The 72,089-nt window shown below is 38.1% G+C and overlaps 3 protein-coding genes across 3 annotated transcripts; all 3 read left to right on the top strand.

Moving 5' to 3' along the window:
- Nucleotides 1–6,853: 6,853 nt before the first annotated feature.
- On the top strand, nucleotides 6,854–15,485 carry LOC139713610 (uncharacterized). Its single transcript, XM_071625318.1, has 4 exons — nucleotides 6,854–7,324; nucleotides 9,003–9,315; nucleotides 11,960–12,633; nucleotides 15,072–15,485. The coding sequence occupies exons 1-4, from the start codon at nucleotides 6,854–6,856 to the stop codon at nucleotides 15,483–15,485; spliced, it is 1,872 nt and encodes a 623-aa protein (XP_071481419.1).
- Nucleotides 15,486–38,991: 23,506 nt separating this feature from the next.
- LOC139713608 (uncharacterized) lies at nucleotides 38,992–44,236 on the top strand (the record flags this gene model as incomplete). Its single annotated transcript, XM_071625316.1, has 4 exons — nucleotides 38,992–39,141; nucleotides 40,611–40,932; nucleotides 41,370–42,043; nucleotides 43,646–44,236. Coding segments are annotated over 4 exons (1,563 nt in total), but the record flags the coding sequence as incomplete, so codon positions are not given.
- A 7,131-nt stretch (nucleotides 44,237–51,367) lies between these two features.
- Nucleotides 51,368–63,130, top strand: LOC139713615 (SUMO-conjugating enzyme UBC9-B-like). Its single transcript, XM_071625321.1, has 8 exons — nucleotides 51,368–51,618; nucleotides 53,849–53,953; nucleotides 54,554–54,617; nucleotides 55,960–55,979; nucleotides 56,455–56,527; nucleotides 57,366–57,475; nucleotides 58,263–58,342; nucleotides 60,137–63,130. Exons 1-8 carry the CDS (start codon nucleotides 51,433–51,435, stop codon nucleotides 60,231–60,233), a joined length of 735 nt encoding a protein of 244 aa, XP_071481422.1. The 5' UTR covers nucleotides 51,368–51,432; the 3' UTR covers nucleotides 60,234–63,130.
- The last annotated feature ends 8,959 nt before the right edge of the window (nucleotides 63,131–72,089 follow it).

Raw genomic sequence — 72,089 nt, 5'->3', positions numbered from 1 at the left:
ATGTAAATTCTATATACGTGTGTATATATATCCTTATATGAACACACACATTATATGCTTACACGCGTTTTTCCAGATGTCAATGTAAAAACGTTAAAAACATTATTTACCATTTGCAGATGAAACAAACACCCAGCTTTAGTGCTTCAAAATAGTTCTAGGTAAGTTAGGGATAGAAACAACCAATGTAGAAATTTGAATTAGTATATACAAAATTTGAACAATAGTTATAATAATGATATTTCTAGACTAAACCATCTACATTTATGGTTTGGTGGGGAAAATAGTGATATCTCCTTATATTGTAGGCTTTATGCGAATTGTTTATATGGTAGGATGTTTTGTGATACAACTGACCTACACATATGCATTAAATATATACCTCGAACAGTTTTCTTAATCGCTGCTCTCATTGGTAAACAGTACCTTTAACTGAGTGAACGAAACGTGCTATTTAAGAAAGTATCGAAAGACCACCGCGACGGTCAGACCTGTAGATAGTCACTACACACGATGAGATTTGAAATGTTGTTATTGGTTGTTTTATTTATTTAAACACGGGTAAAAATACTTGCGCTCAGTCGTTAGGCTGTTTTTCAGAAAGTCCGTATAATATACACTGTACAAAAAACATAATGTGGTACAATCAACGTATAGCATAATACATAGACAATAATCGGTATAACGAAACAAAAAGATGAGAGAAAAAATACGTATATACTCAACACTCTTTACAAAACAGTCAGAGAGTAGAATGCAGTAAGAAGAAAAAAAATCTCGGAAAGGAAGTGATTTTAAAAAATATTACTCAGAAATAGAAAAACTCATAAATCAAGTAAGAAAGCAGAATCGATATCCTTCAGAAATTGTGCTAACCTTGTACATGTTCTCGTTACTTCCGGTAATTGATTGAATAATTGAGCTGCTATGTAAACAGTACTACTTTTGTAGAAATTGGTCTCTGGTTTTGGTAACAATACTTTAAATGCCGAGTTCCTCAGATTGTAATTAGATACTTTTACGTTCACTTGATAAGTCAGAAAATCAGGCAAGAGGTTATTTAAAACTTTGTAAATAAAAACAACAAGATCTTTTTTTTCACTTTGCCATGAGGCAGTCAATAGGCAGCCCCCCATACAATTCTCGTCTATTGTGACGATAATCCACTTTCAGAACAGTTCGCAAGGTTCTGTTCTGAAGTATTTGTAGTCTTTTTATGTTACCAGAATTTGGTTTCATCCAGATGGTGTTACAGTACTCAAAGTGAGGACGAATCATTGTACTATACAGGGTTAATGCGGTATCTTGGTCAATATATGGTCTTGCCCTTCTTAAAGCGTACAAATTACGTAACACTTTACTTTTTACGCTGTCAACCTGTGGTTACCAAGAGAATTCTGTGTCAATGACAACACCTAGATATTTACAACTTTCTACCTTTTCTAACTGAGTACCATCAATTCTTATACTAACATTTTCAATTTTTTTTACGATTACGCTTAGTACCTATAAACATACATTTACATATTTTAACATTCAACATAAGCTTATCATGAAGTAACCATTCATGCACGGCAAGTAAGTCATCATTAACAATTCTTTCAAGTTCAAGAGGATCAGTGGATGCATAATGAATACAGGTATCATCCGCATAAAACGACACTTTACAATTTCTAACTACCCGAGGCAAATCATTCATATACATGATGAACAGCAAAGGTCCCAAAATACTTCCCTGAGGGACCCCACAGAGCACCTCACCCTCCTTTGAAACATTACCATTAATTACAGTTTGTTTTCTTTGGCTGAAATAATTTACAAACCAGCGTATAGTATCCTCACAAAATCCGAAAAATCGTAATTTTTCAATCAAAATATCTTTATCTATTACATGAAATGCATGAAAATATCCGGCCCATTCGAAAAATCATGCATGTAATAAGATGCTATTTCTCTGTCACCAGTTCTAGAGCTTTTCTAGATCTTTGATTGATCTGATTTTTACCTTCTTGTCATTCTTGGTCAGTACTGAGATTCGTCCATCGGTAGTCCACACTCTCTTCACCTTCTCATGCTTCCTCGCCGTGTAGACCAGGTTGCTCCTCTCTTGTGTGAGATCCTCGTGGATGTACATATTGGAGCCTTTCAGTTTCTGTCTTGCCGTGTGTACACTGTTACTTGACGATGATGGGCTTCGAAGCAGGAATTTCGTCGCTTGTGATGCCGCGTCTAGGATGCCGTTGCCTCTCTGCTCGGTCGTACGCACGAAGCGGGATACGATGAGATCGATCCAAGTCCGCCGGCTGGATGTCGACGTCCAGTTTCTCGCGAATGATCTTGATGATGACATCGTCAGTTTGTTCCTCGCCGTTCTCTGCAACACCGTGGAATCGTAGGCAGTTTCTCCTGCTGTACTGCTCGTGTTCTTCCAAGGCACTCTGGTATGAAGAGAGCTTCTTTTCCAGATCCTCTATTTTGGCTTCGAGGGCGACAAGTTTGTCGGAGTCCAAATGGAAGTCCATGTTTAGACACGGTGTCTAAATTCGCGCAGCACGCTGCCGTTACGCATGTTCAGCTCTTGTATGATTATTCTGACACTAATGTATGCTGTCATTTTTAATCCTGCTGAGCTGTATGAACTCATCTATATATCTATAATAGGCCCTACTGCGGAGGCAAACTCTTTAAGGAGGTTTTCTCGTATGAAGACAATTCAATGATCGAAAATAGTGACGAGAAACGAGATACGAGTACTATACTTTGAATAGAAGGCTTCTAGAGCATAACTGTTCTAACAATGAAAATGTTGTTTTTTTAGAAGAGCAGGGAATCAATAGAAATTATTAAATCGGTAACAAGATATGATATTGATGGAAAACATGAACGAATTCAAGGTGTTTTCTTGAATTCATTAGTCAGCGAAAGTTCTTACAATGAAAAGTTTGGTATTTGTTGCACCAATCTTTAACACAGGTCCATGTTTGTCTTAAACACTCTACAAAAAAAAAATAGCAGATTTCCGTTTTGAAACTATAGATAATTGTTCTGCAGTTGAGAAGTTAAAATTCACACTCTGCAGTTTGAAACGTAATACTAATACAGTAGTATGACATTCTCTGCAGAGATACGAAGAGTTTCCTTACACATTACGTAGTGCCATTATGCCATGATGCAGAGTTATTCTGAAAACATCTTTTGATTAATGTTTTTTTTAGATTTGCTGTACTATATCGCTGGTAAAGTCCAGTAAGTTAAAATAAGAAGGTAACAAGAGGAAAGGTGATCGTAAGTCTTGCATAGAGAAATGTTAGTGATAATAATGGACACTCTTTTTTTCAGGAACTTCATGCTCGAACCTGTAATATATAATGTTGCATTTGCTTCTCAGTTAAATGATTTCATTTCTGCTGTCCCCTCCGTCATTTTCACCTTTCACGTTGCTTTGTTGTGGTCTTTTGAAGAACTAAACGGAAGTGTTATTTTTTTTTCTCCAGCACTAAACACCAAGAGATAATTGTACCTTCCTATGAATGGAATAATCATTAATCCATTATAATGTGGCATCATAAGTATATAAACTATATTATGTGTGAGTGTGCCCGTGTTTACTTGTTCTATTCATGAATTATAGCTCTTTTGTTGCTAAAAGTCGGAGAGACATTTTGTAGAAGTACCTAAATTCATTTTGAACATTTTAGAACTGAATAATGTCATCCGAAAACATGGAGTGACTGTTCGCAAATTATGACATTATTATGATCTCAGTTTCCTTGTGCATAGCCTCCTCAGTGTTAGTACCGCTCTTCAAGAGGTTTCCTTTATACGGAGAACGACCTTTTCATGGTATAAATCTTTCTGTTTCATTCTACTTTTGACATTAACTTACGCAAAGAAATCTGTCTTGGTGAAGGTATAGTAAAGATCTGCGTTATGTTTCGGCAAATGCAAAACGGAATGACATATAACATATGGGCCAAAAAAAGGGTGAATATTGAGATATTTCCCGCTCATATAGGATAAAAGGGAATTGAGAAAATAACAGCGATATGATGCGCAAGAGGAATTAGTTTACGAAAATTCCCATGAATTAAGGAAGTGAGGAAAAAGGAAGTGAGGACCACGAATCATTATACTGAAGGATCCGACAGATAAGGGCTTGCACGTCAAGTATTGCAAAACAATTGTGAGGATGATGATGCCTTCCAAATTTAGCGCGGTCTGCACTTAACACTATATTATGATACAAATGTACTGTGACTTACATGTAGGACGAATAACGCAGCGAAGAATCTACTTGAGATCTATATAGGGCCTGTACTGGTGCAAGTCATAACTCTTAGTCAAGACAAACTTTGCTGTCGAAACTGATGTACTAAACTTGAGAAAACGATAAAATGTTCGATGTGTGTGAATGCATGTATTACTCATGTAAATTTTATAGTATTAGCTGGTTCGTAATATCCAAAATGAGTGCAAGTTTCGGTACCTTGTGTGGGCTAAACGAATTGAGCTTTGTACAGCATTAATTAGCATGATCTGATTTTATCTGCGGCTCCATACAAGCTTGCTTTTACGCAGGCCCCATCATATTTTTCGCATTATGATCTCAGTTTAAGTCGCATGTATACAGACCTTGTGTTTATACCAAGACAAACTTTTGAACATTCCGGTGAAGTTCTATTTTGAATTATGTTCTGTATAATTTTCGTATCAATTTACTTTATATTGTGATATATGTGAGAAATATGAAAATAGATTAAAATAGAAAAAAAATGAAATGAAAAATGATTGTAAAGATGACTTCGTATACGACCTTGTATATGTAAATTATCGGGACGGTCACTCAGTCAAGTGTGTGTGTGTGTGTGTATGATGTTTGTCGTCTGCGTGTCGGTACCAATACAGACTTATAGAAATGAAAAAGTAGAGTATGGCTCTATAACGCATTTGAAGTCCAACAAGAATGTTTATTAAAACAAATTTCGACATGATCATATGCGTCGATTACCTTGGTAACACATTGATGATATATCATGTTGTTATTGTTCTCTCAATAGGATTTCTTTTCTGTTCTCCTGCTATTGATATTGCACACATAGGCACACATATGTATAATATGTATATATATCCACTTGTATCATATATCATATATCTCCTAGAGAGTTATGTGCATTGAGTGAATCGTAATTCTTTTGTGGATGAGGGTTATAACACCTTCTTTTGAGATCTCTCACTTGTCACTCAACCCATTCTTGCATTGAACTGTGCATGCGCAGGTAAACCAGGAAGGTGAAATAGTTGATTCTCGACGATTTTAGTTTCGACGTGCATGGCGATAAGCGTCTACTTTTGTTTACGAGGAAGCATCAGATCGGAGCATTCAACAACCTTGACAGCGTGCTAAGTGATCACAAGACGGCAGCTCCAGCAGATGTGCCTTGCATTTTACCTATTTGTCGTCGGTACTGCTACGGACAAAGAGACTACAGTCGTTCTTCACCAAGTAAGTGCACTTACTTTTTCTTCATTTGAATCATTGTTTATGTGGTCAGTAGGCACCTACAAATTATAGTGAGGTATCAGAGCGAATATCTGAATCTGTCTATGATAGCATCGTACCAGCTGCTTCAATTGAAATATAGCGCGATGTGTTATTTCTGGTCGTAAAATGCCTTCTGGTCTCCCCTAATAGCAACAGTAAGTAAATATGTTTTCTGTCACTATCAAGTCAAAGATTTGCATTTGTTTCAGCTGGGATTGTTTATTTTTAATTACCTTAATGGTAATTCATACACTCCCACTTATTTTCGACTCTATATGGCCCGAATTCACGAAGGTGGTACAATCTTGTCCATGGTTTAAACCATGGACAAAGACCATGGGGCGCCAAGTGTCGCATGGAATATTTCGTAACGAAATGGTCATTTCGTCGACGAAATGACCATTTCGTTACGAAATATTCCATGCGACACTTGGCGCCCCATGGTCTTTGTCCATGGTTTAAACCATGGACAAGATTGTACCACCTTCGTGAATTCGGGCCATGTTTTCGAGAAACGAATAATTGATTTTCGTATACAAGTAGGCAGTCTAATTTTTTTTTATCAACAACCTCTCCTAATAAAGACTTCATTATTTTAGAATGCAATTACACTCTGGCGCTATTTTTTTTTTTAGTTCTCTGGATTGCCAAGGGAAAAAGAGAGAAGAAAAAACATTCGCTTACTGTATTCTTTTAAGGCAAGTTAAGCCGTTTTCTTTTTAAGTTCAATCAACATCCATGATCCCATACCGAGGTAGTGCTACTAACTGATCAACAAAAAATTGATATATCACCGTCCCCAGATGATGAATTGTAATGCACACTCTATTCTACCATCAGCTATTCGGCACCACTCTCCTGATCTTCTCCGATTTCTCATTAGCAGCTCGTATACATTTACTCTTACATCTACAGTTACATTTACAGTCATGCATTGATGTGTTTTCTTTTTTGTCTCTGCCTTTCTTTTTTTTCTTTTTTCTTTTTGGTCCTGTCTGTCCTGATTTGAATTACTCTTTTATTTTTGTAATTAAGAGACTTGCGTCAACTCCTTGAAGTATTCAATGTGATTATACATGCACTACTTTTTAGTGGACCCCTCGATTTTGTTTTAATTATTTCCTCAGAACATAGGTAATGCAGTATAATTTTGCTTGAAACTATGTAAAACATGCTTTTCGCTGTTCGCGAATAATTTTACTCTACTCATGATTACTTGGACTTGGAATAAAGTATTTGAAATTATCAGTCTACATACGACAAATTGTATTGATTCTTTACAAATTTCTGCTTATCATGATAATAGACATAATGGACATGCCTGAGCGAGAATCCCTAATACAGACAGAGAGCTCGGTGAGGTCTTACCAAACGGTTGTCGATCACGAGGGCACGACGTCGTTCGATCACCGTTACGGCGGCAATGACGTGCGACGCAACCCGAACTTTGACCGCTTCAGAGCAGGCAGATCAAACGGAAGAGCCTCTGCTGAGAGCAACCGCGTCCAAGTTGACGGCGTTGGCCCTCGTCAAGTGAGTGACGATTGCATGCGGGTAACCGTGGCAGGAGACGAACCATCGGATGGCGGTTTGCGCAGTAGTGGCAGACGTCTACGCGAGACCAAAAGTGGCGGGAAGTGGCCGTGGTTTCTGTGGCTGAGCTTGAAGTACCTGGGTCTCTTCTGGAGTCGGCCTGTGGTGGGAAAGCGATGCTGTCAGCACTGCTACCAGAAGAAACTCGAAGAAGGTGATCGAATGGCTCGACATGGATCTGGTACACAGGTGACCACCTCCCACAAACTAAACATGAGAAGTTTGAAAGTCTGTAATTACAATGGTTGTTACGTTATTTGGAGCACATACTTCTGCTCAAAAGATGGACAGAAGGAGGAGTCAGAGTATTCTTGCCCCACCCTTTCCTGCCCCTCCCCTCTCCAGCCATTATTTCGTCGACGGGCATGCCAACAGATAGGAACTATATATGCTGTTTGTCTTTTGTGTAAGACAAAACCGAGAAATTTCTGGGCTAACTCTATTTGCTCGCAGTGATAAACCAATTGTACGAATATATTTTTGTTCAGTCCTGACAACATTCATATACACAGAGAACTTTGTATGAACAATCTGTCTAGGGGCTATAGCATTATACATTCATATTCAAGGGCACAGTTCTACCTTGCAGCTGCCTGTGCTATTGTTTGGTTCCCAGTTGCCGAATATAAAATAGATTTAGAGTATACATTTAACATGTTTGATAATGTTTGTATAATAATGCTCAACGGTTTTACGTGCTTCATATGTTAGTCTTCTTATTGTCAAGTTGGTGAATTGATTCATTTTCACGCAAAAAAATGTGCATCTGTCGCCACACCCGTATTCATCGTTAACGAATCAACACACCCATCCCATACCTCCGGTATAAAACAATAAACTCCTGTATACGCCACCGATACAAATTTGGCTATTGATTTTGCGAGACCTTGGTTTTTATGAGATAATGGCTACATATTCCACTAACATCGCCAAACAGTCATTTCAAGATCGTTAATCATTAACGAAATATGATATCATGTGGCCGGCTAAACATATTGAGGAAAAGGAAATATGGACTATTACTACCTATATGAGGTAGTTTTGCGAGGCAATTGCAGTTGGTATTGTGCAGGGTCGTGGAGGTCAGCAGTCAATATTCGTTGGTATTTTGCTTCTTCCGGGTTTCGCCATTCACTTTACATGTAAACATTCCGATCGACCACGAAGAGAAAACATTCAAGGACGTCGCTGTGTGTCGGTTACACGCACCGCAGAAGAACGCCGATAAATCAACTCATACAAGGTCGACCACTTCCAGTAGCACTACGCGTCAAACAATGACTAGTCCATTTGTGCTCAATAACTGCACAGTGACCATCAGTTTTTACAACTCTCCAAATTGAAACAGAAGCAAAAAATAAAGTGTAAAAGCGTTCAGATGTTTGAAGTTCGCCTGTTACAACTACATATGTATCTTTGAAGTTGGAGTTGAATGATATTATACATGTTGAACAATTTTTCAATTATTCGACATGTTGGTGATGATCTACAGGTAGTCAAATGTGGCTTGATCTATATCATAGTGTATAACCGTATTCACATATTTTCCTAATTTACCTAGGGGATAGGTAATGATTATGACATTGACTGGCCTTGAGGGAGATACCAGATAATTATTGCCCGCACTGAAAAAATATTGCCCGAGTCGAAGACGAGGGCAATATTCTTTCAGTTTGGGCAATATTTTCTGGTATCTCCCTCGAGGCCAGTCAATATTATATAATTATTGTTCAGTGACCAAAGAAATGATATCAAAATGCCCTGAAATGCGACTGCGATACACAAATGTTTCGAAAACTCCTACTGTAAGAAGTGGAGGGAAGGGGGTTTAATAGAATCTACATCATATTTATAAATGTATTTGCAGTTTCTTGCGACTTTACGACGTCACGGTCAGTCCTATTTGCGACCGCCTGAGATCGGTATCGACACCGATATCGACACCATCTTGCAGGAAGAAATCTCGTCCGATGACACAAGGATTGAGCCGATGACGACGACGTCGAGGATCAGCATCAATAACAATGATTACGACGACGAGGGGTACTCTGTGACAGACAAAAGCGAGGCTGACACAGCGGGTGACGACGACGATGGGAGGAAAAGTCGATGTCGAGTTTGCGACGCACTGTGGTGGGACGGGAAAGGCCAGTATCGCACATACAGCGATAAGGATATCGGTGAGGAAAGCTCGTTTGTTGAATGAAGTTTTAGAAATACCTATATAGGTTGGACACTATACAGTAACAACTGCAAGTAAGTAACGAGGGGGGGGGGCGTAGAACATCAAGTATTCTTATTCAAGAATTTGACAGTTTTAACAAAAATATAGCAACAACAATCCTCATTTTATGGATATTAAAATGTGGAATGATATTTATTCCACCACTTAATTTCCCCAAATCAGCAAACTTACATGAAACTTTTTTTTTGAATGCGTATCTTTCGCAAACAGAGAAATATCCTCCGCATGTTAGATTTGTCGGAATAAATCTTTCCTAGAACAATTTCCTTGAAGAGTGTTAAATCGGTAATAATAAAAATGATGATCCAATTATGCACATGCAAATCGGTTGTCTTATTTCTTAAGACCATAAAAGGCTCTTAGAGCTAAAGAGGGCCACCTAATTCACGTGACAGACATATTGCGCCTTATTCAGTTCATTATTCAAGTTCAAGTTCAAGTTCAAGTTGTTTATTTCATCTCCAACAAAATACAAATACAATAAAATGTTTGAATACATATAATGACACGAAATCAGTTCAACAATGTTATATAAAGAAACAAGAAAATGTTTGCTGAGATACAAGTGAAAATTGGAACTTTACGGCAAATTCCGAAAAAAGGTGTTGGAAATTATCACAATGAAATTATCACGATGAAGTTATTATCTTTTCGCCATGCAGGCTTTCTGAAGTTAATCTGATTTGAATATGATTCGGAGGAAGACATATCAAAAGGAAACTAAACTCACATGAATATAGCATTTCCTGGTCAATTTGAAATCTAATAAAATTCGTAAAATTGTCATTCAAATTAACGATACTATTCGTTTCGTGACTATTGGCCATCTAATTCAACACAACCAGCAAGCAATTTCGTTTTCGAGCACGCAATTTCGTTTTTGAGCGATTAAAAGTGTAAATAGGAACACAATTTCGTTACTCTGCGGTGAAATTTGAAATGTCTGCAATCAAATTTAGAAGTCACGGTTGGTGAACTTGTTTCGAGCATTTAACATGTTTAGATTCTTTTTAGGAAGTCGATTTCTACTTTATTCATGCTATTCATTCCAATTGGAATCATTGCGAACAATAAATATACAGTATTCGCGTGGACACATCAAACATCTTGATCTAACATGATTTACCATCAATTTTAAAGTTTTCCTTTCCATTTAAAGTTCTTCTTTTCTTTTCATTTCATGTATTCCTTCTCCACTTTTCTTCTATTTCTGTTTCATTCATGACACACTCTTTCACTTTTTTCCTTTCTTTTCATTTCACTCCTTTTCTTGTTTTGTTTTCTTTATTCTCATTTTATTCTTTGCTGTACATGTTTTTACCTACCCATCATGTGGCACGTCATTTCTTGTGTGCATCTTTATCACCATCGTCTCATAATAATCATCCTTCATCTTTCAGCTTATCTTTTAGTAGTAGGTTCAGTCTCCACTGCTGACGGTTGATGCCATCCTCCTGTGTCGCCTCTCTGTCATCCGCACGGCTTTGCCACTCCGGATCGACGAGCTAACATTAGGGAGCTTTAGATTTTCGCGACGGGGACGTTTAGAGGGGAAAAAAACCCTGGTCTGGGCATGCGCAGAATCGCGTATCAAAGTCGATCTATTCATAGCTCGCGTCGCCTGAGTTTTCACTACGCGTTCTGTGCTATTTTTACGTCCGCTCAATTCACGACGTAGAGAGCTATTTCATGCACCGATCATCATAATGGGGGCGCCATTCTATTTTTTATAGGTTACTAGTACGTCTCAGCGTAATCTAAAGCTACACGTACTTTTCAACACGTCGCAGGAAAAAGGAGAACGTCCAGCTCAAGCGTCGTCTCAAACGTCCGCGCAGCAAATTTAAAGCTCCCTATTCTCTTGACCCGAGATTTCAAAGCAGAGTAAGCGGACTTTGAACAGGGGAATAATCACATGGTCTAATGGAGGAAACAGCTTCAGGATGATATTGTCCATTTCCTCTGGTCAATGCTGGTAGCATGGCGTTAATGTGTGGTCTGGCGTTGTCGAATATAAGAATCACCCGACCGTTCTCTTAAAGGTCTCTGCAGCATCGGGCTGTATCAGCCAGAAAATCTTTAAAACCCTCGCTGGTGGTTAGTCTATGGTGTGATGCACGAAACCGGACATCAGAGCTATATAATTATGAGGGTTATGTTCATATTTCAGATCTTAAAAACGAGAGTGCTTAGAATGTGAATATAACTGTATTGCAATCAAACTTCGTGGTTAATTTCTACCTTGTTTCCATTTTTTAGGACTTGCGCAGGTCCTGCATGCTCTTGGTCTTAATAGGTTCTCAAGGAAGACCACTGTTCGATGAGTGGGCAATATCCTGTCCAGAAGAGGAGCCGCGGAACGTTTCTTAGTATGGGATGCTGCGGGTTAGGGGCTCATTGATCGATGGTATGCACCCCAAGTTCGGCGCTTTGACGGAACCTTTGGAAAGTCATGGATTTTCTTGAGATTTTAGTACATTTTTTGTTTGACTTTTTAAAGAAGCGAAAGTGTGGGGCTCCTTCTGTTTCTACAATAAGACTTACATGAATGAAATACATATCATTGTTGTTTTTGGCAGGTCTAGGTGCATGGAATCACCGTGGCAGTGGAGTCGTGTCCGTGTTCCTGCTCTGCTTGTACACCTTCCTTGTCCTGTACGATATCATCTTCTTTGCCAGCTTGTTCTGGGGAAGACAAAAAGACCTGCTACGATACATCAGCTACATGACTTACCTCATCTTTGGCTCCAGCGTCCCGTTCCTCTGCATCTTCGCGCTCATCCAGAACATTGCAAACATAGCACCTTTCGCTTACTGGCCCCATGCCCTTGACAGTCGGTACATTGTGCGTCGGCTGCAGTATCTCGACCTCCCCGAGCGCGGGCTGCCGAACAAGCTCTTCCTCGTCGCCTGCGTGGGAGGCCCACTTTTCATCGTGATCTTCCGCCTTCTCTTCTACACTGTTATCATCAGCACGGTGAAGTTCAGTCTCCGTACCTACCTGGTCATGATCAACTATCTGTGTGTGCTGACACTGTACGGGGTGTTCTCCTACACCATATACCTGCTGAGGATCTCCTTCGAGCCCCAGCTGAGGCTCGATGTCAGCTTCGTTCGCCAACACGTCGACCACTTGGACTTGTGCAGAGCGAAGCTTGCCTCGACGGTCCAGGACTTTAAGACCCTGCGACAGCTGACCAATGGGTTTATGGTGATGGTGTTCGGACTGCTCACCATGTCTGTAGCCACTCAGGTAGAAATTGATTGATGTCATATGCCTTTACATTGGCTGTATACTGCATCGATCTCTTCACTTGCTGTATGAAATTGAGGCCGATGATTCCATATTAACTAACATGATAAGCTATACAGACGGAAAAACACACACACACAAGATCACTCTCTACATCTCAGTGTTCCATAGACATCCCTGCAGCTCTTTATTACATGGCAATTGGCCTGATAATCTTGAATCAATAAGTATTGGAACTATGCATACAAAGAAAGTTCACAAACAAACGATAAAGCCGCGCATCGAATTTATATTCCCGATAATTTCCGTAAACACTATCGATTTTTCTCTCTCTCTCCGCACAAAAATTGTAGTGACGCTTTATATACTTCATTTGCATGTGTCTTTAAAGCGACAACAGATTGGAAAGAAGTCGTTTTTAGTGTAGCCTGGAGGTTCCCTTTTTAGCACGAGGTACAATGACGCACGCGATTAAATGCACTGATTGCCACAACAATAGTGAATAGAAGATTTCCCCGCCCATTTAGTCATCACGTCATTTAATAAAAAATTAAGAAAATGTGTTTTGTATGCGAATTATAGTTTTAATTTCGTCTTTTGTTGATCAATTTTGAAACTTTGTCATTCGATTTCGCGCTTTGTCATCCGTTTTCGTAAATTGCAATTCAAACTCGTCCACCACAGCAGGTGATCACGAGACAGTAAGATAAAATTTTATTCATAAGATTCATTTTCGACGAAGTTTCACTCAAAATCGTCTCTCGTATAGGAAATAGGGTATTGGTGATGTATGTCAATGCCTTAATCGAATCGTTGGCTTATCTCTTTCACTACGTCACTTAGATCATATATTAAAACACAGTTATTATTCACAACACTCCCTCACATGTATCTACTCAACACACAAAAATGGTTACATGTCTGGCAATCCTCCATGAGATCATATTGATAACACTTGACGAACTTGAATGACAAAGCATTGAAATAGTTGGAAAATTATGAATTTTATTGCAGCATTCTTAATCTGCTTAGCAAGCAGAGACGAATTTCAATGACACTTGACAAATTTGAATGACTGACATTTAAATTTCATTAAACCCTCCCCCCCCCCCCCCCCAAAAAAAAAAAGAATTTTAATGACAACGGACGAAGTAAACTTCTAAGGACTGGAAGGCAGTAAACTTCTGAAGACGAAATTACTTCGAAAATCAATTAAATTAAATGAAGAGGTGACGAAAATGGGCATGCAGGAAAACCTATACATTTTCGTAATAGTTTACTCGGAACATTCACATCGCTTTAATCATACATAAATACTTTCCAAAAACTTCTTTCACACCATTTACTTACTCACACCAACCCACTCGACTAACACACAAAAATGGTCAGAGATCTGGTCTAACCTCATCAAGATCAAGGCCCATATAAGTTACATTGGCCTTGATCTTAAGAGATCTGGTCTAACCTCAAGATCAAGGCCTATATAAGTTATATGGTCTTTTATCTTGAGAGTTCTGGTCTAATTAACCTCCTTAAGATCAAGGCCTATATAAGTTATCTTGATCTTGAGGTTACACTAAATCTCTAACCAATTTTTTATATAACATTTGACTCGAACTTACATGACAACAGTACAATATCATTATATTTTATTTAAAGAGGAATTAAATCCGGCATTCCTAAAGTTGCTCAGCGACAGAGATGAATTTCAGTGACATTTTTTATTTGATCTTTAAAACACGATACATATTATATTGTATTTTCATGTTTATAATTATAGCCTGTGAATCTTTATTCTTTCCAATAAGCACTTTTGTGAAGCCGGTATGAGAACATAGGCTTGCAATTATTTAGTTTACATAAAGGGACTCGCGTCAAATTTAAAAAGGTGAGAAAGGTAATTCAACAAACAAGCCTAGGATAGTATCCTTGTTATTCATTTTCGAAACTTAATGGAATGTTTTGGCCGTCAGACCTCTCAGACCCAATACTGATAATGCATATTTATGACTCGGAACCCGCATATTCTTGTAGTACCGTCTCAATGTCATTTGAATTGACATAATTTACTACAAAACTAATATTACAATTCATTGTAACGATACCGCAATATTTTAATGATGTAGTTACGATGCAGTTATCTTTTCCCTGTAAACATGATGCAATGGTTTATCACTGCGGGAGATAATGTAATGTTTAGTCACTGTGGTCACTGCGTGATGTAACTGTAGTCACAATTTAGTAAATTGTTTTGTTGTAATGCAATACGTATACGTGTTTGATAACATGCGCAACTCGTTTCCATAAGGTCGTATATGTAACGTCACGTTGCAGTGATCATACTGTAGATTTTTTGTCAATATTTTCGTAATGTAATGAAATGTTATGTATTCATTATGTCACTGTTTAATGGTCTTGTTGCATTCCTCTTGTTACAGGTGACCTGGATCTACATATTGCTTAGCCACGATTGCAAGCTGAACTTGATGACCGACATGTACATCAACGCCCTGGTGGCCATAGAGAATCTCACGTTTTTCTGCCTGCCTTGCTTCGCCATAGGTGGCGCAAGCATCAACTTTATCTGGGTGCGATTTCGCTATCGTCTGCTGGAGCTGCGGCGCGCCCGCCACGAGCGATTTTGGTATCGCCTGCTCCAGTTCCTCAGGGAGCAAGATCCAGTCGAATGCTCAATGCGGATCACGATGCTTTTCACCCTGATCGGTCTTTTCGTCGCCCTGCAGTTTGGAGATCAGAATGTTTTTTATTACCCTAAGGACAATTCGACAGAGAACCTGGTCTTCGGCAAGGACTACGTGTGTTTCACACAATTGCAACCTAGTCACACATGAGTGCGTCAAACTCCTCCAACTCTGGTTTGTAACAAAGTCTGAATATTGAAAGACGCCTTTCAACCATTACCTGATGAGTAACCTTTTTATCAATAATTTGTTTCTTAATCTTGATTTATGGTGTGCTCAATGTCTCGATAAAGCGAGTAAACCTGGGCCTCGTTTCATAAAAGATGTTAGGATAGCAACTCTTGCTGGAATGGCAACTTCCAACTGCAACAGCCAATCAGATAGCTGGATTCTTTTCGTTACCATGACATAATGTCATTCCAGCAAGAGTTGTTGTCGTATCAACCTTTTATGAAATGGGGCCCTGGACTCCTTCTCCAGATGTGAATAGAAAAAATAGAAATTTCGTATAACACAATCAGGCAAACATACCAATAAGAACTCTTAATCCTTGGGTGTGTGTGTCTGTTTGTTTGTTCTTGTTCTTTTCTGCGGAATACTGAACAGTTTCTTATGAAGAGAGAGAGAGAGACGGAATTCTGTGTGTCACAGCAGGCTTTTTTTATACGAACCCCTTCCCTCCCCTCCCCCACACTTTAAACACGCACTGTATGAAAGAAAAACGCGCAAAAAAGTATGAGGATTATACATAGTCCTCAGTTGATGTCTGTGGCCTCACCTTGAATGCCACTTTAAAATTTGACATGTCATCTAACGGAATATAATGATGTCATGTGTGCAATTCTTGTTTTTATGCCTCCGCTGTATACGAAGTGTCGCCGTAGGCATTATGTATTCGGGTTGTCGGTCTATCCGTCTATCCTTCGATCCGTCCATACATAATCGATTTTTGTGGACAACGCAGGGGCGGATCCAGGAATTCCGTAAAGGAGAGGCGCCTTTATGAAAATTAAAGGAGCGCAAGCCCCCCCCCCCCCCCCACCTCCACCTTTTTGGTTTTTTTTTTTTTTTTAAATTTATCTCGTTTTAACAAAAAATAAAAAGTAAAGAGAGGGCGCGCGCCCGGTGCGCCCCCTCTGGATCCGCTACTGCAGCGTAACTTAACCGTCTGAGATATCCGAATGAAACTTGGCATATCTCTGCAATGCCTGAAGGTATGATCATGAAATTAACGTATTACCACGTTAACATTCTTTAGAGAACGTTTTTTGACCTTGGGGTCAAAGTTCAAAGGTCAAAGGGGATAAAAGAAAACGCTTAAAGGTATTTTTCGTATGTTTCTCAGAAATGGCTCATAAAACTTAATTTACATACAAACTGCCCGACAATAGTCTCTTGAAATTTTTTGAGCCATGGGGTCAAAGGTCAAAGGCCAGATGAAATCGCCCAATCTGGTATTTAAATCTGAAATCACACCATAGATATTATTTTTCATACCTTGAAAATTATCCAGTGTATGCATTCACTTTATTGAACTAGGTATATAGGCCTACATTTATTACTAGGCCTACATTTATTACTGCACAATGATTCTGTAAGGAAAGATTTGTGCCATGGGTCAAAGGTTATCATAGATGATAATGTCACTATATTCGCCATATTTTGGAAATATCTCAAGGTATTGTCATGAAAATTGGATATTGCAAGTTTAGTGGTTATTTGTAGAAAGTTGTGGGCCACGGCGTCAAATATCAACGAAATAGGGCCCAATGTTAAGTTTTTACGGCGCGTTCGATTATGGCTCACAACTTTTGATCCATAAGTTCGTTTGTGACCAAACTTGGCTGGTAAATGTCCCTTGGGGAGTTGAAGGACACCACAAGGTCAAAGTCATAGGTGGGGTCAATGAACTTTCGGGAGTTAGAAAAACATAAATTTCTTCTACGCGAATGGGTGAGACACATTTTGGCATTTGCCTTGTTAGTCAATTTCGGAGCCTTTTCGTGAAATATGACATTTCATTATTAAATTAGATTTGACGTAATTAATAGCAAATATATTGTATAAAACGTTTATATATTGTTGAACTCTGTTGTAATGAGACTTGGATTTGTTCTCATGCAAGAAGTTACGAAATGTAATGAAATTAGATATGGATTAATCTTTTATGTGCAATTCGTGCAAACTTCACTATAACTGTAAACTTCACTCAAAGTATAACTGCTCATAATTTACATAATTTACGAAAAAAAAACAACAGCATGGATTTGCAATAATTCTAAACAACCAATGTTCATGCGCAAAAAAAAAGACATTTCGTTATATAGTTAAATGTAGATGAAAACTAGGTGGTGACTATTCATTACAATTGAATTGATGTATATTAGATAATACACAAAGGTTAGTGGAAAATTTTGCCGTTTGTAATGTATTTAAAACACCAGCACATGACTACACAATTTTTCAAACATTATAGATTAAAAGTGCGATAAGAGCAGAAAATGTCATAGATTTGACCCTGCAACTCAACAAAGAAAAGATACATCTGCGATACGTACAATCCAGCTTGGAGCTGGACTTTCATAAGAAGAAAAGCGGCTCTAAAGTGAGTACGAATCAGGGTTTAAAGACCGTGCATAGATCTGTAGTGAATGTGAGATCTGCAGTTTTAGCTAGGCTGTACTTGTAGCGAACAGACAGGGAATGCGGGCGTGGGCGCGGGGAAGATCCGCTCCCACGGTCCTTGAAAATCTGTCACTCAAATTTTTATTGCGCTACGCCTTAAAAGTACGTTGAAAATCGGTTGCAAATGTGAGTTTATGAGTTATATTTTTCGTGCAGTCAACCTGCCGTAGCAGCCATCTTTAAATAGTGGCCACCGGCTGTATGCGGGCACTAAAAGCAATTCACCCCGAGAGAAGATAACCTGTATGATTTAGTTTCAAGTTTGTTCGTGGCAGATCCGTAAATGGACTGGAGCGGTCAAGTTGAGGCCTAATATTCTCATTTCCATCTACTTTTTAAGATTGCATGGTCAGATTCTGACCAAACTTGACATGTTTTATCGCTGGAGCGTAGAAGATATATTTGTGTATACAAATGGAACAATTTCCCACTTGGGTGGCCCCAGGGGCACAATGCCCTGTAATGCGTAAGGGATCGAAGGCGACAAAGCTCCCAAATCTTTACTAGCCCTTTTCTTTAGAACCAGAAATGATAAGCAGCTAAATAGTGCTATAAGTAAATAGATTGGTACTAAGTCTATCCATGGCAGTTCTGGAGATGGACCTTGAGTGTGTGAGTTTTTTTCTTTTTGGGGGTGGGGTGGGGTGACCATGTTGTGTTTTCACATTTTCCTCTTCTTGTAAACACATGTTCAAATTTGTCACCGAACTTGACAGGCATTATCACTGGCCGGGGTAGCCACGTTAAGGACCCGAACCCCCCTCCCCCCCCCCCCCCCCATACAAGGATGCCAAGTTCAAACAAATTTTATGAGTGAGATTTTCATGACTCGGCATCTCGGCGCGCGAATGTGCGCGCGAGAGAGGGTGGGATGCTTTTTTACCCCTCCCACGGTAGGGAGCTTTTTCAATTTTTAGCTTTTATGATGCGATCAGGTGCATTCTTAAGTGACTATTTGTACTTATTTTGACAGACAAAAGGGAAATATACCTTCAAATGCAACTATCACTTTAATCTTTTGGGCTATGCCCATTATTGTAGGCCCAAGTTGCAGACTTTGCCCAATGCGTGAGAAAAATTGGTGCCATGCGTGAGATCGTGAGATGCCCCCTAAATGCTTGAGTCTCACTCAGAATGCGTGAGACTTGGTAGCTCTGCCCATAGGGAATTTATACAAAAAGACAATAAAAGAAGGAAAATAAACATCTTTTTGAACACTAAAAATACCACTATACTGAGTAAATACATTAGCAAAAGTGCGTTCAGGGGTTATTTTATGGTACATCCAGGGGTTAGACGGGGACCAAATCAGGTTGCAGATTTTACATTTTGATCCTTCTTTCTATCTTTCCTTCTTTTTTGATACTGCATTGTCAAATTTTCTAATTACAGTGTATATTTGGCATGTATTTTTACCAATGTAATAGAACAATGGACTCCATGCCCCCTTGGGGGCCCTCAAAGCTGCCCCCCTCCCCCCCCCCCCCCGTTGCTATGTTCTCAAGTTATAGTTTGCAAGAATGCGTACGCAACCCTCACAATCTGAATTTAAACAGGGATTTAAGCATGATTACCGGGTGTTTGAGGTGAGATGAAAGGAATTGTATGTATGTGTGCGATCAGTGCAAGTCGAGTAGGTGGGCTGGAGTGCATTGTGTGCGAGACTGCAGTGGACCGGTGCCCGTCACGAGACCGACACCTACGAGTCATACATCCCAGAAGTCATACAGCCAAGGAGTTACACAGCCCACGAGTCATACAGCCCATGAGTTCGACACATTAAGCCCCGTGTAGCCGTGTGTAATGTCGAACTGATGTTACTGTTCTCACCTAGTGTCGAACTCGTGGGCGTTATTTGCCTATAGTGTCGAATTCATGGTCTGTATAATACTGACTCGTGGGCTGTATGCCTCATGGACCTTATTTTCTTCTATGTCAAACTCGTGGGCCGTATGACTCGTGGGTGTCGGTCTCGTCTACTCTCGTGAGATGACCCCATTGGACCGTTTGTATGTGGAGACGTGTGTGTGGCTGTCTATGAAGGTATAGGGAGGGGAAGGGGCTTAGTAATTCTGCAAATCCAAGGTTAGGCCTGTTTGAGGCATTCTTCCTTTTCAGTTCTTCTTATTTTTCGCATCATATTTCAGTCCAACAAAGATGGATTTTTTGTCGTGGAAAGGGTTGTATGCCTATTTGCTAAAATCAGCCAAAGCTTGTCCCCATAATGATTTCGTTTGGAAACCGGTGGGAGATTTTTTTGGTAGGTGATGACACAATCGCCTCTCCTAGTCTGCGCACGTCACTTTGTATGACCTTTCGGTGAAAACGGGTGAAAGTGTGTATAATTTCATATCGTAAAGGGATGGTACAGTATTGGTGGAGATGAGAATTGGGCTTTTAACTTTTTTGCGAGATACCGAGAAAACACTTATGATATAGTACAGAGCATACCATTTTAAGAGGAATTCAAAGTTTATTTGATTAAAATTGGGTTTGGAATGACTGAAACATCCAAAAACAAAGTAAAACAAAACGATCGTAATAAAGCGTGGGTCCCACACTTAGTTAGAATCGCTCTTTTTTGGATATCTCAGCCATTTCAAAACCAGTTTTCATCAAATAAACGTTGAATTCCTCATTGAATTACATGCTCTTTCATATTTCATAAGAGGTTTCTCATTATTTCACCAAAAGAAAATTAGAAACCTGAAATTAGGTTTCAACCAAAACTGTACGATCCCTTTAAGTTCGATTTTGATGACTCTTACCATCATTCTACTCAGATTTTACTCTGATATTGAAGTCTACTGGCAGACAGAGTGGAATAGCATGCACTTTAAACACTTTAACATCGCTCTTTCACCAATTTACACACAATGATAATTGACGCTGTTAATGATTATTTATAGCTTTAATTTTTATTAATAGCGTCATGTGAAGCACTATGTGGCACACTGATAGAACATAGGAATGTGCTGCCCAGATCTAGAGTTGAGATAGTGTCACATGATGTCATCACGCTCTACGTACATATATATATTATGACGTAGATGGTCTGAATATGACCCATTTACCTTCAGTGTTAACCCTTTTGAACAAAAGCCGCCCACATGATACATTCATTTGTTTATATATAGAAACCGAAGGGGATGAGAAATGGTCTGTGCCTTACACAGTGTCGAGCTTAAGGAATTTGTGTGTGCGTGTGTGTGTGTGTGTGTGTGTGTGTGTCGTTTTGTTATTATAGGGAGGGGGGGTTAAAGAGATGGTACAGTATTGGTGGAGATGAGAATTGAGCCATGGGCTTTTAAGTTTTTGCGTGATACCAAAAAAAAAAAAACCCACTTATGATATAGTACAGAGCACACCACTTTAAGAGGTATTCAAAGTTTATTTGATGAAAATCGGGTTTGGAATGACTGAAACATCCAAAAACAAAGTAAAACAAAGCGATCGTAATAAAGTGTGGGTCCCACACTTTATTAGAATCGCTCTTTTTTGCATATCTCAGCCATTTCAAAACCAATTTTCATCAAATAAACGTTGAATTCCTCATAGAATTACATGCTCTTTCATATTTCATAAGATGTTTCTCATTATCTCACCAAAAAATGTTAGAAACCTGAAATTAGGTCTCAACCAAAACTGTACGATCCTTTAACCATCTATCATAGTGTTGATGTCACGACGATTTGGCATGGTATAAAAATTGATCGGGATATGGGGGAGGGGTGCTCATACCGTCGATCCCCCTTTGTTTTTTATGTGAAATTAAAAAAAAAAGAATAGATCAATGAGGTAAATGTATACATGCATTATTTGTAAAAGGTCTATAAAGACATTGTGAATGTGAATATTTATAGGCATATAGTGCGATGTTGTTATTTTGTGACTATACACGCGGGTTAACGTGGTTCATACTTCACATAAGGACTTTTGGTACAAAGATATACCCTTATTGCCATATGTTCTCGAGATGTATACGCTCACCTATCTTTTATGACATGTTCTATGTTTATATTAAAATAATTTACCCAGAGGAGCTGTGCGTGTGCATAATAGTGTGAATCTAGTGATTCCTGGTATATGATACACGATAAGACGTCATCTGCAGGTACTGAATGCGTTTCTTCCAGACAGCTGGAGGAATAGGAAGAATCTCCCGAAGAATATTACAACCTTTGATTGAAATGTATAATGTATATGCGAAACCACAGACATGGGTATTTAGGTATTAGCTAAGAGGTCATTATTAGTGCGGATGATTACATTTCAGTCAGTGCAACCGAAACCAGTTGGCTGGCAATGATAACCAGACCATTGTTTTTTCCCAGGTTTACAGTTGGGCTAAAAATGGCACGGCTAGACGTGTATATTAATAATCGCAAGGGTGATAGCCGGTGCCAATTTGGCGAGGAGCCAGTTGGCCTATATACTTATAGTGCAAAAATCTCTTTGCATTAAGAACACACTATAAACACATTCAGTCCCTTAACTCATTGTGCAGTATATGCTTTCATGTGTATTGTATATACTGAATATGGGGTGTGTGTATACTTCCATCTAATATGTAGGTCCCAATGTATAAGTATTGTGTCATATACGTTTCCAAAGGTTAAATCTACACTTAATTGACGTTGCTATAAACCATGCTATGTTTTCACCGTGATAATACATAAATAAATAAGTTTTAGAATCACGGAGTTACATGAGATACATTGCATCCTGTTTGATACAAATACCATCTACAAGCCTCTTACACGCAAGTTGAATGACATCTTCGGCATGTGAGTCTCGCTTAGTGCAAGTGGCCTAGGCATACACGGATTTTCCAAAAATTGGGTCAGCATTCAAAGCTATTAGTCCATGGGCCAGGCCAGATATTGGTACCATCTGAGGTGGCAAAACCTTTTTGGTGTCATTTTGTTTGTCGGGCATAGATATGCTTATCAAGCTATGATAGCGTTTCCAAATGAGTAGCTTAGTCATAGTAAATGAATTTTTAACCAATTTGGTCTCGTTGTTATATCCCTATACTTCTGAATCGAAACTAACCGCCATACAAAGAAGAGCACTGTCTTCTGTATGTTCCATAGAGCTGTAAAATGCAGCTCTATGGTATGTTCACAGGTGTTCTGTTGTAAACGCGGTGCGCTTAGTCTTTATTCAAGGCAGCGAAGGGAATATCCAAAGGTTATGATGTCCACAGCGCTTAGTCTTTATTCTAAGACGGCGAAGGGAATATCCAAAGCGTATGATACAGTGTATATCCTTTTATCTAAAAACAACAACAACAACAAAAGCAATTCCTAGTGAATTTTACCGTATTTTTCAATCATTTATAATTTTCCGGTGAAAACGCTACGGTGAAAACGCTGATACCACGCCAATGTCACTTTATTTCCCTCCAACAATAAAAGATAATGCAAAAACGATGTACCTGTACACTACAATACATTATAATGAATGATATTGTAAATGAACAGAGTGATTTTTGTTTAAAACTGATGTATTTGTTGATAGGGTTGTATAAAAACAGTATGGATAATCCCTTTTATGAGGAACTTTAGATATGATAACGGTACATTGGTCTAGATAAAGAACTAAGCGCACCGCGTGACAGCTGTGGACATCATAACCCTTTGGATATTCCCTTCGCTGCCTTGAATAAAGACTAAGCGCACCGCGTTTACAACAGAACACCTGTGGACATACAGAAGGCAGTGCTCTTCTTTGTATAGCGGTTTAGTTTCGATTCAGAAGTATAGGGATATAAATACGAGACCAAATTGGTTAAAAATTCATTTATTATGACTAAGCTACTCATTTGGAAATGCTATCATAGCTTGATAAGCATATCTATGCCCGACAAACAAAATGACACCAAAAAGGTTGTGCCACCTCAGATGGTACCAACAACCCATTTTTCGGGTCTTGGCCCATGGACTATATATGATTAGTCGGATTCACACGTAAGCGAAATAACGCGATCGCGATCAGCATCGCGATGCAAATTCCAAGAAATCTTGCGCTTATTCTTTCTACATTATCCCGATAATTCGCCCCGCGGTGACCGTGTGAACGTTAGACCGAATCTCGAGATTTTTATATCCCATCATTCAAAGCGCACATCACAACAGCAAACAACAAGGAATATATCATGGATAGACGAATTGATTCAAAAGTAGCTGAAAATCTAATATTATTGATATGATCTCCCCGTCACTTCAGTCATTAAAGCGCTGTGTAACCACAGAGAGTTGCTCTACATCTGACTTGCTATATACGCATCTAAAGGAAGCGTCTACAAAGGATTACTTTTTATATACACACCGTAATCGTCTTTTTACTTTAGAATGGGGTATATTTGCTTTCCATCGCCATATACGGGTCCAATTTCACAAAGTAGGTTTATGAAATTTACAACTTGGATCCTACATGTAGTGTTGTGTTTCAATTGAATCTTACATCTGTTTACAAAAACTGAATTCCTTATTGTATTTTTGGAAAGTGTTAAAGTACCTTATTGTTATTTTCTACTGGGCCTAATGTGAAGAAGCGCGTGTATTAACGTGACGCCATTTAGGGGTTCAAATGTGTTGTGCTTCAATATTATGCCAAAGGGTCCATTTATGTGGTGTTTGGACGCATGTTGGAATATGTAGCACATTTGAAGGGGGTGCAAATTTGATATGCCGCAATATGCCATAGTCCATTTCTGAGGTGTTTGGACGCATGTTGGTGGCACATTTTGTCTGAGAGTGAACCCCTCCCTCCCCTTCCCCTTTATGTAACCATATTATCATTTTGTTTTATGTGGGTTTTTTTTTCAATAGATCTAACCAGTTTCTCTCTTTTCTTTCTATAAAAGGATATTTATATTTAGAGTTACCAGTTGAATCGTGGAATATCTCGAATCTATCTGAAATGTTTCTGTTTTGTGTTGGCAGCCAAAATAGGGCCTACACTTCAGAGTGTCAGCAGGACTTTTAGCGGTTGTTCAGTTTATGGATGCGACATCTTTGCCCATGCAATGTATTCAGTGGTAGTCCCGAAATACTGCTTCGATGGACTGTTGTACCACTGCACTTGCTGTGGTGTTCCGTTCAGTCATGGTTCCTGCATCTTCGACCAGACGAAGGTCTCTATCAGCTTCGGTAGGATGTCGGCCCTACTGTGTGCCGTGGAATATCTCTGGTACTACTCCATACCACATGTGACTTTATACAAGTGATGTCCTCTCAAGAATAAAGTAAGAAGTAAGAACCGTCACATAGGAAAATGGACACGAGTAATTCTGGAGACAGCGTGAAACGATTTGGGGTAAGTTGTGTTGTGGAGAGGTGTGACCAAGGAGGAAGTCGCCCAGGGAGGTGGGACCCACCTCCCTGGTTCGCCTAGGGTCCTATCTCCTTGATGTGACTAAAACATCCCGCCGCACACAATATACGTCTCCACGACTATGCTACTGACAGACTTTGGATCTGAAATAAACAAGCGCGTTTACTGTGAGGCTATTGTGATTTATTTCGGATCCAAAGTCAGCTGTCAGTCGTATAGTCGTGAGTCATATTCTAGTGTGCGACGGACTGTTGTGTTCACGAATTTCAGAAATTTCCTTTCAAAACAGATAATTCTGCAGGACTAGTTCTAAAAGAAGTAAGGAATATTATTCTGTTCTTAAGTATATTGCACTCGTATTGTACCATTAATTCATGAGCTCTGAATGGGGTATCTAATCCATGATCTCATTTCGACATCTGTTACACTCTTTTTTCTCTTTTTTTCCTCTTGTGTAAAGGTTGGAAATACAATATGATAGTTTTTAAGTATTGATTATTTGCTCAATTGTGCAAATATTTTTTTTTTGACGGTCTCAGTCTGAGAATGACAGGTTTAGGAACTAATTCGAGTTGTTAAAGTGCGATTAAAGAATCTTGCCACTGTTCTAACGTCAATGTATAGTCATCACATGAGTAATAAATATTTTGATGTCGACATCAGATCTTTACGTTCAATCATCAAAATGGGTATCGAATGGAAATATGTCTTTCTTCCTCATGGCCCAGAATGACAAGCTTACTATTCTTGTGCCACCTGATTTACAGCTCAGTCACACTGCAAAACTGACTGGATGTATGAAACTCTTACGGTAAGGGTAACATGAACATTGGCCTTTGGCGGACACTATAAGGTCTTGACTGTAGGAGGGCTTGCTGTTGATGACTGAGCTCTAATTCGTATTCCTTACTAAGTGCTAAAAGAACTATAGCATCGATACCCGTCTACGAAGGTTTACGTTCTCCATTCTGTCATCTGCGTGGAGAATATATCTAACATGTTATAATGATTTTTTTTTTAAATCTGCCTCTGCATGCGTTAAATCATCAGCGCGCAGCGTTTGCATTAAATAGTAAACCAGATATAAAGTCCTGATTCGGTCTCGACAAGGTTGTTTCAACCAACAACCAAAATAAAGTTAATATTCTTGAAAAAAACAACAATAACGACAACACCAAACAAATGTATACTACATATATTTTACTACCACCACATCTCTCCCTCTCTCCCTCTCTCTCTCTCTCTCTCTCTCAGATATATTATATATATATATATATATAGTATATATATATATATATATATGTGTGTGTGTGTGTGCGTGGTGTGTGTGTGTGTGTGTGTGTATACTTCTTTTACCTATTTTAGATTTTGCAACATTTCCTTCCCTATAGAATCATCCACGCAAGTCAGGCTGGTCAACTTTAACTGATATCATCACCAGGCATAATTGCACGAAAGTTCCTTAAACATGGCCTTCTTAACATCTTGCGGTTTAATTTATTGATACTTTAAAGCGCTGACGTGTAATGCTCACATGCACTTTATTTCTCGTTTGTTTAATTCAACAGGAAGTGCTGGACATATCACATGCCTGTAACTCGGTATACTGTCCCTTCCGGGGTCGACGTGAAATGAGAATTACGTTGTTGTATTCCACAGATCTATAACAACTGCACAACAGCAGAGAGAAGCATGGACATATCATTTGCAGTTTACAGACATTTGATAGAAATCTGTGTGTAGACAAGTAAGGGCATGCAACAAGTCATCATGCATGCATGGTGGTGACCAATTCCGGATGTAGAATTTTAAATGCCTTCATTAACTACATGATCTCGTTTGCTCACGAGTTTAATCCTAAAGAGAGTATGTATCGAAATATACCAGACAGCATGAAGATACAAGACAATGATACGGAAACGACTCTGGGTTTCTTTATAAAGGTTATGCCCCAACCCATGTATGCATTTGTTTGATTTAACAGACTATCTCCCAAACTGGTACTCACTATAACATGCATTTACTGCTGGGGAGTGACTTACACTGAAAGACTTTCATCAAACGTTTCACCGCCACTTGTCAAGCAATGTTAATGCGACTTTTTATTTCATTATTGATAGATATTGCTTTTAGATTTAGGACTGTGTTGATCTGTTGTTATAGTCTTTTATTTTGTACAGAAAAGGAAGCACAACAAACCATGACATCCGTATAGACATAATCAAACACACGTAGGCCTATGATACATGCAGAATCCGTATTCTCTCAAAATAATTATACTTGTTTGTTGGTTATGGATTTACATGTGATTTCTTTTGATAGGTGATAAATAATTATGGCATTACCTCCGTGTTATACCATGCATCAATATGGTAACGCCTGAAGAGATCCTTGTCATTTGATTGGTTGTTTGACATTGATTATTCGGCCCATTTCACTATGACGTCATCATCCGTGCAATTGTGGTTTCATTGGATCCATACGATTTGCTCCATTGCACGCTCACTGAGAGTCCGGAATGCGCTACGCGTATACGCTTGCGTTTTGCAGTGTATGTATGCGACAGCGCGCTACCTATCGCGTACTAAGCGCTCTGTGAGCACTCTCGCGATCTCAGATTCTCTATTATTTTTAAATTAATAAAACATAAAAGGACAAGGATCTCTTTCAGGCGTTATATAAAACAAATAATAAATGTTTTTCAGTCGTGCAATGGACAGAATATTTCATTCGGTGAAAAATGAAATGTTTGATCCATTCAACTCGGCTGCGCCTCGTGAATGGATCATTTCATCTTTCACCTCATGAAATATTCTGTCCATTGCACTCATAAACTTTCATTTGTATTCTATAACCGAGTGATGTCGTTTACCAGACTTGAGGTTTGTTGCTTGTTGCTTGTGGTTTGATACCACAGTTGTTTGATACCACAATAATGTTTGTTGCTGTTGCGAGGTAGCATGCGAGCAGCGAGTGTTTAGGATCTGGAGATATCGAAAAGTCTCTTTCTAGACAATAAAGTGTATCTTAATTGAATTTCATACGTTTTCCGGATGTAATGTATAATTTTTACCATAAAATGCGTTGTAACTGTCTTTCATCAAAATGGAGTTAAGAATGAATGTACCTGTAAATGAAAATTCGATATCAACATAATACGAATGATGGTAATTTTTTACATTTGAAAAAGGCTTCAAGTATCGGAAGGTATAAAAACTGTATATATCTACTTAAAACTGTAATTTCATAGTGCTCTGATTTCGTTTGATTGTTTCCTTAGTTTCACCTTCGGTGTTCTTAAACCATTTAGTTGTTGTTTAGAGAAATAAACAAAACTTTTATTTTATTTAAACATATAGAATTTTTACCAAATAAAATGCATTGTTACAGCCTCTCAGCAACTTGGAGTGCGTAGATTGGATGTACCTGTAAATGAAGGTTGCCACATCAACCTGAGATGCGTAGTTTTGTATTGGGAAGAAGCTGATAGTATCGGAGTATTTCAATACTAATATCCTTCATACTTGAAACTATGATTACAATATCGTATTGTTGCTTCTTCGAGCTTTATTCTCAATTTTCATCGTTGGTGTTGTGAAACTGTTACGATTACAGAAATAAACGAAACTGATTCTTCTTCTTTTTTTCATCGTCAATCAAAATGTAATACAGCCTTTGTTCGTCCATGTGAACTTTTCAAATATGGCGTGTGACGTTTTATGGAGCAAGACAGTGCAAGGTGAGAGCGTGCTTGCCTATGTGTCTGTGCGGTTTCTGTTGTGTTAGCAAAGACCAGCAGAGTGAGGTGTTGGTAGACATTCATTTGTATGATTATAATCATAAAGCATTTTTCTTCTTCTTTTTTCGAAGGGGAAAGTGATGTACAAGGACATCTGCAAGATCCAAATAGATCAGGGAATTTTTGAACGAAGTTAGACGAGTGTCTATAAAGGTACGGCAGTCATTAAAGATAGCATCTAATAGCCATACCTCGATTAAAAAGAAAATGATCCGATTGGTCATCTCTCTTTATACGACATAATGTCATGCATTTGGTAGTATAGAAATCGGTTGATTTGGTGATCATCGTTTGTATTTCATTGTTGATTTATGCCTATGATAAGAAATGTTTCGTGGCCCGTATGCGATTTATTATAACCCCCCCCCCTTTCATTTTTGTATTTTATAGTATCATAGAGAATTTATCGCTGCAACAGGCGAGTGTTTTGATATTATATCATGTGGATGAAATACTGGTGATGCAGGAAGGGATATTAATGTATATATTAATAAGTGCAATAATTGTACAGACATGATATGATATGAGTTGATAGTATCTGTTTTATTTGTAAATGTCGGGATAATGTAACACATTGTTAAGGTGTATGTGATATTGTATGTCAATGTGTTTCAGTTTTGATATTGCACCCTGTGACACGTCTTTGCCATACTATTGTATTTGATGTCTACTTTGTTGTAATATCCAATGTGCGAACAATGTCCATTGCGGACAATAAAGTAATGAGTCAATCAATCATACCATAGATATAGGAATAGGCCTACTCGTTGGTTTTGCACGCAAGACAAATTACAAGAAGACGACCTCATTACTACATTGACGTTCTTTCGTAAAAGTTGTATTTCGAGTTGTTTTTTAATGTTTTTGCCTTTGACTTGCAAAAGGAATCGGTATTTTCTACCGTTGGATGTTATAAAATGAAGTACTCATCTTTTTTACGTCTTTAGCAAAACACAAAGAGGAAAATAAAAATATTTGCTATAAAAATAGCGATATGAATATATATATATATATATATATATATATATATATATATATATATATATATTCCGCCAGCTCAAACAAGGAATAGGGAAGAGACAGGAGAGATAATACGTGTAACAGGAAGTGAGGAAGAACGTAATAATCACAAGTACATGTAGCGTCCTGACAGAATATTGTGCTGAGTGTCAGAAGCGTTGTTACTAAATTAAGAAATGGAATTCACGAAACAAGAAAATCCTCGTTCTCATGGTTCGGGTATATAGGGTCAGGGTTATAGATAAGACATCCTATATCTTTGGCAAGGCATCATTACTCGAGCGGCAAGAACGATTTCTTGACCGATATGTTGGCAGTTATGATAACATTCTTGAATGAGGAGGTTTCAGATGATTTTGAATGTGTGTGTGTGTGTGTGTGTGTGTGTGTGTGTGTGTGTGTGTGTGTGTATGTGTGTAGGATAGGTATACTTAAACGATATGTGTGTATACACATTTACTGCATATTCCTTGGTGGCACCGCACAAAAATTGAGTTAATGGAATTCATGTTCATAAGGGAAGCGGCATTGTTCCTGACATACTCCTCGAAGACCATGAGCGATATCCAAAAAGCTTTTAAAAAATCAGCCAAGTTAGCTTCTTTTTTTAAGTGTCAGCGGAAGACTAGAGAATCTCCGACTAGCTTTGGAGTCACCCATCTTATTGCTAGCGCGAACTGTGCATGCGCAGTTTCGCTATGGGATACAATTTCGATAATAATTATAGTTTCGATGTTGTCAAAGCGCCTGCATTTGTGCACGAGGAAACTTTGCAATTCGGCACGCCTGACTAAGGCAGGTGGCAAAAAATCGGCGAACAGATTTGATAGCCTACATACACCTAAACGTGTATATTCTTTGTATTGGTGCAGACGAAAAGACGCTTTTTTCGTCCACTGCTCCAACTTCGGCGTGTTTGCTGGTTACAAGACACCACCAACCACCGGACGAGCTGAGCCTTGTGCTTCACCGCTTAGTGGGTCTTGCTATACGGACCAAAGGACTACATTATATTCAGCGGGTAAGTTGATAGACTCACTTATATACAATGTGTTTTACCCTCATGATTAATATTAGTCAGGATCATGGAGATAGCACACATAGTTGTATGTGACCGCATCATACCCAACATCCATATCAGAGAGATATATATTTATGACGTACGTCACTTCTTAAAAATGTTTTTGGTCTCCACCACAGATAGAATGTAAGTCACAGCATAATCATTATAGTACTTTCTGCTTTCCAGACAGGAGAAAAAAGATGGACATGATCGCAAAGTATGATATTCTCGCCTGTCTCCGTGGAGGACTGAAAAAGCCATTTTTTTTTTTTGCAGTATGTCTCAAAATACATGTGAAGACATATTCGTAACAGTTATGCTCCGGTACGGAAACTTAATCTTGTTAACCGTGTATCTTTCTCTTTGTAATACCATTGTGTAACTGTAATGCTGCACTTTTTTTTTCTTTTTTTTTTTGCAATGGTGACTTTTGAAGGACGGGGGTTGAAACATAAATGTTTTTATAATTTTTTATGTCATTATTTCAATTCCATACTCTTTCTTACACCCTGTGGCCCATGTCTCAATCATTCATTTCTTGGAATCTCCAAGTCAAGGCGTCTGTTTCATATATATATATATATATATATATATATATACATGATCATTTTATCATATATTATACATATATACACAGCAAAAAAAGAAAGTTAACGCTTTTTCAAGTTTAGATTTTTCATAGAATATTTGGCTGAAAGCTAATGTATTATATATCATATTGAAGGTAATTCAATTGACTATCAACCTGGTAGGTCAACAAAAAGGGAAACTTTACGTATGAGTAAACACCATTGTTTTTCTCTTCTAAGGCAGAAAAGCAAAAATTGCAAAACTGAACAAGTTGTCATTCATGCATATGTGCTCTTCCATGGAACAATAAGAACAAACAACAAATTTCACACCAAAAGAAACATTAATTAAGTTGCAAAAATAAACCTTTGATCTCTGTGATATCTCTAGAGCCCAAAAGATCAATGAAGGAATGAAAGTAATGGAGGAAAATTAAGCATCTTATATGTCAAATCTAAATTCAAATGAATAAGAGAAAAAGTTTTCAAAAAATTAACAAAAATGGTAGAAATTTGAATTTTTTTCAAATTAAGAAATTGTAAACAATGTTTGGTTCTTGAAATGGTCACATGGACTCTTAAATCACTAGATTAAAAGAAATAGATAAAGAAATTCTGCTCATTTAATCACCTTTATGCTCATTATTCCCTATGTCATTTGAAGTTTGACTTCACAGAAAATTCTCATTTTTCCCCTTTAGTTTCTCACTTTGCTTTTCTCAGAGGTTATAGAGAGATGAAGAGAACAAAAACTTATTTTTCCTGTCTCTCATTGTGTTAAAATGGTCTTTTCTTCTCAATGTTATCGTGAAGGGCATTTGCAAATGGAAGATATATTACATAGATTTTCATAGAAATCTATGAAAAATATGACTTCGAAAAAGTGTTTACTTTTTTTTGCTGAGTGTAGATAGATATATTATACATATTATATATAGATAGATAGATATATATTATATTGTATATGTATATATATAGATGGGTAGATATATATATATATATATATATATATATATATATATATATCGCTTTTAATTTTCATATATTATGGGAATTAAAAACAATGGTCGGATATTATGATTAGTGCCTTACCGGAGTGCACCATTATTGTTGGTTCATGTGATGATGTGATACAAAGGTTTGTGTACGTTGTTTCGAAAACCTATTAGGCAATGATAATATTATCTGACGATAAAAGGCGATATTACTTTCCTCTTCCTTGTTTACTTTCGTCCCGGGCTTTCGTTTTTTTCATTATTCGTTCATTTTTTTTCTTCTCTCCCTCTTTCTTTCTTTATTTTTGTTTTTTCTCTCCTTTTCTATCATCTCTATCATCCAAGACCTGACTTTATTACAGGGGAATTCACCCAAAATATATATTTGGATGCAGTGATTGCACCAATATTAGTAGAAAGTATCAATAAAGTTTGAGGTAAATCTGAGAGGACTTTCAATGGTTATGAATTAAAACAAAAACGATGCCTCCAATCGCTAAGAAATATATATAGCATAATGAGAGATCACTTGACTGACCCCCTACAGAAGATGGGGGAATGATATTGCCCGTAACAAAGTAGGCCTATTGTGTCCATAACAAGTCGAGGGAATATGAACTTTTCGTAAAAACTGAAATCTTATGGAAAGCTGTCTATATTTTTCGGTAGTATGTATTTCCACTACTGTGACATTCCGAATTGTTTTAACCTTCTTAACCAGTCTGAAAAATTATACAGATTCATAACTTTTGAATTGATTTTCTTATTTTCGTGATGCGATCTTCTACCACTTCTGCATTCACTGCTTCCAAAGAACATGTTTGGGGTAGATTTCCTTGTAGCCTCTAAAGGTCACTGCGTCCGGGTCAACTACTGTAACAGAGTATCATGACGGTAATATTTTTGCATACATGTTCTTCTTTTTCTCACCCTTTCCCCTATACTCTAAACATGTATATCTGAACTACACTATGTTAGACTAATAAGATAAGTGAGAAATTCCATTTGTATTTGTTTAGCTATGGTGGGGTTTTGGCACATGTGTATTGCCTTGAAAAATATTAAAAAAAAACATTTCTATGTATTTTGTTTTGATAACTATATTACGCAGTAAAACACTAATGAAATCAAAGCGAACTCCATCCCCTATTTCAACTGATTTAGAAATAAATCATCAAACAGACAGAATTAAAATACTTGGTAAAATCTGCCCGACGGGCGATTTATGTAGCAGCCATGTATATAAACATATGATCATTAATTAGATGAAATCTCCCAACAAATCTTACTTTGGTTTGATGATAAATAAAATGATTTAAATAAAAAAAATGATATTTCACACGAACATCCTTCAATCAACAGTTTAGTACTGATGGCTACAACTCATTTTCCTGACAGGTCATCATTCCTTATTCATCACAACTCTTACAATCAATCATGACATGCAGTCAATTATGACGTGCAGTATATAATGATTCCACATTTTGTGTTCGTTCTTTGAAGACAGCTAGCAGAGAAGTGTTAGACTATATGTTTTGTAAGTCGCCCTGCGTGGTTGACATGCTCTTATTTTGTGTTCTGACATTTTTTGTTATTTTCACTGTATTTCTGTGAAATATTGGATTTTCGAGTGTATCATCCTATTTTGTAACGTACATGGATACAGGTGGCCAAATCTGGAACTGTGTTTTGCTGTATTTGGTGAGATATTTTATGCATTATTTTTTTTACAAGTTCTGATTTGAGCTACACTGAATTTGTAAACCATTTTGTGTACACAGTGACTATGCACTTCACTTTCATCTGCGCCTTATTTATGTTCGCTCAACTCTAACAGAGTGCCCGCCATATTCTAAGTCATTGTTACTCTGGTAGTATAATGGATCTATTGAGACTTTGGCTCATCATTCACATTGTATCTGTTCGTCAAGTCTCAACCACAGATTATCATGTACGTGTACAAGGGTATTCAGGAAATAGAGAGCCCTTTCTTCATAGTAAATACTTCAAATACCGGCTGCCATACTACAAGAATTCCTCTGCAACATTTCAGCTCAATTTACTGAAAGCTGGAGATGTCGCCCCTAACCCAGGACCAACAGCTGAGTATTCTCACTTGAGCTGTCGCACTCCAATACATTCTACATCCTACAATAGACTTGGTACTGGGGAACGCATTGTATACAACAGGGAGATTCTACTGCTGTGCAACCCTGCATGGAGACATTTGAGTCTGGAGACAGTGACTAATGATTTGCCCAATTTTCTTCATAGAACAGGCAAGAACAGGGGCATGCTCAATGAGAATGTATGGAGAAGAATCAAAGAGCTAGGTATTCAGACACATCTTCGAGGGAAGAGATGGGGACGTCGGAAGAATGTTAAGACACGGACACGAGTGAGCACAATACTAAGTGCCCCTTCATTGTCACATATACCAGTGATCACCTCATCATGTAGGAAACTGACCTACAAGAAACTGAGAGGGATGAACGTCGACAATCTTAAAGTTGTGCCAAATTTAAGTAATTCTTTTGTAGAGTCCAATTGTAATATCTGTTTATGGAATGCTCATTCTGTCAGAAACAAAACAATATGCATTGCTGAATATGTTCACGAACATGACTTCGATATCATGTTTATCAGAGAAACGTGGCTTAACCCCCAGGACGATGTGATAATTGGGGAGTTGACTCCTAGAGGGTATTCTTTTATAAATTCACCACGAAATACAAGTACACGTGGGGGTGGAATTGGTGTATTGTACAAGTCTACTCTTAAGTTGATGATGAAAAATTCTGTTCCGTCTTTTTCCACTTTTGAGTATGCACACATTACTAATTTGTCATGTTCGGTCAATTTTTTCATTGTGTATAGACCACCACCCTCTTCAGTAAATAGACTCACATCTTCTAAGTTTCTGAACGAATTCGATGAATTTGTAAGTGAGATATCCTTGTATCCGGGAAAATTGGTGTTATTAGGAGACGTCAATATCCATTGGGAAGACATGTCTAAAAGCGATGTGCTTCATATGAATAATAGTACAGCATCTGCTGGGCTTATCCAACACGTCCAAGGTCCAACTCATAATCTGGGTCACACCTTAGATTTAGTTTTTACCCGAGACGATTTAGTAATATCAGATTGTAATACATTTGAAACATGTATCTCTGATCATCATATGATTCGTTTCTCACTGGCTAAACAGAAATCAGAGTTAATTTCTATTACTATCGCTTCTTCATTGCGCAATTATCGCAAAATTGATAAAGTTCAATTTGATAATGCTTTGCAGGAATTAGTGTCGTCTCAACTCGCAGGATTAGATAACGAGTCCTTGTTTGATTGGTATGTTTCTGGAGTTACTAAGGTACTCGATACCTATGCTCCATCTGAGACAAAATCTCGCCCTTTGAAATCACGTATGCCTTGGTTTAATGAGTCCACACTTGTAGCTCGCCAACTTCGTCGTAAAGCAGAACGAAAATGGCGGAAAAAAAAGACTTGATTCAGATCGTAAACTGTTCATTGCAGCAAACAAAAATGTATGTCGGGTTATTAATGTCTCTAAAGAGAAATTTTTGAAAAACAAGTTGAGTTCATGCACTGTCAAGGAGGTATATCGCATTATCCACTCACTTTTGAATAAGAAAGCAAGTTATCTCCCCTTGTATGATTCTGCATCCATATTAGCGAATCAATTTTCTTTGTTTTTTTGTCGGAAAGATAAGAAAAATTAGAGATGAAGTAGATGCGTGCAACAGAATCACTGCAAACCAGTTTTGTGATACTGTAAACGTAAATATTCCTCTTTTTGAGAATTTTCAGTTACTTACACAATCAGATTTATCCAGAATCATTATGTCATCTGCTACTAAATCTTGTCAACTTGATCCCATTCCAACATGGCTCCTGAAAGAGAACCTCAATCATGTATTGCCATTGCTTACAAACATAGTCAATCAATCTCTTTCCACAGGTGTTTTTCCCAAAGGAGCACACTCGGCAATAGTAAAACCACTTTTGAAGAAACCCAGCCTGGACCAAAACGATCTTAAGAATTATAGACCAGTGTCAAATTTAACATTTCTAGGTAAACTTATCGAGAAAGCAGTTTGTAAGTAGTTAGTTCATCACATTGAGTCTAACAATCTTTTTGATTCTTTTCAATCTGCTTACAGGTCTCGGCACAGTACTGAGTCAGCTTTAGTAAAAGTGAAAAATGATATCATGTTTGCCATTGATTCAAACAAGGTTGTTTTTGCTGTTCTATTAGATCTGTCAGCCGCATTTGACACGATTGATCATCAAATTTTTCTTTCCCGTTTATATAAACGAACAGGTGTTAGGTCAACAGTTTTGTCCTGGTTTCAGTCATACCTTTTGGGATGGTCTTCTCAAGTTGACATTGCCGGTAATTTGTCAAACCCCACAGTGTTAGAGTTTGGACTTCCCCAGGGATCAGTAGTAGGACCCATAGGATACTCAATTTATACTCTTCCAGTTGGCGAGATAGCCCAACATTATGATGTTAATTACCATCTTTATGCTGATGATATACAGTTATATATTTCTTATGACCCGAAGACTCCAGGAGCTTCTTTTAATGCCATCACTAAACTTCAAATGTGTATTCTAGATATCAAGAAATGGATGGTAGCAAATAAGTTGAAACTGAATGATTCGAAGACTGAGTTTTTTGTTGCAGCTTCAGCCCACAATCTGCGCGGTCTTTCGAACATTCAGCTCAATGTTGGTTGCACACTAATTAGCCCCTCAGAAACAATAAGAAATCTTGGTGTAATTTTTGATCGTCGAATGTCAATGTCTCAACGTATTTCTCAAATTTGTAGTACTGTTACGTTTTATTTAAGAAATATTGCTAGAATTAGGAGATTTATTGATCAATCTGCATGTCATAACGCAATGCGCTCTTTAGTTCTATCCCGTATAGATTATTGTAACGGGCTTCTCTCTTCCATTCCTTCAACTCAACTGGATCGTGTGCAGCGACTTCAAAATTGGGCAGCCCGATTAGTGTTTCAGGTTTCTAGGGACTACCCATCTCAGCCACTTCTAAAGTTGTTGCACTGGCTTCCTTTGAAGCAACGGATAATTTTCAAATTAGTTTTGTTTGTTTATAAAATCCTTAACGATCAAGCTCCGAAATATTTAGACGCCTGTTTGACTTTATATACACCTACTAGAAATTTGAGGTCATCTAGTGATCCGCTTCGTCTCACATACTCTGTTACTCGCACCTTAGCCGGTGATAGGACATTTACTGTGTCTGCTCCAAAGCACTGGAACAATTTACCACTTACCGTTAGACATTCTCCATCAGTCAGTGTGTTCAAAAAAGCCTTGAAAACACATCTTTTCAGTAGCAACTAGTTCGTAGCTGTAACATTTATCCATTATTTTACATACTGTTGTATATGTTTTGAATTGATTGTAAGCGCTTTGGGCCTTGTGGGAAAAGCGCACTATAAATAATAGTAATAGACTTGTAAACATTTACAGAGATACATATTCCACCTATTCGCCTATTTATAAAGTGATAAATCAATGGAATGTCAATGCCAGACTTTCTCAGTTGGTGTTCATCACTTCATGTAATTTGCATAGTGATTATGACCAATGAAACATTTTATGAAGTTTTTGTATAACTAAAAAAACACCAATAGATATGTCTCATGCTTTGCCAGATTTTGAAGGGCGGGATTAACCATTTCTGATCGAATGATTTTTAATTAAGTCAGCTTATAATTGAATGAGAATATTTAAAGTTATTAGTCCACTAACAACAATGTGAAGTCTTTACATATAAATTTTTTACAAAGATATGGGCGTACCCGAGCGAGATCCCCTCATACGGGCCAACAGCTCTATGCGGTCTTACCAAACGGGTGAGAGCAGTGGACGAAGACAAATCGGTATCTGTACGACATCGTTCGACAACCGTTACGACGGCGATGACGTTCGACGCGACGACCCGAGCTTGGGACACAACAGAGAAGGTACATCAAACGGGAGAACCTCTGCGCTGAGCAACCAAGTTAATGGCGGTGGTCCTACCGCGAGGGATGATATCACACAGGTAACCGCACCAGGAGACGATGAACCATCGGATGGCGGTATGCGCGGTAGTGGCAGACGTCGACGCGAGACAAAAAGTGGCGGGAAGTGGCCGTGGTTTCTGTGGCTGAGCTTGAAGTACCTGGGTCTCTTCTGGAGTCGGTCTGTGGTGGAGAAGCGATGTTGTCAGGACTGCTACCAAAAGAAGTTGAAGGAAGCTGATCTAATGGCTCGACATGGCTCTGGTACACAGGTAACCATCTCCCACAGGGACAGTCTAAACATGAGAAGATTTGCACAGACTAAATTGTGTCAACAATTCAGCCCTTACGTTTTACCACTTGGATGTAAAACGTGCGCTAAGGCATTAATGTTACAATTTTTGTTAAGGCGCTAAGCATTTGTCGTCATCCATGCTTCTGTTTTTACCAGTTTATAGTATCTATAGAACTGTCGCAAGTATTGTCTTCCCAGTAAAAAGTGTTTGCAAATATTTTACGTTCATACGCTCAGTTACGAGATGATACCATGCAAAATGATAAATTTGAACAACCATACACATAAGTCAAAAGAACAAAATAAACATCAAAGTTTTATGACAACCTGCGTCGAACGGTGATCACAAGGGGAAATTCGTTCGAGTTCAATTCGATTGAAAAAGAAATACAGATCATTTAAATCAGTTACATGATATCAACTAATTACTTATATTCTTTGTGTCAGGGTGCAATGTTCTGTTTAATCGCTCCCCGAAGATAATCCATGCGATGCATTATTCTACACCAGAGCTATCGAATACGGCAAGTTACATTAAATTAAAAGGGGATGTATACCAAATTATGTGGATTGAGTAAATGCAGCAATGAATTAGTAGAACACATCAATATAGTTTGAGGAAAATCGGGCAAACCGTTCAAAATTAATGACTTATCTTTTCTATAGTTTAGGTGCCGCCATCGCTGCTGATGGACGAGAAGACTACAGCAGTTCATGACTTTACTGTAGGATAACGATGTAAAGAAAATATAAAGAGAACTCAACAAAATGATTTTTATTCTTCTAGCATAATGAAAGAGTACTTGACATGCCTCTTTCGGAAAGCAGGGGGAATATTACCTCTATCATAATATGCCAAGAGCAAGTCAAAGACATGCCTATAATATACTTTTGAAGAAAAATGAAATTTTGTCAAATTATGTTTAAGTCTTCTTTATATTGTTGTCCTTCAGTGATGTCACAAATTGTTACTGTCTTCCCATCCAGCGATGGCAGCACCGCACCAAAACTTTAAAATTCGAAGGGAATTGAATGGATTGTCCAATTTCCCTCAAACTTTACTGAGGTGTTCTACTGATATTGCTGCATTCACTCAGTTCACACATATATTTTGGTGTAATTATCTATACCTTTTAAAGAAATGCAGTGAACGCTGGAAGCTCAAATTCTTACGAAAATGTGAATATTTCCAATCTTTTCAACATTTATAGTCATGAAGCATGTGCAGCTGTGCCAATTCCCATTACGCACTGGATGACAACTCATATCATGAAAGTGACGGAAAAACATCATTTTCACAGGATCTGTATTTTTAAGCGGGATGATGAAAGAAAAAATGTCGATTTATTCCTTTCCTTGATGAAAGTGATATGCGTTAGTCAAAACCAGAGCACTTTCTTCGCAAACAGCTCTTGACGCTATTTTTCTATGTCATGTTTATCGCAGTTACTCGCGGCTTTACGACGTCATGGTCAGTCCTATTTGCGACCCCCGGAGATCGGCATCGACACCGATATCGACACCATTTTGCAAGCTGAGAACCCGTCCGATGGCATGAGGGTTGCAAATGGGCTGCTGAAGAAGACGTCGAGAAGCAACATTAATAATAGTGATGTTGACGACGACGAGGGGTACTCTGTGACGGACAAAAGCGAGGCCGACACAGCGGGTGACGATGATGATGGAAGGAAAGGTCGATGTCGAGTTTGCGACGCACTGTGGTGGGACGGTAAAGGCCAGTATCGCACGTACAGCGACAAGGATATCGGTGAGGAAAGCTTGTTTGTTAAATCAAGTTTCAGATTTGCCCCTAGTGGACATTAGTCGTTTATTCGAGCCAAACCCGATACGTTTTTTATCATGGCATAGTAAAACATTGAATAATCGGTACTTATTTACATCCATGAGAACCTCCAATTTGTTGGTCAGTTACTCTAGCGTGTAATCTGGGATTCTACATTCTGTTGGACAAAGACCTTGTGTGATGTAGGAAATTTTGCGGACGATATGAAAATAAGTCAATGGCGGGAATGCAGAGCCTGGGTATATCATGTCCTGTTTCCTTAATTTCTCTTTCTTTGTACATTTTTTTTTCTCATTTTCCACGATGGTATATATTATTTTCTGTTTTTGAGTGGGCCATATGGAAGAGCACTGATCAATAAATGGGCTTCACAAGAGAATAAATTTCCTCTTTTCTGTTAGGTCTCCGCGCATGGAATCACCGTGGCAGTGGAGTCCTGTCTGTGCTCCTGCTCTGCTTGTACCTCTCCCTTGTCCTGTACGATGCCCTTTTCTATGCCCGTATGTACTGGGGAAGGAAGAAGGACCTGCTACGATACATCAGTTACATGTCCTATCTCATTTTTGGCGGTAGCGTCCCGTTTCTCTGCCTCTTCACGCTCATCCAGAACATTACGAACATAACACGTTTCGCCAATTGGCCCCACGCCCTTGACAGTCGGTACATTGTGCGTCGGCTGCAGTATCTCGACCTCACCGAGCGCGGGCTGCCGAACAAGCTCTTCCTAGTTGCCTGCGTCGGTTACCCAACGTTCACCGCGATCTACCGCCTCCTCTTCTACGCAGTCGTTCTCAACTCAACGAGCCTCTCTCTCCACAGCTACCTGGCTATCATCACCTGTCTGTGTGTGCTGACACTGTACGGCGTGTTCTCCTACATCATATACCTGCTGAGGATCTCCTTCGAGCCCCAGCTGAGACTCGATGTCAGCTTCGTTCGCCAACACGTCGACCACCTTGACATGTGCAGAGCAAAGCTTGCCTCGACGGTCCAGGACTTCAAGACCCTGCGACAGCTGACCAATGGGTGGATGGTGATGGTGTTTGGAGTGCTCACCTGGTCTCTAGCCACTCAGGTGAGGATCCGATGTCTTTTATACTGACCGTTAATCAGCTCTAACTTCTTCTTCTTCGGGGTGAGGAATTAGACCCACATACAACACTCCCCCCCCCCCCCCCCACACACACACACATACACACACACTACAACTATAAACGTTCCTCAGCCGATGCAATGATCGTTCTCAGACAATTTCATTAATGATTAGGAGCTGTTTGTTATTTTCTGCACCTTCATTTTTACTTATCAAATTGACAGTTTTAATTAATTCATTCATTCTCATTAGCGCCATATCACTAGATTACTTATAAAGATGTGCTTCAAACCATCAGTTTGCATAAGGCACAAATATGCATGGGTGACAGTGACACACAAAGACATCTCTTTTATTTCCGAAAATGAAAAGAAAGGAAAAGACATTTATCCGCATGTCTTCTGATAGAATGTATTTGTGCATGGTGTTCTGTATTGGGTATGTACTCATTATGTGCAGTTGTACAACTGCGATCATTACGTGATGTGTTGTTATTATTCCGAAGGTTTGTAATTCCGCAAATGATACTGTTCGTTATTCCGAAGGTTAGTTAATCCAAAAATGAAAATTAACGGTTTCTCTTCTAAGGTTCGTTAATCCGAAAATGAATAAAAGGTTCGTTATTCCGAAGGTTTATTAATCCGAAAACGAATCAAAGATCTTAATTCGAAGTCGCGTAAGTATAGGCACTTTTGAGCCTCTTTTTTCTTTTATTTCCAGATTAACGAACCTCATTTCATTTGCGGGCTAACGAACCTGCAAAAGGACGAACCTTATTTTATTTTGGATTAACAAGCCTTCGGAATAATGAACCTTGTTTCATTTCAGATTAACGAGCCTTCGACATAGCGAGCCTTTATTTCATTTTCGGACTAACGAACCTTCGAAATAACGCCACAAATTAATGTTCGGATTATTTGGAGCAGCGAATCCTATTTCATTTTCTGATCAAAGAACTTCTATAGGTATACGGAATTTGTATGTATGCTTTTGAACATCTGACCCTCGGAATAACGAACCTTTTTTTTTTTAATTTTCGGATTAACGAACCGTCTGAATAACTAGCATGTATCACGTGTTTTATACAGTTGTCTTATAGTAGTGCGGTGTGCTATTGCACTTAAAATGCAATGTTGATTGGTCATCATTGTTTATGTTACTATTGTCAAAATTAAGAATTGCGTAACTGTGGTCATTATAGTGTGATGTTTTCGTCTCGTAAGTGGTAGTCATGCAAGATCGTATTGTGATTACATTTTTTTTTAGTATGAAAGTAATACGATATTGTGTACCTTGCTGTAGGTTATTAACCAAAGAGTTTGTTAATGCAGGTAGGTGCAACATTGTGTTTCGGTAGTCAAAATGTGATTGTCTTCTATTCTGTCCATAATGCGACGTTGCGTTACTGAAACTGAAACTGAAATTCAATTTCCGTAGTCACAATGGTATTTTGCGTTGCACAGGTCATGCTTCAGTGTTGTGTCAATATTGCCTTGTTATATTGACATGTCTTTGTTTTTAAAGTACAGTACAGTATTTGGTCACCGAGATCATTGTGCAATATTGCGTTCCTCCTTGTTTCAGGTGACTTGGAACTACATGCTGTTCAGCCACGAGTGCAAGCTGAACTGGGGCATTCAGATGTACATCAACGGCCTTATGGCTCTGGAGAATCTCATGTTCTTCTGCCTGCCTTGCTTCGCCATAGGTGGCGCAAGCATCAACTTTATCTGGGTGCGATTTCGATATCGTCTGCTGGAGCTGCGGCGCGCCCGCCACGAGCGATTTTGGTATCGCCTGCTCCAGTTCCTCAGGGAGCAAGATCCAGTCGAGTGCTCAATGCGGATCACGATGCTTTTCACCCTGATCGGTCTTTTCGTCGCCCTGCAGTTTGGGGATCAGAATCTTTATTATTACACCCCCGGCAATTCGACGGATAGCCCCTCCTCTGACGGCAGTTACGTGTGTTTCACAACATTAAATCCTAGCACGGACACATGAGTGATTGTTTTACAATGTTCAAGAGTCAATTACCCATTTCTGTCTTGGTCTGAAGCTGGAAATGTTGCCTCCCATCCAAACCTCTGTCAAGAAGTATGCATTTGGTTTGATTTACTGATGTTGAACCTCTGGAAAAGATTGAACAGATAGACAAACAGCTTATCCCTATGATAATGCGCCGTTTTTAGCTTGTTGTTTGTTGTGGTTTTTTTTTTTTATATGTGCCAAAATCAAATTCTTGTTCATATAGCCATGAATATTAGCAAACCAAGCATGTGTAACAAAAAAAAAATGACTTGCTTTCTCAGAACAAGTAGTGTTGTATTCAAAACATGGGCTAACACTTCCTCTCGTTGCTTAAATCTTTCCTTATAATTCATCTTGTGACCCGGAAGTCGTAGAGAAGCTGATCAGTAGTCATCAACCGGCTCTCTTTCACAGAAAAATTAAAGGGATGGTACAGTATTGGTGGAGCCGAGGATTTGGCTTTTAACTTTTTGCGAGATACCAAGAAATCACTTATGAAATAGTACTGAGCATGCCATTCTAAGAGGAATGCAAAGTTTATTTGATGAAAATCGGTTTTGGAATGGCTGAGACATCCAAAAAACAATGTAAAACATAGCGATCGTAATGAAATGTGGGTCCCACATTTTATTCGTATTGCTCTGTTTTGGGTATCTCAGCCATTTCATTACCAATTTTCATCAAATAAACATTGAATTCCTCTTGGAATTACGTGCTCTTTCATATTTCATAAGAGGTTTCTCATTATCTCACTCAAAAATGTTAAAAAACTGAAGTTAGGTCTCAACCAAAACTATACAGGTCCTTTAAAGCATCTAACTATTATACTTCCTTCATTACTGGTATAACTCCACAGATTCACAGAAATTATACCACTATGAAAATAAGACATCTTGGAATCTGCTCTTAACTTCTCTTGTCAATATTAAAGGAACGGGAGAAGAGATGAAAACCTGCTTCCCAACAAAACAAACGAAAGAAAACAGAAATCGAGGTATAAAAGAAAAAAAAAAAGAAGGAGGAGAAGTTCTTCCGGAGAAAGGGGAGGAGAATGTTTGTTTCTCACTTTTCATCGAGCGGCTTTGTGCATAATTACAATGTATTTATAATGAAATTGTTTTCGCTGATTGGTCTACATAATGATATTGTCATGTGACCAAACATGTGTATATTAATACATTTTTATTGCTAAGTTAAAGATAAAAGACGATTGAGAAAGACATGTCAAACTGTGACGTCATATTTATGGTATAGTGTGTATACTATACCATGAATATGACTTAATATTTATGGTATATTCATCGATAGTCATTGTAGACCATCGTGTAACATCACGTCCACTGCGCGCGGTACGCTGATCGTCTGTGCAACAGTTATACACGCAAGTGAACAAGTAACCAAACTACTGCGATGACATTTATTGTAAATGAAGACATTTTGCATTTCATTAAAATATTTGTTTGAAGATATAAAACAAATAGATATTGCACTGTTTCGAGCCTCTGATGAAATTATGGATTCCTTCGTGACAGGATGAGCTCTAGTTTCTTTAGAACTGCGGCCCGCTGCTATCACCTCGGGATCATTATTCAACTATAGAGGCTCTCGGGGCATTTGTTTAATTTACACATACATATATGTGTGTGTGTGTGTGTGTGTGTGTGTGTGTATGTGTGTGTAATGAGGCAGATATGGATTGGCTTGATTAAGTTGATCAAGATAGCTTTTTATGAGAGTCATGCACAATTTTATGTCATTTTTCGTATACATGGTATGATTTGCAAAAAACGCAACAAAAATCAAACCCCAAAATATATTGTACTGTATGTTAAAAAGGAAATACAAAGTTAACATGGACCTGATATCGAGTGAAATCAAAATAAAGAATATCATAAAACACACACACAAAAAAAAAAAAATGTGTGTGTGTGTGTTTGTGTGTGTGTTTCTCTGTGTAAATTTCCATACCCAGAATCTTTGTCCGCCGGTGGTTGCACAACACCAAAGTATGTTTATTGAAATGCAGCGATACAGCACTCCTTTTATTAATTCATGACCATGACTGTGATACCAGCACATTATGACGTGGGGCATCTGCTGTGTGACCATACATTATAGAAATCATAACGTTGCTAAACCGTTGTAACTAGTAACAGGAAAAACACACACACACAATCAAACTCGAAGAGGAAAACCGTGTTTGTTTGTTTGCTTGCTTGCTTGTTTGTTTTTATTATCAAGCCGCAACATTCAATTCATTATTTGGAGGACTTGATTCCAAAATTTGCATAGGTTATTATCAATGTTTTTGATAATGAATGTCGATTTGACAGTGACTTTAACGAAATCATTTTTATCAAACTATAGTTTCATATCATGTATGTTTATATCTTGTAATACGTTGTTGTTGTTTTTTTCTTAAAATTGAATCGAAAGCAAAAACGTGATATTTGAAATAAAAGTTGATTTCAGTTAATTGAATTGACTCATTGTCACCACTAGCAGTATAATAAAGTAAATGATATGGGCAAGAAGTAAACAAAATGTACTGAAAGCAATCAACATTCTTAATACCCATATATAGGCTTATGTCTAAAAGAAAACGTTTAATGAGTATATGTCTCTTCTCTGATTCGAGGAGATTCAGCGCCTTTTTCAGAACCAAGTTCTCTTTCAAAGTGTTAGTGGAAATAAACTTTAACAGACAAATCTATGAAAAAAAAAAAATGTTCTCTGAAATGTATTTGGCAATAGTATTGTGCCTTGTTTAACAAGTCTTATTCTCGATCTGGTAAGAAGGGTGAGCAGTGCTGATGTTTGCTTCATTTCTGTACAAAGTGGAATAACTTACTCGAGTGTTTAGTTCTATGTCTGTGTTTTGTTTTTGTTTTTAAATTGGACCATCCAGGATAAATTCACCTATCGAGTTCCTTTTTCAAGTGCATAAATGATTCTCCAACAATATTGAATGACATCACCATTTGATATGCAAAGGACAATATAAAGAAAATTCAATATATCATTTTCATTTTTCTAACATAATGAAAGAGCACTTGACTTACCTTCTTCAGAAGGCAGGGGAACAAGATTCACGACTCTTATCAAATTGTCAGTAAGAAGTCGACGGAAAGTGTATACTTTACATTCAAAGAATTACATTTTGTTGAATTCTCTTGATATTTTCTTTGTATCATTGCCCTACTATGACATCACTATTTGTTGTAGTCTTCTTATGGCAGTGATGGCGTCATATGGCATTAACCAAAACTTGGAAATTGGTTTAATTTGAAAGGTTTGGTCCGACTTTCCTTAAACGAATATATGTATTGTACCCAACTATTTTTGCATCGAATCCAATTGTATATTCTATATTAGGTAAGTCCCCTTCAACAGCTATAGAAGTGTACGTCTTACAATACTACATGTCAAAACAGTGTTCGGAATTGGAAATTTTACTTTAAATGAAGTGCTGAAACAAGAGACGTAATTATGTGAAAATGTAAACAAATATGATTTATGATGATAATCATGACAATCTCTAAGCGCCCACCTTTTGTATGTATCAATGAACGTCAAACATGAAATAATTTGATGTAACCCCCCCCCCAAAAAAAAAAAAAAAAAATAAAGAGATTTCTTTATCACTCTATTCGAGGACGAACATTATGTGCTTGTAGCATCCTTGTACAAAAATTGCAAGTCTGGTGACTCAGAATTGACTGATTCTGTAATGTATTCAGATTTCATGCATGCTTTGTTCACAAAAGGTGTCTTTTTCCAGTGCAGTTTAACGTTAGTCTGAAAAGAAGGAGTAAAAATTTCTTATAGCACCGTAATGAAAATTTGATCGAAATCGGGAAAATAATGGAATTATGATATTTTGAGGTTTCGCTAATATTTCAGGAAACAATTCTTGAACAGTCAATATGAAAAAATGTGCAAATTGTGAAGTGAGGATGTCATCCCCTCACAATTTTCCATACAGTTTGTACATAATACAATTTAGAAATTTCCAGTTTTCATTTAAACCCTTATGTTCTATAGTCTCAAATCCTGATATATCTAACTAATCATCTGATCATTATTCTGAAGTTATTCAGCTAGGCATAACACCATGTTGTACGCTTCAGTAAGAGAAGCAGTAAATTTTCGTCATTGTATTTTTTTTTGTACACGATCAATGGAAATTTGTGAGGTGATGACATCATCAGCTCACTCATTTGCATATTCTGCAGCAATTAGAGTATGTTCAGAATTTCATAACTTCCTTGATCATTACCCAATTTTGATCAAATTTTCACAGCGTCGGTATACTCGTAAGATTTTACTCTTTCTTATCAGACTAAGCTTATATATATATATATATATATATATATATATATATATATACAATAGAGGAATGCATTAAATGCCAATTAATCCGAATTTCAGGGGGCCTCCCCTTCGTCGGGGATGAAAGTGCAAATATATACATGTTGAGATTTCACGTATTGGCTCCACGAAGAAATGAAGAAACAAACTGGTAATGCATGTTTGACCAATAAAGCATGAGTTCATTTGACTCAAATTTTAGGGGCGTCCTACGCCTTGGGGTCGTGTGGACGTATGATATAGGGACGTTGTAGGGCGTCCTCATCGCTTCAGGAGTCTTGACAGCAATGTCAAGACTTCTGAAGAAGGCGTAGGACGCCGAAAATTGGAGTCGAATAAACTCGTGCTTTATTGGCCAAAAATGCATTACCAGTTTGTTTCTTCATTTCTTCGTGGAGCCAATACGTGAAATCTCAACATGTATATATTTGCACTTTCATCCCCGACGAAGGGGAGGCCCCCGGAAATTCGGATTAATTGGCATTTAATGCATTCCTCCTTGTATATAACATATATATATATATATATATATATATATATATATATATATATATATATATATATCATAAATATACATGTAATGTTATGAAGATGTTATATATATATCCGATAATGAATTCATATTACACAACATATTACAATTTATAAATAGGGCCTATACATTTATCATTATGCATGGTATAAAGCGCGCGCGTGAGTGTGTGTGATACGATGACAGGTGTGATGTCTTCATCAAGTACTCGCAATGGGAATCTGCCACAGTGCATTCCCCTCTCCCACTTTTGCTGTTGTTTATTCTCAAGCCACGCTACACCTGTCTGATCCTGATCAATACATACTAGCTAAGGTTATTTTTAGAACAGTTTCTTCAGGTTTACCACACGTTACTCATTTAACACTCAAAGCGTACCATAATAAAACCTACAACAGTTTTCCACCACTCGAGCGTTTGTCACATTGAGGTGAAATTTAGAAAGGATTGGAAAAAGATTGGAAAAGCAAAATAATAATATCATCATGCACATGATAAAACTAAAATGAGAAAGATTATTACATGCAAACATGACCGCATGCAAGCGGGATGGGGTGGGGCGGGGCAACCCCTCCCCCCTCCCCCCGGATTTTCAAACTCCCTTTTTCTTTGGACTAAGAGAAAAGATTTTCAGGTAATTTAATCAGTAAATTAGATTTTTTTCGCATCTCGTTATCCTAGTGTGACCCACATGGCATTGTCATTGATGATTATGGCATTTTTTTTTCATTCATTGCCGCTGAGCGCTGGGCACCTCCAATGTCATGGGAAATAATTTTATAAGGTGTAGAAGAAATTGAAGACACACAAGCGGAACAAGACGTTACAAATACCTCGATTTCATTTCATCATTTCTGACAAAAGTATACAATACGTATGACATTTGCATAACGAAAACGTAGAGTAAAATGTGACTTTTGCATATTCAAGCGAAATTAATGCAGATAATTTTTTTTACAATAAAACAAAACATATAAGTTTCAGGAGATGCATAGGCAAACTGTAACTTAATCGTATAATAAGGAATAGATGTCAAAAATGGGGGGGGGGGAGTGATACTGCAAAAAAAAAAGTGAAATTGGAGCACACAACCTAACTAGTAGAATGCAGTCCCCTCGTGAGCAGTTAATGGTAGTAGTTTAGTCAAGTTTGACGAAACGATAAGACAAATTGCGTGAGAAAGAGAGGGAACATAAAACAAAAGAATCATAATTATTACGTACACAATCGCACACACAGACAGAAACAAAGCAGCTCTCTTACATCCATACTCGCTGAAAGATAAACAGGTCAAAGAGGACATAAAAGAGGGACATGAAGAGGAGGACAGGGAAAGGAGCAAAGGAGGAAGAGTTCAAGGGTCAATCCCGAAGCATCAAATCGTCCCTCATTACCGGTATTTACATATTTCTGTTACTTTTTACTTAGGATTTTCTTAAATTCCACTCAAAGTGTGCACCAAATCGTTGAATTTCCGATTCCAGAAAGGTAAGATCCCTTGTGTGGGAGCTGATACCTCCTCCCGCACCCTTGCCTCTCGTTCCACTACTAACACAGTGAGAAAAAAAAACCCGCACAATATGCCTAAAAAAAAACCCCACAATTCATGCCATTCACATTGTCCTGAATATTGATTTACGTTTCTCACTTTTTGATCGAAAAAAAGTCTTAATTTTCCCCTAAAAGTGTGCACCAGATCGAATGTAAAAGCTCCCTCGTGCCGGGTATATATAGACCCCCCCTCCCTTACACGTCCTCCCCTTTGGTCCATCTCCATAGACTTTATCAAGTATGTATTTACAATGAAGACGCAGACGCCTAAAGACAGGAGTCAGATATAACAAATTAACCGTTCATAATCATTGTCCTTGAACTATTATGTATAATCCATTTTCATCTGATCGTGACGTTGAACTTCAGTTCTAAAAATGCATAAGTCCCTGGATCGGGTGGGATACCACCTAGTTACAAAAGTGCACCACAGATGGTTGAAAAGCTTCCTCGTGTGCAGTGTAAGGGGGTTACCTCCGCTCTGTCGCTGAGCTCCCCTGTTTGCGTGTTTCAGTTTCCCACATATAATGATCAATCTATTTAAGTGAAATATTCATGTGTATGACCATGCACACAAACAAAAGAGACACAGTGAAGACCTCTAGCTTTTATCATGGTGTTTGATTTTCCCTTTTCCTTTATTCTCTGTCCAGTTTTTATGTTTTTCCCAGCGTCGGGTGCTGTTAAAAATACTAGTAAGCCGCCCTCTGTAGTTGGTGAAGCTACTCTCAATTTGGCAGACAGTTCGACTTTGCAGCAAATACATCACGTGACCTTGTCATTTTCCCTCTTCGTTCATTTTAGTACGTGATCGTGGGGATTGAAGCGAATCCCATGCTTACATAGGCCGCACACGCTATTTTGTATTACACACATTCACTCTGTATGCATGCTGTACATACTACGCACTGACACACTAGTACACCGTACGTACATAATACAGGCGCGTTTTTTCACTGCTCGATCGTACCCGTACTCGACGTCGCATCAATCAATCATACACTGTATTTGGAAAACATCGGAGCGTGTTCGGAAGTTTGTATTTTTGTCTCCGAAAGTGTATTTGTATTTACAGGTAAGGGCCTTGTTAATCTTGTGTCACATAATCTCGTTCATGTTTTACGAATGGAGTGAATTAAACCCCTTCCGAGTGAAGGTGTAACGTGCACGTTTTGTTGGCAGCAATCGTCGGCTCCTCTCAGATGCATGCACGGATGGGTATCGTAAGCGCAGTGCAGTGCAATCATGGTCGCAACTCGTATGCGCCCTCGATCTCACTCTGCTTGGCCGGTTGGTGTGATGTGTTCTGCTGCGCCAGCATAATTATTACTTTCATTACTATGCTGTGCTCAGTACCCTCACGACCCTCTTTTAAACCCTCTCTGATTCATTTGGTTTGCCTGGGTCCTAGTCACGTAATTTACCGATATTCTAACCCCGGGGCGCTCCTTCACACAGTTGTGAATAATTTTACTGGCTTAAATTCTAACAGTTAGTTATAATAGTCATACATAGAACTCTAGCTAATCTGTATCTGTATGGTTTAGTCAGCAAAATGTCCAGGAAGACACATCCACGCTAACTTGTAGAGGAGCACTACGTGTGGACAGAGCGCGACTATTGAAATTGCATCAGATTTTGCTTGAACAGGGACAATGATGGACATTGAACCACTGCGTTGCGTTGGGGAGTTGGTTCCAGTCTTTAACAGTCGTTATGAAGAAGGAATCCCAGAAAACTGTAGGTTAGCTCTGTGTCGTGGTTGGATGAATTTTTGATTGTTACTCTGGTGTCACGTGCGTTGGGTTGAACGTAATTATACAGGGGGACATTGACTAGACCGTTTTTCATTTTGTACAACATGCAAAGCCTCTGATGCTTTCTCCTCCTTGTCTGGAGCGATTCCCAGCCCAACTCAGATAATGCCCTTGTAACAGATCCCTCTTCCCTGGTAACGTTATAGGTGTTCGTGCAGAATCTGGCTGCTTGCCGTTGGATTCTCTCTCGAGAGTTGATGGAGTGTTTAGTTGTAGGGTCCCAGATGGATGATGCGTATTCGAGTATGGGTCTCACTAGAGCCAGATATGTAGCAGATTTCACTTTCATGTCACAATTCCATAAGTTCCTGCGGATGACATTCTGCACATTTTGGGCTTTCTTAAGAATTTTGCTGATATGATATATGATATGATATGATGATATGACGATATGATATGATATGATCGCTACTGTGGGAATAGTCAGCTTCTTTCATCACTCAGCTCAGGGAAAAGAGTGTCTACCTCCCTAACGTTAGGAATTTGCAGTGTGAGTGTCACAATGCATAGTCTAATTGTTAGAACGTGAATTCTGGGACGAACACTGAACTAGGGCTTTCTATAGCTCAGTCGGTAGAGCACCGGGCTAGCATCCAGAGGTCTCGGGTTCGAATCCCAATGGAATCCCATTTTCTTTGCTCAATTTTCCACTAATAAACTTCTAAATTGGTTAACTTTCTAGTCCGCTTTTTATGTAGACTTCGTGCTAGAGGTGCTGCTGCCGTGCTGGTAATGTAAAATTATTGCGTAAACTTTACATTGGATCATTGACATTGATGTTGCATTGTAATATTATTGTATTTATAATTTTAGATCAGGTCAAAGACTAAACAGAAAAATCTGTTTGTCGGGAGGAGTCTTTATCTTTATCATTTTTTTTAGTGTATCGGCTTTCCTCCATATGAGGGGATCCGTGAAGCCAGACGAAGTCTCCGCGGAACATATCCCTGATGACCAGATACAGACCACATGAAGAAACCTACTGTCCCAGACAGTGTATGCTTAACGCTTTTACATGCGGTCGAATTTTGGCACGGGAGGTGAAATCTTGGTGCAGGTTTTTTTAATGGATATGGGTCTTGATTGGGTAGCATGTGCGTGTGCCATTTCTGTCAGATGTCCAGCTTATTCATAAAGCATACACTGGTAATCCACTTCTTTTATTGTGTCTATAGGGTAATGCTTGTCCATTGTCAATCTGCAAGAAGCCAACTCTTTACTTTAGCCTTACAATGCACCCGTCGAATGACACAAGGAACAATTTGCCAGTCTACAGTGTACATGTACAGTACATTATAGGTACCCAAGAAACAAACATATGTAGACCCTAAATAGAGCCCGAGAGGTGCAGTAAGCTCTAAATCTTTGAATTGTTCTTTCAGTGTGTGCATAGCGCTTATTCCACTTTCGATTAATTTCATAATTACATTCCTCTCTTTTTTCTCCTTCTTCTTCTTCTTCTTCTTCTTCTACTACTTCTTCATGTAGAACCTAGTGCAAGATTTTGTGACTTCAACTCTGCCTAAAATGTCTGGGATCGCAATCACAAGATTGTCAGAAGAGAGGAAAGCATGGAGGAAAGATCATCCATTTGTGAGTGTTTTCTGTGTTTATGTTTCTCTGCCTTTGTTCTGAGGTACATGTACATTGTATTATTGTAGAAACAGGAGAATACACTTTAGCAGTGTCTGTGGTAATGTTAGCAAGCAATCCATTTACTGTACCCTATGGTCATCCATGTAATCCATCTCTGATTGACAAACAGTTCCTGGTGACTTTCACTGTTTAAAAACTACTTCATGTACTTTTGGTCGTCAGGGCAAACTTCAGATGACATTTAGGGGGGGGGGAGGGCGAAGGGAGTGAACACATGAAGTTGGTTACAATTGTGTTGTTTTAGTGTTGGCAGGCCTCTAGTACTGTCTTTCCTTCCATTCTACAAATCTACAAATCTGATTTCCTGATGGAAGGATATTGGTCTGTGATTTGGATATTAAGAGAAATGAATGGAGATATAGAAGGAAATATTTGCTTCAAACATAATTGACCTGTTTAGTTGTCAAGCCCATTGATTTGTAACAATAAAATCAGGAATAACGTGTTGTCCAAATCTCCTGTTATAGACGAACCTCAAAGCTGTATCAACTGTGTAGAAAGTAATTAATGTCTTTGTTCTTGTTCATATTTCTCCAGGGTTTTGTAGCTAAACCAACCAAGAATGCAGATGGCACATTAAATCTAATGAACTGGGAATGTGGTAAGATATACAATTGTAGTACAGTACATATTTGCACAGTGCAGTGGTGCTAATAGCACAACTCACCCAAAGAGGCATGACATGCTACATGTGGATGTCACTTTGTTCCTTCTTTCCTCAAAAGTAATGGTCAGAGACCAGATGCGCTTCTGACAACATTGTACAGTGGACTCCCGTTATAACGAAGTCCTTGGGACCAGAATTTTTTCGTTATTGTATCAAAATTTTGTTATAACCAAACAAATAAACAATCGTGAACAAAGTGGGGTTAACTTTGTAGCCTGAATTTTTACTTCGTTGTAACCGGAATTTCATTATAACCGTGTTCGTTATAATGGGAGTGCACTGTATCATATTAACACCAGCAAAGAGTAAAGAGAGAATGGATGCAGCAAAAGCTGCTTTTGAATTGATCATGTGTATCTAACATAGCCAATGGATGCCTTTGCAGAGAGAGGCAAAGAAAATTTTTGAATGGACAAATAAAGATAGAAACTAAAATGGGCTAGCTTGCATGTTCAGAATACTGTAAAAGTAAGTATTTTCATGCTCACCCAAGTACGATGAATTTCGCATGTTTTTAATTCTGGGGATCAAGATATTACATACATGTAGTAGTACATCTATAGCAAGCAAAGGTTTTTTGTTTTGTTTTTTGCTCTAGTGTCTGGTTGCATGAAATGGGTGAAAGTTTCCAGTTTTACAGTATACAAGAATTAACAAGAGACAGAATGCTGATGAAGAAAGTGGTCACCATAATCCTAATCTACTGTATACTTACTCTCTGTAGAGCATAGCACTTGATGAAAGTAGCTCATTTTATATCACGTGTTTGCAGTTTGACTTGATATTGGCACTTTGTTTTAAAGCCTGGCTGCCTCTTCTAACAAAACAGCAGTCATGACTGATTATATCATGCTGTCTGTGAAATAAAAGGAAATATCAAAAATGAATATTGATATTTATGGTGAGAGAGAAAGAAATGAAAATTATGTTGTTGTTGTTATTTTAAAGATCGAAAGAAGAGAGAGAGAAATGGGGCCCTATACAAATAATTGCCCCAAAAAATGAAAATTATCATGCTTGAAATATCTGTACCTGAACTAATGTGCAAGTGATGACAGTAGGAATCAATGCTGTTTACTCTTAATGCTAGACATTTGTTGTATTTAATAGTTGTTTTCTCTTCATCTAAAACTTTTCTTCTCCAAACACATGAGATGACTGCTAAAAGATATCCACTTGATATAGATATTTTTGTTTGAGCATCACAAGGAAATTGTGCTAGATTTTGAATGTGTATAATTTTCTTTCTCCTCTCTGTTGTGTGTTTTTTTTTCAGCAATTCCAGGAAAAACAAATGTAAGTATTAAATATTTTGATTTATTTCATTAGTACGAGGGATTTCGTTATGATATTCTACTCTGAAAGGGGAATTTACAGTCATATTGAATATTTAATTGTAGTGAAGGACACTGCCATAATATTTTAGTCAAATGCAGAACAAGTTGGTTTTCTTTTCCATGGTTATCCCCCTCTTCTGAGACATTGAAAATGATTGTCATCGGCCACAGGACACAATTCTGTGTTCAGAATGGTGATCCAAAGTTAGATTTGACATGTAACAACAGTTACAGTACTTTTAGGCAAGTGCAAATTTCTGTAACTGGAATGAAAGGGGCAGCAAAATTAGAAACATTTTTCTTGTCTTGTAGATTCTTCAAAAACTGTAACCATTATCAGACCACATGGCCCGGAACAAAATTTACTTGTGATGTGCCAGATAATTGCCATGGACTAAATGTGTGAATTTCAATATATTTCTTTCATGCTGTAGACACCATGGGAAGAGGGTCTTTACCGTCTTCGGATGATCTTCAAAGATGATTACCCAACAACACCTCCTAAATGTGAGTTCTTGATTAAAGCATGGAGGGGGTATCTCACTGCAATGTTTGCGAACAAAGCAAATTTTAGCAAATTTTTGGTTTCATCAGCGTTCATAAATTCACGAAGGGTTTTCATTGCTGCAAACAGTTTTTCTTGTCATGAAGAAATTTGGAACATGTTACAAATTTTCTTTTGACAAGAACAATTGTTTGCATTAATGAAAACTCTGTATGAATTTCATTGCAAGTGCATACAAACCCTGATAAAACCTGAAATTTGGTACGTTTGCAAACATTTGCCACTCAGTGAGATACAGATGTACCACCTTTAACAAGTATTGAAATTCGTTTTACCTCTTTGTGAATACTAGTGAAAAGATGCTTTTACTCTGAGAGGAAGTTGTTTAATTCTGGAGGCAGTCAATGTGGTACAAATCTACTTGCAGTAAAACTTCCTGTCATGCAGGTTAAAAGGAATTAGCAGTTGCCTATCAAAAGTATAGGGGTCCCTGCCCAGTGTCATGATCATCTATTGCTATATCAAGGTTTGTGCTTGAAAAAAAAAACAAAAACCACACAATAGGATATTTAGAATTTGTTTGGCTGCCCATAAGCGTGAATGATTAAAATTAGAATGAAAGAATATGAATAATTCCTCAAAATTTACAGCTATTGATATCAGAGGGAGTCCCGTTGGCTCAACTTGAGACAGTGCTATACCTTGATGCATTTTACGTTGGGCACATTGAGCAAGAGCATGGGATGCGGATTTCCTTTTACTCCACCAAAGTAAATAGTAATGGCCATCTGTGGCACCATTCAGTCTTATCAGAAGCATGTCTCCCCATCTCCCCTGCAGGTAAATTCGAGCCTCCCCTGTTCCATCCCAACGTGTATCCGTCTGGCACTGTCTGTCTGTCGCTCTTGGACGAGGACAAGGATTGGAGACCGGCCGTCACAATCAAACAGGTATGGAGCAAAAGCCCTATCTGTGCAGAAATTTACTTCCTTAAAAGTTGGTGAATTACAAGCGAGTGATCATTTTGAGCGTTATTTCTTAAATGAGCATATTGTGAATATTTTCATGTTAGGAGATCCCCTGTAGGTCTGCCAATGTGCACATAGAAATACCCATGGTTTTTACTGTATGTTTGTTCTTACTTTTAGAATAAGTGCTCAATTAACCATGTATTCGCTGTATCTCCCATATTTCGTTTGATCTGAAATGACACTTTGAGACTGCTCAAGATGTTCAGAGAGAGAGAAAAAAAAGAAAAAGAAAACATATTTATGTGTATATTTTTTACATGTCATTCTTTTTTCACATCAAATGTGAAATTTTTGGGGAAAATCAGCTGTTGCATCATTTGTTTTCAGCAGAACAGACACAGAATTATGAAATGTATGCAGTTACAAAACTTATCTCAAGTCATGTTTGAATGCTTAAACTGTACACTGCTTCATCTCTCAGAGCTTCGAAAACTGAAAAAAAAATGTTATAAAATGATAAACATCAACTATTGGGATGTAAAAGTGAGGCAATAAATGGTTCTTCTGGTAGTCTTGGAAATTTGAGAAACTAATTATTTCAGTGAATTTCCCATCCATGCAGAGAAGTTTGAGCATATGGATTTGGTGGCACTTTGTAGGTTATTTGGAGAGAAATTTGTATTTGAAGCTTATGAAGGATACATCTCTGCAGGCACTGTGAATATTCTTGGCATGTCATGCTGAACTTTGGTTTCCTATCTGACAGATTCTGTTGGGTATCCAGGACTTACTAAATGACCCCAACATCAATGACCCAGCTCAGGCGGAAGCATACACAATATACCAGTAAGTGATTCTTTGGATACACCAGAGAGGGCAATTTTCCCATGCCTTTGGACAAAAAAACAACAACAACATTTGTTTGCAGTTGGTGTCGAGTTGTGAATGATATTGTGTGGGGGCAAAGCTTTTTTTTGTTGACGACATACAGGATGGTTACTGTATGAGCAGAAATTTTCGCAGTGGTTTTTTGTCTCGCCCACCGGACAGCAATGGCAGCCACACTTGGGTGATAGAAGCACTAGGGGTATCTTCATGTTATGGTGTTGTCAGAGGTCATGTGATGATGTCAAAGGTCATTTGAGGTCATATATTAAAGAGTATGTGCAAGACTCTCTTTTCTATGTTAAAGTTTACCTGCAAGACTCTCTTTTGACAAATAACTTCACATAAGTTGCTTGGATTACAACCTAACTTGGGTCATAGATGCACTGGGGGTACCTACCTTCATGTTATGGTGCCGTTGGAGGTCACAGGATAAGGTCAAAGGTCATTTGAGGTCATACGTTAAAGTTTACTTGCAAGACTCTCTTATCACATTTAACTCGACACATGTTGCTACAATGGCAATCAAACTTGGGTGATGGATGCACTGGGGGTACCTTCATGTTATGGTGCAGTAAGAGGTCACATGATAAGGTCAAAGGTCATTTGAGGTCATATGTTAAAGTTTACTTGCAAGACTCTCTTATCACACGTAACTCAGCACATGTTGCTACAATGGCAATCAAACTTGGGTGATGGTAGATGTCTCTTGGGAAGTTGAAGGTAACCACAAGGTCAAAGGTTACAGACAGGAGTCAACAAACTTTTAGGGCCCAATGTTAAGTTTTTAGGGCGCATTTCGTTTATGGCTCATAACTTTTGATCCCTTTGTCCGTTTGTGACCAAACTTGGATGGAAGATGTCCCTTGGGGAGGTGAAGGTCGTCACAAGGTCAAAGGTCACAGACAGGGGTCAACAAACTTTTAGGGCCCAATGTTATGTTTTTAGGGCGCGTTTTGATTGTGGCTCATAACCTTTGATCCCTATGTCCGTTTGTGACCAAACTTGGATGGAAGATGTCCCTTGGGAAGTTAAAGGTCATCACAAGGTCAAAGGTCACAGAAAGGGGTCAACAAATTTTAGGGCCCAATGTTAAGTTTTTATGGCGCGTTTCGATTATGGCTCATTACTTTTGATCCCTTTGTCCGTTTGTGACCAAACTTGGATGGTAAATGTCCCTTAGGGTGTTGAAGGTCACCACAAGGTCAAAGGTCATAAGCAGGTCAATTAACTTCTGGGAGTTATAAAAGATATTAATTCCTTGTACGCGAATGGGAGAGACACAATTTGGCGATTGCCTTGTATTTTCATGATGCCTCTGAAGTGTGAAAATACGATGCATGCATGTAAAAACGTGCAAAAAAAAAAACGCAAAAAAAAAATCCTTTCTAAAGAAAAATGAAGCCATGCTAACAGTAGATTGCATGCAGTATATCTCTAGCATGCTGCATGAGCCATGACATGAAGCCATGTCTGGGGCGTAACATCACGCTAGTGCATCACCCTTTACCCCAAATGCAGAACACACTACTTGTCTATGTACAGGGAATCACTGAGTAAAAACATCCAATAATAGATTTGCCTCTTGTTACTTGTTCTTATTCATTTTGTGAAAGGTGAAGTAACGATTACCATACCTTTGCGACCATGAAATTAACAGAGCTAGTAGCAATTTGTGAGAAAATCTGTACGTGATGCTCTTGAAAATTAAACCAGGAGTAGTAATCAAGTGTTACGCATTCATCTCTCTTTCAGACAAAACCGGATGCAATATGAGAGGAAGGTGAAAGAGCAAGCGCAGAAGTTTGCCCCAGGAGGCGAGTTTTACCAACAACAAAGCACCAAGGCATAGACCTTGCTGACGCGGTGGGGGACTGCACATGGGCCACGAGACTCCCCGCCTCTTTTCCAGAGAAAGAAACAGACTCTGTACTCTTGAATGGTGGCGTAATTCACCAGTGCACCTGACTCTTAACGTGAACAAAAGACCTGGTGAGGAAGAGCAACCAATCAAACTTCTGCCTCAAGTTTTTGGCAGTGGCAATGGAGATGCCGACTGTGCGAGAGGGGAGAATCCTACCAGCTGTGTCACCGCCAAAAAGCTTGTGGAGTTTTGATAGCCATTGCACAGTTTGTAGTTTGCAACTTTGTCCAGTCGCCTACCTTGTCCTTTTCAGTCTGCGTTTCATCACAACCTATGTTTCGTATTTTACGCTTCTTTGTTCCAAGAAATGGTGGGGGAAAAAAACAGAGAGAGAGAGGAAAATGATGAGAAAGGAGTGTATTTATTCCAGTTTAACCAAAGCCTAGTATGCTTTTGTTGTCCCCAGAATTAAAGTAAGTTGGTAAGTTGTAGTATTATGCATGTATTGTTGTCAAATAGTTGTGTAAACTTCATGAGGTTTTATCCAATTCAAGTGCTGTTGTGAGATTTGGGGGGCTGTAGACCCACCCTTCACACTTGCAGAAATGGCTTGAAGTCACATGGTTGGCTGTTCACCATATTCACACTCCCGAAATGGCAGTTCTCTCATCACTACAGGGCAGGATTTATTGAAGCAGCATGGCCTCTCCCGTGTGATTAATGTTTGTCCTTCAATCTCAACGATTTGTATCACCAATAGGCTTGTTGCCGTAGGAGTGTCAGTAGACTTTATGGTATAAGACCAGTTCCTCATCAAGAGATAATACTGTATAAGCTGTTATTTTCGCGTACTGAAATTTTCGCGAATTAACATTTGGAGGCGCACAGTGACATTTTTGCGTGTTGTTAAATTCGCGGACCGACGGTGATTCGCGAAATTCTTGAAAATTAAATCTTCGCGAAAATAACAGTTTTATAAAGTAGTCAGAGTCATTCCTGTGCTACCAGAGTACCCCCTCTGTGTGATTTTGGACAGAGGGAGCACTCATATTTAGCTCTCCATTACTGACTTATACATGCACATTTATACAAGATCGCTTATGTAATTATACAAATATGGTGTCCTGCTTTAATCACTCCTCTTTCGCAAGTATGAACGTGCTCCTTGTTTATAAAGGCCATTGAGAACCTATGAGAGGACAAGCTTTGGATTGTTACACATTGTCAGGGACTGCAGCACTCTGATACAAGTAGACCATGCCACCTCTGTCTCTGTTTTGCTGAATCTGTCGGAAGGCTGCGAATCTTTATCTGCAGATACGTCAATCAGCATTTATCCCTTGTGAACGGGCATGTCATGCAGTTGCTAGATTCAATGCCAATCTCAGTTGTAGTGACTCTCATTGGACAGTGTGATTGTGTCTCTGAGGTAGTCTTGTGTATGTTTAGTTTCTATCGAATTATTTGTACAATATCATGTTTCTTTCAATTTCATACACTAATATATGTTTGGGTTGTTTTGTGTGTCACATATCTTAAAGAATAACCATTTGCAAATCGTGTCCTTTTACACTATGTGCACATTTGATGAGTAGAAGTGACTGGGGTTAAAACCACAGCATAGTGTGGCTATATGGATGAATATTCACCGACAAAAGCACTGCAAAAGTGAAATTTAGAGCTGAGCAGTTATAGACAGCGAGAGAGGTAGAAAGAGAGCAAGTGTGATACCAGTACTGGAGATGATATTCGAATTTTGGCAGAGTAAAAGAAAATGTGACAGTTTGGACTCGGTCAGCCATCATTCATATTATCCCTCTGGCTTCATGGAATGTTTAAACAGGCCTCAAGGTTGTGACACCATTTTGTTGTGTATGCAAAATGTCATTCAGTGTAGACACATTTCCACAAGAATCAATTTATTTATCATACTGCTTGAGGTAGATAGTCTGTGGCCACCTGCAAAGATATATTATCTTGATGGTTAATTAGTAGGAGTTATGGTACAACAGATGAAGCAACAACACAAGGTACAGTGCAGTCCAAAAATAAAGAGGCAATCTCGAAATGGCCAGAAAACACCCATGTTTAAAAAAACAAAACAAAAAAAAACAAACAGACTCATTGACCAATAACTACTCATGACAACTGTACTTGTAATTTTTTTTTTCATAAGAATTCTCATATTGTTACCTTTATTTGACTGCATTCATTCAATTGATGTACTTGTGTTCAATACTTCTTGAAAGTGACTTTTAAGTCTACACTGTCGCCAGAGGTCTCTTGAAATCTTACAAGTTCATGAATGCTGGACATGTTGGTGTAAATCATCAATATCCCATCCTCAGAACAGTTAGAGCAGCTTGTCTTTGAACACTGAAAAATCAAGCAAAAGTGAGCTATGAAGGATACAAGTGTATGCCATGATAGAACATCAGGACTGCATGCTTTCACCAATGTGTAGAACATTTGTAGAAGAGACCTATTTTGAAATGACAGTTACACATGTACAATGAATGGTCAAAACTGTATACTACACTTTGTATGTAAGTATAAGTGTGATTTGAATGCCTGTCTCACATACTCTGCCCATTCAAAATACCTACACTCCTTTGTCTAGTGAAGCACTAATATGCCAACTTTTAGTCTCAAAACTTTGCAATACAAAAATAGAAAAAAAAAGGATTATGTAAGTAGATGGAATATACTATATCCATTTTTTAGCCACTTGTACAGTGTGCTGTGTCATTGGCCAGTGTGTTTCTACCATGTAGAGACCCACATTAACTTTTTGGGGAGATTATGGGGGAGGGGTATATTGGCATTCTTTACTTCTGTTTTGTATTTTTTTTCAGTAAAAACATCAAGGAATCTGTCTAGAATTGTAAGAAATTATGTATTTGTTGAAAAACTTCCAGTGTTTCTATGAAATTTACAGTTGGTACATTTAACTGTATATGCTTGATCTGGCCTCAAATTCCCTGCTAGTGAACACAAAATTCAGACCAGTATTTGAATTTCTGTGTATTTCCTGTTCATCGTGACATATTTTTCCAGCCCTAGTGACACAGGATTAAATTTGTCTGTAAATTATTTGTTCTGTGTAAATTGAATGTTTGTGTCTATCACGGCTGTTCGCAGTCATCATGTTTCTTTTGGAATGTGTTTTACCCATGACGGCTTCTGTGTGTATTGGATGTGTTGCATTGGATAATCACTTTATGGCTGATTAAACAAATAGGCATCATTCAACCAGTGATCCTTGGAAATGTAAGTTATTCTTCCATGATGCTCAAGAGTGTAGCTTGTCAGGTTTAGAGGGCATCCCTGCCAAAAAAAAAAAAAAAAAAAAAATATATATATATATATATATGTTTGGCCTTGACAATAATGACCTTTTAAAAACAAAATAACAAAGAATTTTCAATCAATTTATAGATTTTTTTTTTTTTTTTTTGGGGGGGGGTGGGGTGGGAGAATCACTGGATATGTAGTGCCTGCTCTATAAAGTTATATTTTCGGCAAACTATGTCTATGCATAATAATGTTCTGCATTTGAGTGACACAGTGTGTTCTGATTCCAATTTCTTATGTTGAATCATGGCACACGTGTTTGATATACACATGTGGGTATACATGAGCAGGTCCATTGTCATTGGGTTTCTCCCGGTGTCTTAGGTATGCACAGCAAGCTTGAGAAACAGCTTTTCAGAATTATGTGAACCCGTCAAAATTTTTAACATGTATTTTTTATTTATTATTTTTTTTTTTTTTGTGCAAATGCCCATGTGAATAGGAGAGTAAACAAGTTGTTGGCAAACATTTTCTATTGTGGTAGTGTCAATTGTGTTGTTCACTGTGGGCATCACCTTTCTCCTCTTGCAAGTTTCATGGACTTGTGCTTGTGTAACACCTGGCTTGTATTTTCTCTTCGGTGATCATCGGAATCGTGTATTCTTGTAGGAGATACATTTCTTCACATCTTTTGTGTACAGTGTATATGGGAACATGCTGCAATGAACATGTTGAGTCACAAGAGTTTTGTGCATTATGTCATGCAAGGATACAAATACTAGAGCGCTCTGGGATGCGTCACGCCGTGTTCTTGTGTTGTTGCGTTCATCTCTCTCACTGGCAGCACCAAGAGAATGTGCAGACACTTATGGGCCAAAGTCTACACTCAGATGCTCTCATTGAGGAGATTCGAGGAATCTTCCGCTTACCCCGACTGAGAAATCTTTTTTTAGTCAGTATTTTGGCAGATTTTCTGTCCGATTTGGTATTGTGTATCATTCATTCGAGTCTCTATGATGCTGATCAAAAGCTCTTCATTCATCTGCAGATATTATATTTGACTTGATCAGAGTGAAAGGCAACAGAATTCTATATTCTATATTACACACATACACTAAAAGAAAAAACAGTAGGCAAAGCCAATGTAAATACAGTAGAAAGGTGTAAGTTACCCCAGCAAGGAAGTTATTGATATTAATTAGAACCATTGATATAAAAAGGAATTTAGAAGGAATATGCCAAGTATGTTTTGTACCATTTGTAGAAATGGGGTGTGAGTAGTACGCTTTGGAGCAAAGTTACGAGGAAAATGTTTCAGAAGTACATGAAACGAGGCATTTTATATCACAATTGTGAAGTAGCTAAATTAATGGGACATTGTGTGCATACTGTCCTTTGCTTACATGGCATCAGAGGTGGTGTGATACATGTATTTAAGTCTACTGGATATCACATCATATGCTCTGTGATACTAGACAAATAGACGGTTTGTGATCCGCTTATCATCAGGAGTTCTTACACGTTAATGTTCTGCTTTAATGCACTTTTGATTGAACCATTTCTTACTCTGCTATAAATGATTTCCTTGTTTGGGGTAACTTATCCACAAACTACCTGATGTCTAAAGGCCATTTTACACGATTGTAAATATCCTTAATCTTACTCGCGACAGTAGAGTATAGTTTAGTTGTTGAAGTAGATATGCCACATGGCAGCCATGTCTATGTCTTGTCGCATGGGCAGTCCTTAAAGACTTGTTTCATGTGGAATCGAAATGCATTGCAAATTCATGTATTACCCCTCTGTGGGTGAACTTATTACAGGAGTAGTAACCTCAATGCATCGACAGACAGAGGACATGAATTTTTGTAGTGTTGCTGCAGGGTATGTACCCTTTGGGGCAATCCAATATGGTTGTTCTTGCAAGTGAAGTTCAGTTAGTTTTGCGTGGTTATTTATTTTATGTAATTTTTTTACCCAGCTCTAAGACAAAACTTCTCGTGGCTGATAAAAAATTTGATAATCTTTTCCTGTCATATTCCTCAGCATGATCTCACCTTTTTTTGTCCTTCGGATATCCCCAGATATAGTCCCTTTCATTTAGACTTGTACCACTGATGCAAAGTTAAAGAACTCTTTGGTCTATTATTCTTGTTTGGCTGTGTTTTGTATTGTGTATAGGTAATTGAAAACCCATGTCCCTAAGATGCAACCAGTTCTGTCCATGTGTGAGCGGTTTTTGTCCTTCATGGAGATTGCTTGCCTTAACGTAACTTTGTACTTGCCAGGAAAGAGCTGGCGAGTGTTTATGAAAGATTTCTGCAATGCTGATGGAATGAATGAACACTTACAGCACCATTAGATGGTGGCAACTTTTTCCTGTCTTTGTAAATCATAGATTTTTTCTGTTGCAAACAGAGAGGATTTAACGACTCATTAATTGCTGTACTTTTCTTTATATCTTTAACTGAGGGTATTGTTTGTGTGTTTTGGGGTGTTTTTTTTTTTTTAACCAAACACTTTGGGACTCCTAGTCTGTTTAAACTACAGATACATTTTGCAGCCATAAAATTAAAATTAAAGAACAGTTGCCACTCCCAGAAAAAAAGAAAAAAAAAGTTTCCAATGGAATGAGAGAAGATAGATGTAAGATTGTTCCCATAGTGAGTTCTGTATGGGTATCTGATGTTGCAAGGCATTCACCAGACCCTATAGCATTATCATTTAAGATACCCCTGTAGGTTTGTGTTTAAATGGCCTGATGTATTTGGTATTTTCTTTTCGCTCTAGGTGCATGTACATGAGGTCATTGTCCCTAGTGAATTTCCCATAATTAAGTTTTGTCCAAGATGTGATATCATTTATCTCTCTCAACGCAATTATGCCCTCTGTTACTGCAGCAAGAGTTTGAGTTGAGGCAAGCTCATCACGAATTTGGTATTTGTAATGCATGGTCGTACACCCGATATGTTGGAAAGAGCCCTCAAAAATTGTTTTCTGTTGTTTGTGGACTTGTGATACTTTTGGTTTTGTAATAAATTGCCATCAAGAGCAACCAATTACGATACGTAGCAGAAGTTTATATGTGCCTTTTTTGAGTTGTATAGATGAGTGAACAGTCATCAACATTATGTTAAACATCTGTCTATCTGTATAACCATGGGGAATTGTACTTTGCTCCCACAACTCCAGAACAATTGTCTTTTATGTATTAACATTGCTGAGCCTGCTGCATTGAGTAATATGCACACATAGACAAATTAACCCATTGAGGATAGGCTCATTTTGCTACAACACGCATTTCCCATAGACGCTTGCCCGAGTATGCTCGGGACTCGTCCTCAACGGGTTAAGAACATGTGGGAAATAGGGTCATAGGTTTGGGGTATACCTGTAAGTGTCGTAGTTAAGGAGATGTCATAGTTTTGATGGCTTTTCATGATGCTCACCCCGGTTACACTATGTGAGGTATGCATCTACTGTTTACATTGTGAGCAAAGCCCTCAAGGACATAGGTCACTGAACTTTGGCTAATAGTGTAATTTTCCAACCACAACTGGAGCTATTTAGAGGGGGGGGGGGGGGGTATGGAGATTATTAAACACCTGTTCACATGCAGTGATCACTGATGAGTCAGGTTACAGGTTACTAAATATTTTTGCAAAATATAAATTATCAGAGCTGTAGCTATGAATGACGTGGCCCTGTTTTATGAACAGTTAAAATTGATTATATACATGTAGTTGATTTCAATTGTAAATCTATGGCAGCCTGTGTGGTAAGGAAATTTAAAATCGATTTTATCTTTTGATAAAATGGGGCCTGGTGCAAAATATGAAAAAAAAAACCATGAACGTAAGTTGGCATCTATTTGCTTGAGATGAAAGCTCTTAAAAGGAATTATTTACCATGTGCAGATGAAACGAAAACCCAGCTTTAGTGCTTCAAAATATTTCTAAAATGTGAGTTAGGGATAGAAACAACCAATGTAAACTTGATAATCAGTATAATCAACGCTAAGTATTGTTAAATTTACAAAATGTGAACAATAGTTGTAATAATGTCTCTAGAATAAACCGTCTATACAGTTATAGTTTATTGAGAAAAATTGTGATATCTCCTTATATTTTAGGCCTTATTGCAAAATTTGTATGTGGAAGGATGTTTTGTGATACAACTGACCTACACATATGCATCAAATGTGATAACTCAAACAAATATTTCATTAATTAATTGCTTCCAATGGTGAACATACCTTTAAAGGTCAAAGGTCAGTGGTCGCTGTGCATTGACTAAGAACCATTTTCAGCTATACCATCAGCTGTGAATGTCCATTGCTACATGAATATGTGGTAAAGAAAAGAAGTAGAAATAGAAATTGCATTGAAATAAATAACCTTGGAATAAAAAGGTGAGAGGTCACTGAATGCATTATGATAATTATGGTGTTGTGATTACAATAATGATCATGATATCATAATAACAGTAAGAAATTATTGCTTATTTGTCATTAGAATCAGCAAGCTGTTGTAGAAGCATATGAGGTAGTGGCAGTAGTAGAAGTATATATAGTGAATATAGCAGCTGTAATTCATAGGCCTACATGTATTGATCATAGCTGTATATAGTAGGCCTACATGTATAGTACAGGGTACAGAAGATCGACATAATTCATGACTATACGAGTATCAGAAACAGAATTGATAACCCTAGTCTACCCTGATTGTTTTTTTTAATACTTTTTCTTTAACAATCGGATTTCCTGAAACAACAAGAGGTAGAGAATCAGTCAATTCATGAGTATCCATTTTTTTAGTGGAATAATTTTTCATATAAATCTTTGCAACATTTGGTAGATATATACAGACATGTTCATGTATTTGTTCTTGTTTGTGTGCATATTTGTGTTTTTGGTTTGTTGTTGTTGTTTTTTGTTATTTTGGGTTTATAGTCACTCCCTTGCCCTACGTGTAGTCCGAAGGCCAGACGTTTATAAAAGAGCAAAAGCATTTATAAACAAACCGACGAAGCCCGCCACTCGCTGAGACAATGACAACAATTAACCCAATAAAGGCAGACATCCCTCTTTACAGGTCATTGCACGGCCAGGTATATTACTTTCTCTTTCTAGCTGATACATGCGACGGCACGAAAACTCGAATTATGCAGATTCAGCAAAATTTGATAACAAATTAATTCACGCTACAACAATTGTTTAAAAAAAATGAAATGTATATTTCTCTTCTCAACCCCTACTTATTTCATGATACGAAGAAGAAACATATTCATATAAATTTATCTCCGGATAGATAATTTCGGGGTACATATTACAGGAAAAAGAGTTTATTGATACTTGTAGGCCTATCAGTACAGTTTGTACTACGGTTGTTTCCGCTTTTGCCATGTGTCATGCTTGCAAAAAAAAAGCTCAGCCAGCTTCGCGAGCATTGGTTTTTTGTCGCGACGTGTAACGTTACTGAAGCCCAATTTCGCTGATCCGCACTGCCACTTCCCATATGCGTACAAGACACACTGATCGAATGTATCATCTCTGGAGTGCAGCGTTGCACGCCACGTCAACTCAGCCATCTTCTACATTGACACGAAAGAGAGCAGACCACCATGAATATTTTCCGTTTAATTGGGGATTTGTCCCATCTTCTGGCAATCATATTGCTGTTATGGAAAATATGGAAAACAAGGTCGTGTGCAGGTAAGTAGAAATGCTTCCTCGTCATTTGTTTGTCTCTTTGTTTCGTGGAGATTTAGTAGTACTTCCAACTTGTCTGAGCTGCCGTCGCTGCGCTGTGCGGCGAGTTTTACGTGTTATTGTATGCTATTTTTATGGTTCGAAAAAAGAAAACGGCATCTCAAATTGTTTGAAAGTATCCCCAATTCCTTGGGCCCTTAGCCTTTTGAGTATGAATATTTACCCATCAACAAGTGTATGACGGTGTTCAGAGGAATAATGTTGTGACTCATATGCTAAATTGTCCTTTACGTGACATATTTCCGATGACATCAATAGAAACGTCAAATCATACATGTGTCCTGTGTACAAAACTCGCGCCGGTATATACGGTACCGCCGCGCCGGCCGGTAGCGCGGTACGGCCTCGGTCCCGCCGCAGCAGCATGCAGCATTGGCAGCAGTAGCTAGCGATAGCGAGAGCTGCCTTGGCCTGGCCTGGCGAGATTGGTAGCTAGCTACCTATAACCTGTTGTACAATACAAGTCATGTAGAAGTACCGAGCTGTGCCTACTTATTTAAGAGTCACATTCTTCAGTTCAGTTCAGTTTATTTTCATTCATCATAAAATAAATTTACATAAAAATACAAAGACACATACCACAATACAACTACAAACTTAGAAAAACTTGTTCTAAGAAAAACTTCTACATTGTACGTTCTTGTGAATGGAGATCAACAAAAAGAACTTGAAAGTCTTATGACATGTTAACCCTGGAAATATAAAATATTACATTAAGAAGGACACAAAACACAAACACAACCATGATACAATCATAAAAGAAGTAGATTACGTTTCTAAAGCTATAGTCAATTAGTAGTAGCCTTCAGCTTCAAACAAATCAGTAACAGGAAGAGTACAAACTCATAAGATGATCTTTATAATATGTGCATTTAAAACCATTATGGAATGGGATATTTTGAAGAAGGAGTGGTAAACTATTCCAAAGGATTGGACCTTTAAAAAAGATAGTGTTTCTATAAGCATTTGTTCTGACCTAAGGAAGGTGAAAATGACTGGAGTTTTGCGTATGATAATCATAAATACTATTATTTCTTCTTCTTCTTCCGATGAGTACATCCCTCTGATAAGAGTATTGTCGTACTTGCACCCCATCATCAGTGTTATTAGACAATGATATGTAATTTAATTTTTATTATGTAATTTAATTTGTTCTCTATTTGTTGTAGAAAAGGAGAAGAAACAATAGTCTCTCCGTTGTATAAATGTAATCGTACCCTTGCATGCTCCGTGCCAAGGAGAAGTTATGCGCCTTACTAGTTTTATAGCAGGTGTTCATACATTGTGTCTTTTTAACAACAAAAAAAAGCATTATTGTTTAAAGGACAAGTTCACCTTCATAAACATAAGGATTAAGAGAATGTAGCAATATTAGTAGAACACATCATTGAAAGTTTGAGGAAAATCAGACAATCCGTTCAAAAGTTATGAATTTTTGAAGTTTTTGTACAGTACCCGCTGGATGAGAAGACTACTGCAGTGTATGAATAACTTAGATGTCACATGCGTACAACAATATAAGGAAAATATAAAGAGAATTTCACAAAATTCCATCTTTTGAAAAAAGTACACATTCCCCTGACTCGTTACCGACAAATGTTATGGGTAATATTATTCCCCCTGCCTTTAGAAAGAGGCAAGTCAAGTGCTCTTTTGTTATGCGAAAAAAGTGAAAATATGTTGAATTTTCTTTTACATTTTCTTTATACTGTTGTACGCATATGACTCACAAGCTGTAGTAGTCTCCTCATCCAGCGGTTCCAACACAAAAATTTAAAAAATTCATAACTTTTGCATCGATTGTCCAATTTTTCTCAAACTTTCACTGATGTGTTCTACTAATATTGTTGCGTTTTCTCAATCCATATGTTTATGAAGGTGAACTTGTCCTTTAAGTATTCTTCAATCACAACAAACTGAGCAGCAGTTTGTCACTGTCCCTGTCAACATTTTTGGCAGCAACTATTTAAAATTTGATGTGCGGAGAATTAGGACACACGAACAAAAATCATCAAAAATTTTACATTGCAGTTCTTTATTGTTGTTGTTTTATTGTTGTTTTTGTGTCTTTATTCTTAATTGCAGTTTTATCGCAAAACAGGCTAACTCCATTCTTCTTCAGTTGAGATATTTGTGCTAAAAAAAAACAAAATATTTTGTACAAAGATACAGGATATTTTTGATAATATCTTGTAGAATATTCCTTGTTATGTCACCAGTGAGGTATAAGTATTACTGGAAAGATTTAATTTTGCTCTATCTGATGATAGACTTTAAATACTTTCAAATGGGGCTTAGCTCATTTTGCAATAAAACTCTTCATAGGCCCTTATATATGCATTTACAATTAGCCAAACACATAGTCTGAAAGACATTGTATTACCTGAAAGTTCCATACAGGATTTCAACAATTCCTCTGGAATTTAGCTTAAACCTGTTAAAATCAACAACCTCTTCTTAACTAGTCTCCATATCAGAAATGTGTGGAAGAGTGACTACATGTACTGTAAAACTGTAGGCACATGGAACGTCAAAGCCAGTGGAATGCTATGCATTGAATCATACTATAGAACCTACCCATAAATATGCACAAATTGTGAAGATATTCCACTCTATCAGCTCCCTTGTTATTGGCATAAACTTGTTGTACATACAACTACCTGTGCTTCTCTCCAGTTTGTCTATTTCTCATGCAGGCTAATGCTCCCAGTCACCTTTCATCAGCACTTTAATTTAGTAGAGGCAGTACCATTTATATGCATAAAGTCATACTCAGTAAA

The sequence above is a fragment of the Diadema antillarum genome, unplaced genomic scaffold (genome assembly GCF_040938485.1).
Source record: "Diadema antillarum isolate AM-2024a unplaced genomic scaffold, OU_Dant_1.0 seq00002015_RagTag, whole genome shotgun sequence".
Taxonomy (NCBI): domain Eukaryota; kingdom Metazoa; phylum Echinodermata; class Echinoidea; order Diadematoida; family Diadematidae; genus Diadema; species Diadema antillarum.
This window is presented reverse-complemented; position numbering and strand designations above follow the sequence as displayed.

Excerpts from the sequence above, each read along its gene's own strand:
- LOC139713610 (XM_071625318.1), top strand. The coding sequence starts at position 6,854 with ATGGACATGCCTGAGCGAGAATCCCTAATACAGACAGAGAGCTCGGTG. Across the intron at positions 7,325-9,002 it reads GACATGGATCTGGTACACAG|TTTCTTGCGACTTTACGACG; the intron begins GTGACCACCTCC and ends ATGTATTTGCAG. Across the intron at positions 9,316-11,959 it reads ATACAGCGATAAGGATATCG|GTCTAGGTGCATGGAATCAC; the intron begins GTGAGGAAAGCT and ends TGTTTTTGGCAG.
- LOC139713615 (XM_071625321.1), top strand. The coding sequence starts at position 51,433 with ATGCTGTACATACTACGCACTGACACACTAGTACACCGTACGTACATA. Across the intron at positions 51,619-53,848 it reads AAGTGTATTTGTATTTACAG|AACCTAGTGCAAGATTTTGT; the intron begins GTAAGGGCCTTG and ends TTCTTCATGTAG. Across the intron at positions 56,528-57,365 it reads CCCAACAACACCTCCTAAAT|GTAAATTCGAGCCTCCCCTG; the intron begins GTGAGTTCTTGA and ends TCTCCCCTGCAG.